Here is a 72,089-nt window from a genome sequence, read left to right on the forward strand (position 1 = left end):
TTGGTTCAATTGAGTGATATTTAGGGTTTGCCTATCTAGAGTAGGTTTTGGTAGGTTCCCGATATATTCTGATGGGTTGGGTCATGATAGTGAAGAGTTAGAGCTTCTAGAGTTGAGCCTCTTAGTGAAATCTTCTACTGTCCACTCATCTAGAATTAGAGGTAGCATTATTCTCTTTCTTTGGAAATATATTATAAATTCTTAAGCAACACATTTTCTCCTTTCGTCATTTTAAAGTTGTCAACTTTCTTTATTTGCACATTTTTGGCCGTAGTGTGTGCTTCACAAAAGATGCTTAGAATATCTAATGGAATGTTTTGGTAGCATGGAGTACCATTTCATTTTCCTTTAGTCAAACCAATTGATTAGGATTTATTCAACCTTATTTGGTTGCATATCATTGTATTTATTGCGCACATACAGGTGGTCACATATTCTTATGGGTTAGTAGTATTGTTTTTCTTTGGGGAAGTATGAAATTTTGAGCAACATTAGTAGCATTTATATGTCCTCTCAAGTAGGTAATAGTAGTTGTATGATTTTTTTTGAGTTTGAACATTTTAGAATTGGTGGATCCCTTATTAACATTTCTATGAGAGCATAAATCTCTTTTTTATCTCAAGACACCTTTTTCTCCTACATCTTATAGTATTCCATATATTTCAAGTTCATTACTATTTGGAGGGACTACATTAGTTTCTCCATGATTCTTGTCTTTTGTTAAATATAGTGACTTCACCGGTGGTGTGTGTTGCCCTAGGGAGGATTTTTCATACAAGCTCATTAGGACTTCTTAATGAGAATTCAGTGTAGTAAAGAGTTTTGAAGAATTGATATCAACTTATTTTAGGGTGTTTTAGTCACCATTATTTTTTACATGATTGGTGTAAATTATGTGAGCTCTCTCATCCATCCTCTATATTTATTAGGTTGACTTCTTTGTGTCCTAAGATTCTTTAGACAAGGTTAGTGTCCATATTAATTTTGTACTCCAACTATTTTACTAGATAGGACTTTGATTCACAAAAATATTAAATTTCATTTGTTAAAATGTGAAGAAACAAAATTAACATCGCAATGAACCCTAGTCGTATAACAAGTTCCAAACTATTTATGCTGAAAAATGTACAATTGAATAAGTTAAGGCAGTTTGAAGGATAAGAGGTCATGACTTGGTCAGGCATACCCAAAATAAGATATAACAGTGTAAAGTAAAATGTAAGCAATATAACTTGTAAATAAGGTGATGGCTGATGTACCAAAACTGATGAAAAGTACTTGTCATCATTGCTTGGAGAATGCTTGACTAGAGCTACTATGTTTGAGGGAGATTATCATTTGTAGTGCAATCAAGTTGAATTTCCTCTCTAACAAATTATAGTTTCAACATAATGTATAAAATTTTATGAGATCTTGATCCTTACAGTGTCTAGTGTGTGGTTCGATTCTGATTATCTTGATCTTTGTAGTTATAATTTATCATAGGATTTTGTCCACCTAACAATGTGTTAAATGCTTCCTATTCGTCTATGTGTCAAGGCTATTTTGTGCTATAAAACAATGTCTTATCGATTAATATTATACGAGTAAGCACAAATTTAAGGAAAAATATATTAAATTGTCATTCGAATTTCTTTTGAAAAAGTATTATGTATATATAAACTTATAATAGCCCGTTAAAAATGTAAAATCAAAATATGTATTATGCAGTTTCTTACACACATTCCTACATTATCTACCATATCATATCTAATTTTTTTCCTTACTCCTTTACTCCCTTTAGTTGTGTCATTATTGATAATTTACTCTAAAATCATGATCTTTTAAAAATTATTTGTATCATGTTATCTACTATGAAAAACCCATATAAATTGATATATTTTTTCATACTTTCTATCTATTTTCTAATGCAGCTTTTTTTTCTTTCTATTGGTTACATTTTAATGATAAATTCACTACTGTGTATTATTTTCTCTCACCTATAATATTTCTCCTTTTAAACATTGGTTCACTCAGTTCAGAAATTATTTTCATTATATAAAATATTAGTCAGGTATAAACACATTACAAAGTTACTACTAGCTCATAGGTTTTAAATATAAACATTTAATTTTTTACTTTAATCAGAATCATAAACTACTAATAAAAGAACAACCATTTTTATAGTAATTTTCAATGAAATATATTATCATTATTTTCTTGTCACACTACTAACCAATGTAGTTAGAGCATTATAAATAAATAAAATTTAATTATTTCTATATTTTTGGTGGGTAAGTCTATCAAAAAGTAACATATAAAGTTTTATGACTTTGACTTCTCAATAGATCGAGTTGTGTCATCAGTAATAGATCTCATGGATATTTTTTGTTTTATGTGTATTTAAATCATTTTACTCCTCTCTGTAGTTGGCTTATGAAATTTACATTTTGCGGGTGTGCGTGGCGTGGCTCCCATTATATTTAGATAGAAGTTATGAGAGTTTTTGTTTGTTTTGAAGGATTGAAAGTGAATATTATTGGCTAAAGTCAGCATTTGATGATAACAAACTCAAAGAAAAATTTTGATACTCCCCTTAACTTACAATATTATGTTTAGGTTAGTTGGGCCTCGTCTTTGCGTTTCGAGGTAGTCAGATGGATTTTGAGTAGTTGGTTAAAATTTTGTCGTTTGAACGTTAAGACTTGAATTCACTCTAGTAGCACAATCAAGTTCAAACTTTGGTTTAATTTAAAATAAAAAATGACTTATGAGCATGCTAGTTGATGATATTATTCCCCTAAAAGGGTTTGAGTTTGTTTATAGTGATATTTTTGAGAAAAAAAATTATATTCTATTTATTTGTGATCGAAAAAAGAGTTTGTGGTTACTGTGAAGTATTGAAAAAAGGGAAACTTATAATAAAAATAGAATTAATTCATTAAATAGAATGCCTTGATTGAAATAGCTTTTGTTATTTGGGGATCAAATAGTACATCTACAAATTTATCATTGCATTTCATGGAGATCAAAGTGGCATGACTGCAAAATTATTGTATGGATCAGCGTGGCACACCTTTTCAGTAATTATTCATAAGAGTAGAATGCATACCTGTTATTTCTCAAAACAAAGTGGCATACCTAGCCGATTATGGACCTCATGATTACTATATTGTCCTACCTAACTAGATAGAGTAGGGGGTAGATACAAAATATATTGCCACAATCCAAAATAAATCCTTGATGATACCTACTATAACCCTTTAGCAAGTAATCCTATCCATACTGCCATATACGAAAGTAATGAGATAATAAAGCAATAAAGGAAAGGAATAAGATAAAGGAATCACTACATATATACATAGAAAAATACACTTAAGTAAAACATACACCAAATAGGACCTCAAAAAAAAGGAAAGACAAATATACAAAATATCTTATCCTAGACGAGGTGTCACTAGTGGAAGAGATATTAACCATAAGAGTAGGTAGTTACTGATGGAAATCTGTCAAAAGAATACAACACACGAACATAAAAGTACAAGAAGGAGGTGAGTATGCCTATAGACGATAAGAGCTCATCGTAGATACAATCAAATATTACTTCTAGATTACTAGAAATCAATAGGGGTGATGCATACCATGCTTTGAATTATAAAAAGATGCAGAAGTATAGTATGAGTACCCAATAATAGAGTACCAGTAGAAATTTATATAAACTGAGCAGAGAAGATAGTCCATTACATAAATAACATAAAGAAGGAAGCCACTCATTAAAAGATGACATAACAGTCTAAAATATAACATGGATAATATAAATAGTAATAATAATACACATGGTGCATATATATGTAAGAAAAGTATAGTACAGTCTGATATGATGCAATGCAATATAAGTCCAAATGCAAAAATATAAAACTCCCAATATCCCTTGGGTCGACCAAAAATCCCTCAGACTTGTGAACAAATACAGATCTCAAAATCATGCCTAGAACTCATTAACAAAAAAGTAAATAGAAAAATGGATCAGAAATATCCCTCGGCCCAAATTTAAAGATAGTAAAGTCTTTCCAATAAAAAATAAGTGATAAGTGATACAAGTCTATCAAAAACTTTAATCCATAGTAATTGTGGTATAAATTACTCTTTTAAATCCAACTACTAGTAATAAAAGTAGTATAATTCCCCCTTTAAAGCCAAAATCAGTATTTTCCTTTAAATAATATCTGAATCCATGTAGGCATCATAGGCTGACAGAACTTAGAAGATGATATAAGGACATAAGTTTTTCTACTTAGAAGTAGGATATGATTAATATGGACTTCATCACACGTTTACCTCACACATGACTACATCATACTTCAATTTGGGTAGTAGTAGATTGGATAACTAAGTTTGCTCATTTTTTGACTTTGAAGAATACAAATTGAGCAAAATACTTTAAAAAATTCTATATTCGTGAGTCACTTAGATTAAATGGAGTTCCTTAGTTCAAATCTCAGATAGAGGTACTCAATTTATCTTCCAGTTCTAGAAATACTTATAAAAGAGTCATGGTACCCTAGTAGATCTAGTATAGTATCTTACACATAGAAAGATGGTCAGGTACAGTGGAAAATTTAGAAATTATAGAATGATCAACTAAAAAGGTAATTGAGATGATCACTTAAATTTTATAGAGTGTGCTTATAATAATAGTTGCAATTCTAGCATCCATGTGTCTTTTTTAAGGCATTTAATAGGTGTAGGTTTAGATAACCTTTTAGTTGATTTGAGGTAGGTGAAGATACTTTTATATGGACAAATTTGGTTTATGAGTTAGGGAACAATTTTTGCTAATTTGTGAGAGATTAAAAATCACTGAGATTTATCATAAGTATTAAGCAAATATGAGGAGGAGAGAGCTTGAGATTGTCATTAGTGATTGGCTGTTATTGAAAGTTTCACCCATAAAATGGTTGATATGGTTTGATATGAAAGGGAAAATTAGTCCCAAATATGTTATCCTTTATATGATTTTAATACATATTGGCAATATGGCTAATGAGTTAGAGTTGTTTATGAAGTTTTCATTAGTGTAACAAAATTTTCATATGATGTTGTTGAAGAAGTGTGTTGATGATCCAAATTTGTTTATACCATTAAAGGTTGTTGATGTGAAGGATAATATTTCTTATAAAGTAGTTCTAGATTGGTAGGTTTGTAAGTTGATGAAGAACGAAGTCATTTCAGTGAAGATCCTATGGAGAAATCAGTATGTTGAGGGAGCCACTTGGGAAGAAAAACTGGGTATGGTTGCCAAGTAACCTCATATTTTTAGTTTTGTATTTTCATACCTTGAGGTAATAATGTCCTCCAATTATAGATCTTCAGTTTTAGGTCCATATCAGTCACTAATGAATACTCAGTATCCATGAATGTTCTATGAGTTTCAACCAAGTTCCTACTCATAGTCAAATCACTTTTATCTAGATCGAATTAGTTTCAGTCATATTTGAGGATGAAGTATCCTAAGAGAGAGATATTGTAACACTTCAAAAGTTTTCTATGCTTAAACTCAAAGTTAGTTTAGAAAACAAACTGAAAAATCAAAGTTTCCAAACCATTACTGTTGGGTTATAGCATTGTTCTTGTTGTTCCTATCTTGTTTATGTTTTAATGATTGAGAAATGTCATTATTAAAACCTAGGTAATGCAATGTGTTATTATTACTTATGTTCAACTATTTTTCTGACCTAGTGAATGACCTTACAAGAACTATTGTCCCAGTATTTGGTTTGGAAGCTAAATACATTTGTCTTATGTGCCAGTCGTCTTGTACTTTTCTAGAAAATGTAAGAACATTAGTGGGATAAATTTTTAGTTCTCCCTCTAGCATCAACCTATGAGTAAGCTTCTCTATGAATGCTCATAATATATATACAACATGCTTAAAGGTTTTGAATAAAATAATAGAAATTTTCTCAAGTGAAGGCCTTACCCGATATTACAAAACTCAATATTTTATAAACTCTCTTACTCATAGTTATATATGGTTTCCTATTTCTAGATTGTTTAAGGTTTTATTTTAATCTTACAATTGTAAACTTATGTATCATTTGTATATCTTAATAAGTTGTTTATTAAGCTTCATATGTTTAGATTTGAGGTGTTTTTGTAGCTAGAGGTAGCTAATGAAGAACTATTAGTATATGTATTATAAAGGTATATTGGAGTGGAGTTATTGCAAGGTTTTATGAATTAGAAGGTTTTATTTCTAGGTTTTAACCGTTTCAGGTTACTCAATGTTTTAGTAAGGGTGGTTGGTGAAATTCAACTGAGGTTGGTCATGATTTTACTCCCTTGTTTAAGGAGGTTTCCATGTAAATACTTTTTGTAAACTATTTTCCTACAATTTTATTGTGTTATGATTATTCTTAAATATCATTATAAAGGGACCTAGTGCCAATTCAAATGCTTGTTAGAGTGGTGTACCCTTAGGAACAATCAATTGGTATCAGAGTGGTACTTCCTATACTGTTAACACCCAGGACGGATCTTGTTTAAGAAAAAAGCTCCACATAGTCTTGAGAAAGGACAATTAAATACTCGATCCTTAAGGTTCAGTGGGAAATTTTATAGTTGTTGAAAACCAGAATGCATGATTTTATAATGGTGAAGGATAGTAAGTTATGGGATTTATCTATAGTGGTACTTATGTTCCATTGGAAGAAACTAAAGAAAGGGATACCTCTCAACCTCTTCTAAGAAGTAGAAAGGATTTTGCTGATGCTAATCAAAAGGTGATTTAGAATAACTAGAAAGAAAGGAATATTCTTGTCTGTTGGATAGCACCTGATGAGTACAACCTGGAATCTTCTTAAGAATCTACAAAGGAGATATGAGAATCTTTGTAAATTGCCAGTAAATAAACAAGTCAAGTAATGCAATCAATGATTGATATGATTACTACTTAATATGGTTTTTGCTGATAGTGAAGGTGAATCTATTTGGGACATGCACACTTGATTCACATCCATTGTAAATGAATTCAACTGTTCTCGAGAAAATATTCAAATGTACAAGTTGATAAGGTAAATTTAAGTATCTTTCATTGTTTATGATAAATTATGGTAAATGCTATTTAGAGGTTAAAGATTTGTAGAAATTAACCAGGGATGAACTTGCTTGAAAGTTTAAAACATAAAAGCTTAAAAAGAAACATGCTGAGAGAAATGATTCACAGAAGGAGGGGAGTACAATTTTGAAGAACAACATGGAAGATTCATGTAAACAAAAAGAAACATGACTTATATCACTCAAAGATTTTAGAATATGGTTAGAAGTAGAGGCTTTTAAAATTGTGAAAACTCAAGAAGGGAATTCATAGGACATAATTGCTATTTCAATTATGGGAAACCAGGTCACTTTATCATGAATTGTCCTCTTCTAATGAAGGGTTACAAGGAATGTGTCTAGAAAAATCCAAAGAAAACTCAAAAAAGGTACCAAGTTCTTGACAAGTTTAGAATAACAAAACTACAGATAAAATGGTCAAAGAAGCCTTGGATACATGGGGAGATAGTTCAAGTGAATCTTAACATGAAAATTAAGAGCAGGATGCCTCCATGGTTGTTGTTGAAGATAAAGCTACAAGGTTTGAATCCTTTTTTGTACTTATGGATAATTATGATAAGGAAGAAGCATATGAAGTAACTTTTTTTTTGTTGTTCAAAAATATTTATTATATATTTTTATAGGGAAATAAGATCCTTGATGAAAATGTTGATAACTATGTACTAGGGATAAAAGAAAAGGAGTCCCTACTTGAAACTCTAATTGATTTTTATATTGAAGAAACTTTTTGGTTTTATAGATGAATGATCTAAAAGAAGACTTAACAGAAGCCAAGTATGAAAATGATGAATTGAAAGTTTAAGTGTCAAGCTTTTCAAATATTGTGTGCTAATAAATAAGAAAGCCAACAAGGTTTAGGCTTATCATAAGACTACACTCAAGGAACTAATTCTTGAGCTTGAAGCCTTACTTGATCATAACAAATACCTTGACAAGGATTTAATTAAAATAAAGGAGGTGATTAAAATAACTCCTTAGTGGTCTGCTACATTAGAGATTCTTGGTAAGATGAATAATTTGATGTCAAACTCTGCATAGGATCTTGGTTCAAAAGGAAAAAAGAATCCATACAATCTTTATAATAAGTAGGTATCTATTCATAACTATTGTCTATTCAGTTATTGTTATCCAAATATCCATTAAGAAACTTAGTGTCAGCTCTTTTTAATGATACAAGAATAGATCAAAAGTATGCTTAATCCATTAGAGAATCAAAGGGATGAAGTTCCTCAAGGAAAAAGCTCACATTGTTTGCTTGGACTAGAACTCTAATTTTCCTTTTTTAAATACAAAGGGATACAAGCTCATTTGGATTCTTAAAGTTAAAGAAGTGATTTTATGGGGAGGATAGGGTGAGAGAGAGTAGCCAAATGGAAAAAAAGAACTTAGTTCATGCTTACTTTAAGCTTGATATTAGCCTATTAGTAAATATTATCTTGCACATTATTGTCATGGAGACTATGTGTCTTCTAAATATAAAAAAGTGTGATCAATAACTAAAATGTTATTGGGATTAGGAGGTTTATTATCATTGGTTTCTACTTAATAGAATTGGTGTGCATAAAGGAGCTAGTGTTTTTTTGATTTTTTAAAAGTAAAAATTCATGAAGCAAAAAAGAATATTCTTACTTAAGCAAAAAGATGAATATTCTTAAGAATTATGAAGAGTACGCAAGGTCCCTAAGTAGCTCATGTTTTGTTTATAAGTAGAAATCAACAGTTGGGGATAAATATAAGGTTGATATCATTTAGAGAAAGCACAATGGATTGAATGAATCTTGATTAAATCTCAATCGATTGAATGAAATTTAATTTCAAGGGAGGCATGAAAATACACTGGTCAAAAAAGAAAATTTTTACGTCTATAATTCCTCTCTAGATATTATTGTTGAAATAAGCTACACATTCATGGAGGAGTCACACTTGAGTAAGGACAGAACATAAATTATTTGGATCATTCAAATGTAAAGACTTATTCTTCTATTCAGGTTAGTGTTCTTGCTTCTAAATGTTGACTATAAACTAAGAACTCATGTCAGAACATTCTGTAAGGAAATTCCCATTTAATTTTTTGTCCTAAATAGAATTATCCTTCATTTATATTCTACAGTAGAGGACACATAGCAATATATCTAACCTTTTCTTTTCCTAACAAAAAAATCCTCATCTTCCATCCATCTTTCGATCTCCCTCCTAAACCTATACTCTATCATCAATCCATTTTGTAACCCTTAAACAAATATGATAACCTTTTCTTCATCTTAAAAAGATCCTAACTTTTTTGTCTCTCTAAGAAAAAAAATTTCACACACATAGTCCTAAAAGTCATCCACAGATTTACTTCATAATTCTTCTCTTGTTGAAATCAATTCCCTGTTGTCTTACTCATTCAAAAAAGCAGTTAGATCTAATACATTCTCTCCTTTGATGTTTGCTCGTAATTTCAAACTTCATTCATTATGTAAAATAAAATTTGAATCATTGACTTGGGTATCGAAGTTGTAATGACTGAAATGAATATAAAATATTTTGTCATCACAAAGTCCAAGAGGATAGTTTTGTCAAAAATCAATTTACTCGGGAAATCTATAAAATCTCTACAAAATATAATAAGGGTAACACTGTCCTTTATGAAGTAAGCGATTTTAGGTAACTTAGTCAAGGTCCATGTGTCTTAGTTTTAAAAAAGGGAACACCTTCTATCCAATACATAAATAGGAAGGTCCATGCACGATCTTATGAGTACTATGTCATAAGATATAGTGATGCATTACTTTTAACAATTTTTTCTAAAATTCTCTATGACAAAAGAATGGATAGACATTGTGTGCTTCTTGTTCACTCTATGATAACTCCCTAATTAATACCCCAAAAATTCCAAATAAATATTAGAGCCATGTACCAAGATCATGCATAGTACATCATGGTAATTTTATAGTTTTATGATTAAGTTAGATGTATATTAAGGATTCAAATAAATCCCAGCTATCAAACGAATCAAAACATTCCTTACCGATTGAATTCTTGAGAAGGATATTGGTATAGTCAACTTCAAATGAGCATATCTCTAATTATACTTGGAAGTTTTGAGATAATGATATATCAACAAATAGATAATTTAATTAGCTTTCCAACTATACCTATTTCGCCTAAATCCAATATCGGAGAAAAGAGTTATTCCTATTTTACTCCAGCATGTCAGGCTGGAAATAGTGTGACGATATTCGTGGTAGATTACCACATTTGTGATGCCCTATCTCGAAGGTCGTCAGCCTTAGGAAGAAACCAGATCCTAAGTGATGACAGTCATGGTATCTTACCACATTTTTAACACCATGTCACAAATGTCATCAGCCTTAGAAAGAATCCAGCTTCTGTGTGATGACATTTTTGATGGCTTACCACAATTTTGATACCATGTCACAAATGTTGTCATCCTTAGGCAGAATCCAACTTCTGTGTGATGACATTTTTTATGTCTTACCACATTTTTGACGTCATGTCACAAATGTCGTCAGCCTTAGGCAGAATTCAGCTTCTGTGTGACAACATTTTTTACTACTTACCACATTTTTGACGCCTTGTCAAAAATGCCGTCAGCTATTACTTTCAGCAACTGGGAATTTATTTCATAAGGGTATTTTGGTCTTTTTCCTTCACTTCCCATGATTTATAACCCTAAAAAGGCATAATTTTTTCTATTTTTCTTCAGTTAAGCATCTCAAAAAAACCTCTCTTATGCTCTCACCAGAAGATTAGGGTTTCCATCAAACTCATCTCTCAAAATCAAGATTCAAGCCTTTTCCCCAGATAATCAAGAATTAAGTTTCCCAATCTAAGAACTCTCTAGAAAATCATCAAGGTTTTCTTTCGAAGGTACGCATAGTGTTCATCTATGGATCCAATCAGTTCATAGAGCTCAAGAACTATGTTGTAAATACTATTTTGTGAACTTTTTGTGGTGCTATGAGCATGTACATGTTGATGATTGTTGTTTAAGTTACAATATGATATCTAGCAGTGTTTTCATGGAATATATATGCTTGTTAGTTGAAAACTATGAACATTAGATGGTGTAAAATAGTAAAAGTTATGAAACATACCTATGCCTTAAAAATTGCATGGAAGGTGTTCGATTAAATGCTTAGGATGCTAGAAATTCATGTTTATATGGTTCTATGATGTCTAAATGACATGTCCATGTTATCTATATGCTTTAATATGAATTTTATGCTTTTCATGTGTTGCTATTGTTGTGGTATGAAGCATGTATGATAATGGAGATATACAATATGTACATGAAATATAGTTATGCACGCCCTACCATGCTTAATATGTTTAGGAACTACATGATGTATAATATCCTCTATTTATGATAATGTGAATTGTGGACTCCAATCTTATGATCAAGTTAGTCATATTGTGTCAGTTTTCTTCCATCGAGTCCTGGGGATATTCGTACCCAAAAACTATAGCTGTGTGGCTAGAGTCATGTCATGCTATCACGATACTCTCAGTCAAGCCATGATCTATAGAATTTATTCAGTCATATGACTCAGGAAAATCTAGTAACCTCAGTAATATCAGTGATCTTAGTACTCAGTAATATCTGTAACCTCATTATTCAAAGTCAATCTTAGTTACTTTAGTACTCTCAACTAGTAATTAGTTATTCATTAAAATCCAGTAAACTCAGTTTTAGCTCCGCTAAACAATACCACTATTTTTAGTTTAGTTAATTAGTATCAGTTCAGTAAATCAGTTCAGTTATGTTATTTAGTTCATCCCAGTTATTCAGTTCAGTGTCTTTCAGATAGGAGTAGGATTCAACACCAAGCGAACCTAGGGATGGGACCCACCAGAATAGGAATGAGATCCCTAGAAGCAATCCCTAAGTTCCAGAACTACGTAGCCAACGTAGGTACGAGATGTTACCCATTAGATAGGACTGACATACTCAGGGGTCACCCGTTAGCATATTTATATGTATAGGACTGATCCCAAGAGTCACCCTCTACATTAGGACTGACTCCACAGTAGATGTCTTTACTGGTGGTGCGGTACTAATACCCTTTCAGTCAGGGAAGAGATTGGACCCCAGTCAGCTTAGCTTGGGGTATGTCAGTTAGATGAACACATTCCACAGTTTTAGTTACAGATTCAGGACTTTCAGATACAGTCAACTCAGTTTAGCAGAACAGATTCAGTACTGTTAGATAAATCCAATGCTTATCATTATAAATAGACTTCAAGATCACCCATTAACTAGGATTGATCTCAACTATGATTTATCAGTATCAAAATCATTAGATTTAAAGATCACCCGCTAGATAGGACTAATCTCAGACTAAGTCAAATTATCCTTATTATTAGTATACTTATGATCACCCGCTAGATAGGACTGATCTCAAATTTAGTTACTCTAAGGAGAACGGAACTCAGACAATTGCATCAGAACATAGACTATCAGATACAGTTGCTTAGTATCAGTTACATTGTTTAGGCCAATTATTACAGTTATATCAATTATATCAGTTATCTGAACTCATGTATCAGTCATATCAGTTATCAGAATTCATGATATATATATTCAACTTCAGGACTATCAAACACAGTCAACCAGACCAGTTCTTCAAAATTCAAACTGTCAGAAATAATCGTTCATCTATTCAGTATCTCAGTATCAGTACACTCATATTGTCAGTATTCAGACTCAGTAGTCAGTGTCTCCACTAGTTTAGTTGTAGTTATGTATGCATGTATGTATTCTCATGTTCATATTAGTCAGCATTGTTCATGTATATAAACCTTTGCATTTAGCCTACCTCACTGGTATACTCAGTACATTCATACGTACTGATGCATTTGTGCTATGGTGCTTTCTCTTATGTTACACCATATGTTCAGAGGCATGAGCTCCAGATCAATAGTAGCATTCCAGTGTTCAGAGTTTGTACTGAGTCCTTCTCATTCGAGGACGATATGATTATTGATACATTTTCTATTCAGTTAATAGATGGAGTTAGTTGGAGACATGTTCCTTTAACTCCTTATGTAGTTCAGTTAGAGGCTTCCAGACTAGATGTCAGATTAGATATTTATTTCTCATTATTTTCAATATTTATGACTTATTTTGGTATTGTTATACCCTTTTTAGATATTTTGTTGTCAGACATTTATTCAGTTCGAACCTTATGGCCTTTTATGTTCATGTTTCCACATTTTATGATATATTATGCAGTATACAAGTATAGATATTAGTCATGGGTTAGCTTGTGGTCCTTCTGGGTCATGAGCACCATGTAGCATTCTGATTGAGAAAATCAGGATGTCACATTAGGTTTACAGGAAAGATAATCAATGAACATTAAGCTGGTAAAGGAGGTTTGGATAAGGTCTTTATAAAAGAGAAGACTAGTTCCCTAAAAACAAAGTTATCCAAGTCTTCTAATATGAGTCAAAGAGAGGCTATGTCAAAAGGAAAGAAAAAAAGCTGTAATGATCCTAAAGCTAGCGTCTAAGAAAAGAAATTATGACATTTTTAATCTAATTGGGCTCTATGGAAGAGTATATAATCCTACTATTACCACTAACTTTAGGATAAGTTCCCTCATCGTTATTGGTGATGCTCGACAATGGATACACTTATTCAACCTATAAATATTGCATATGTCCGTGAGGTTAGCGATTTCTACAATGATCTGATATTTACAAAAAAGGAATTATCACTTGAATACACTATAAATTGAATCAACTTAAATTTAATAGTATCACTACTTGGAGAGATTCTTGTAGTTAAGGACAAATGCTACAAAGACCTTTCTTGATAATATTAACAAATATAAATGACTTGTGGGAAGTTTTAGACTTCTCATGGAAATGAAAACTGAGTTTCAACTTCTTTTTTAACTTGTTAGCAAGTTACTACTTCCTTATGTTGAATATTGATTATATGGTTCTATATTAGATCTTTCTCTAATGAAATCTCTGAACTTATGCACTCAAATTAGCTACCTAAAATCACGATTGATAATATTTTATATATTTGAATGTTTAAGCAAGTCATTAATGATCTGGGCTTTGAATTTCTCCTCACAAAAGTATTTGATCACTTTGGGATAAAATCAAGATTTGGTACTTATGTTGTAGAGGATAGAAGGAAATAGTTACATGCACTACCCTTAAGCGTGTGAGTGTTTAAGTAGAAAAGAGGATTTGTTCCCAAGTCTACAATATAAAATCACATTTATACTAAGGATGTGAATAATACGAAGATAAAAGAGTTGTTAACAAAGATTAAAGAAAAGTAAAATTAGATTGAAGCACTGCAAGCTCAACTATTTTAAGTCACATAAGGAATTAGTCCTACACCCGGTATCTCAAATAAAATTAAGATGGAGACCATCTAACTAAAATAGGAGAATGCACAACTCAAGGATGATAATGCTCTATTGAAAATCAAGAATGAGCCATTGATTGATGATAATCAAGCTACTATAAAACAATTTGATCAACTCTTTTATAGTTTTTTCTCTACCAGCCACCCTAGTTGATTTACTCCATTATTCTTTCACACTATATTCTTATCTTTTTATTATTTTTATACTAGTGCAAGATTAATTTGTTTTTGGAGAACTTTAATACTAAATTGTCTAATTACTCAATGTCTTTTATTATAGATATGTTCATGATCTTATCCTTTTTGTTATTTCTTATGATGCATAATGCCTAATTGTTGTTAGGAACCCATTTTAATAATGTAAAAGGGGAAAAGATTAAAGGGGCAAGAAATGGTGGAATTGAAATGGGGAAGTGGTATTAGGTTGAAATGACCACACTTTAGGTCATTTTTCATATTTAATCTTATTTTCACTGTTAGAGATTTTCCATAGATTCCTTATGTCATTTATGACATGCTGGAATTTATAGCTCAATTACTGGGCAGTTATTTTGATTTTTAGAGTTGATTCCCTATTTAGAAATCTTCACTAGTTCTTAATGGCCCTTAGGTGAAAACATAAGTAAAAAAATCTCGAATATGAATTTTGACTATGCTAGTAGCTCTGGAGTATCAATTTTAGGCTAAGAAGACCTTGGGTTTGGTTCCCAATGTAGCTGAGATCATTTTATCCTATTGGTCAAAAAGTTAAAAAACTAGAGGTCTAGGTGTGGGACTCACATTTTTTCGAAATGACCTGTGATGGAAAATTTGAGTTCGCCAACGCATCAAAAACGTTGAATTTAGTATGATTACATGTTCTTTGCCTATATAAAGGTTCGAAGAAATCCAAAGGCATTAGCCAAAACTTTTAAATTTTCAATGTTTGAATTGTCAACAGGTGCAATAAGAGGATGTCGCAATCGTGCCTAGAGGATCCACAATCGCCCTCTCGCGGTCATGGTCCATGGGCATTTAAATGCCTTTTAAGCCCCATTTTTTGAAATTTTCACTCTTTATTGAGACGAAGAAACCCTAAAATGTTGTCCTAAACTTAAATTGAATCTTTGGAGTGTCTTGTAAGATTAGTTAACATATATTTCCGTAATTAACAATGGATTTGAGGTATCAATCCTTCCATTTCATGCTTGAATTTCTTGTATTCTTGACCAAAGCCCCAAATAGATGAGGGTTAGATTTTAGCCCAAATAATCACAGAATTTACCTATTTCTTGAGGTTATGATTCCTTAATGGTGTATGAACATTCGATTGACCTCAGAAATGTGTTTTTCGTAAGCGGGACACACTTAAGGTTTTTGGTATCATTTTTTTATCCAAACCACAATGGTGAAATATGGGTATTGATAATCTTATAATTATGTATAGAATGCGTTTTTGATTTCCTGGACCCTTGAAGAAGGTTCTTAGAAGGAAAAAATAAATCTTTAGTAGTTCATGAGCTTCTTGGATTTGAGGTAGGTTAGACTTGTCCCTCGTTAGATTGAGCTATATTATAGTATAATTGTGATATCTTATTAGATTTGGGAGGGGTTTCAGATTTTTGATTGATCAGTTTTAAAACTTTAGATTAGTTCTATCCTTAGGGTCATTTGAACTTATAGATTGAAATGCATGACATATAGGCTTGAACCTTCAAGAATTGTACTTCATTTCTCATGGCTATCATGAGGATACCTTAGTTACTCTAGTTAGCTGTGAGTGACCTTGTCACTCATGTTGTACGTAGTTGGCCCTAGTTTCTTGCATTAATGAAGGTGTTTTAGTTTTTATGGTTGAGTTAGGTTTAGTTTTTGGGGAAAAACCTTTACCTTAGGAATATTGGTGGCTATCTTTACATCTAAGAATTGATTTAGTTAACTTTGCCTAGTCCTTGGTAGAAGTTAGACTTAGAATGTATTTTAGGGAATTATAATGGGGTTCTTTACCCACCTAAGTTTGAATTGAGGTAGTTCCCTTAAAGACCTTAGATGACTACTAAATGCCTAGGAAATGCTCCCTTGGAAGTATGTTGGATAAATTGGGTAAATGGATTATGGTGATGACATTAGATGTGGTATCTATGGATTATTAAATATATGGGAAGTTATATTGCAAATTACACTTGTAACTTGATGATAGTTTTTAAAATCATGTTATATATATATATATATATATATATATGGAAAAATTGACATGGAAGATGAATGTTTAGTATTGGAGGAATGGGTTTGTTTACTTCTCCATTATGCCTATTTACTTTAGCCCTTGTGTGTTTTGTCATTTAATTTAGCCCTTGTGGGTCTTGTTATTTACTTAATCCCATGTGGGTCTTGTTATTTACTTAATCCCATGTGGGGCTTGTTCTTTATTAATGATAAAAATTTACTTATTGATGTGTAGATATTGACACCCCGAAAGGTTGAAGAATGATATGGTGATATTGATACTCAGCAAGGCTGAATGATGATATGATTGATACGCGCAAATTACAACTCTCCTAAAAGAGTGTAAGAGATCATTTTCAAATGTATAACCCAACTAGGTTGGGGTCGAATCCCACAGGGAATATGGTGCTAACTAAGTCTTATGATTATTAATGAGCTGTCGATCAAGAGTTTCTCGAAATAAGGGGTTTTATGTTGTTAAAAATATTGAATTATGTGTTTACATAGTATTAATAACTATTGATTATATTACAATGTACAATCAATGATATTTAGTAAACTAAGATTATAATTACCAAGGTGTTTCAATACTAAGGATTGTGGGTAATTACAAATCCATGTTTAACAAATTCAATTGCAAGGTTAATTGCTTAGGTACTTCCATCTAATTGTTTCTCAACCTTTAAAGATGGATTCACTTTAATTCTTTCAAGCATAAATTGTTGGACTTTTTCAACAACTAAATCCTCAAGAGATTGATCCGACTAAGTCATCAGTCATAAAATCAAAGGTAATTACCCCAACTATCTTTCAATTCAACTCTTTTTCCAGTACCAACTTCTCTGCTCGAGTATATTGTGTTCATAGGCACATCCCTCAAGTTTGAAACCAAATAAAATAATTAAATTGAAGAGTGAGCTATGCAATTATATTTATTTTCAAGAGTTTATCAACCCTACAACCCTTGTAATGAATTACAACAAGGATATCATAACCCTAGTTATGAGAGCTTTACCCACACATAATTGAGAAGGATAAATTCAACAAACATTTCATAAATAATTAAGAAATACTTAAAAAATACAAAATGCTTTCCAAAACCCAAATTACTATTCAAAAGTAGTGTGATATCTAGGATTTCAACTTGTTTCTCAGTGAATTATACATTACTACTATTAATAATAGACAAAGATGCCTAATCTAACCCTAAGTTGGGTATTTATAGGCTCCCAAAAAGTGGGGAATTATACTTTAAATCTAGGCTACCACATTATTAGTTAATGGTTGACTTGATGGTCCGTCATAGAAGTGATGGTTCGTCAACCATGCGATCAAATTTATTGAGATTTGAACTGATTCTCTCTTTGAAACCTAACGTTCAGTCAAGGACCTAATAATCCATCAGCCTGGTAATAACTAAAGTCTTCAATTCGGTTGCTCTTGCTTAAGTGGGACCACCATAGTGATGGACCATGACAAGTCTGGCGGTGCATCAATTTGGCCATCACTAGATTCTTGTAAATGTTGTCTTTTACCTAATGAGTGACGATCATGGTAATGGTCCATCGCCGAGGTGATGGCTCATCAGTTCATCCATCAGTGCAACCAGTATTAACTTTTCAAAGTTGTTCTTGCTCATGACTTAATTTCTTGAGAACAAGCAGACTCGACATCAAATACTTCCATACTTTGTAGAAAACAAATGATTATCTAAAGTAAATAATGCTAAATATTCTGTCAAATGCCAAAACATAAACATTATAAACTTAAGACAATTGAGTGTCCTCAGGCAACTCAACATCGTACAACATGTGTAACAAGAAAATGACTGGTGAAAAGAGTTGTTAGAACTCACATTAAGCAACAAGGTAATTTTCACCCTACTATTCCACTCTCAACACAAAGGAGTCCATGCTTGATATTAATTTATAACTTTAATAACATGCATACTCACGGGACACAAAATCTAAAAGAACCAGTAAGTACAAAAACAATTCAATTTACCCTCACATTCTAAGAAGTCTGACACACACTTACTCATTATGTGAACTAATAATTAGAATTCTCACTCTCATATAGAAAATTTCAAACAAAGAACACACACCTATAAGCTTTCCTTTATCATCCTATATTTCCTATAGCTGATTAGCAAAGATCAAAGCATGACTTTTTACAGCTTGTAATGAGAAATTGGTTGTAGGTTAGGAATGTTTTTTAAATAGTGACTTCACCCTCTTTGTCATTAATACTAGTCAGCATATTCATTTCTTTTAGTTTCTTTCTCATTCTGCACCACTCTGTCTATTTTCTAATTTATTTATATTATCTTAATGCCTACTATTTTTATGTGTTAGAGAATACTTCTCTTAAGAACACATTATATATACCAGTTACCCTCAACTTATACTGATTTTATAAGGGGAGGTGCATAGTATCCTAAAGATTGGGGCCTTGTGATACAAACTCAGACAAACCAAACCACTTTCTTCTAATCACTAACTTATTAATTATAGCCACCCCAACTTAGATATTCCGCCTAAGTTGAGGTACATAATTTCCAAGGACGGACCAGGGCAAAAATAAGGTATTACGAATCAAAACAAAGGAGATTTGCATGGATTGAATAAAAAGGATATAGGTTCAAAGAGGGTTCGAAGGAAAAATTTACATATTTTTGGGAGGGCTTTTAAGGCTAAGTAGACTGAGATGAAAAGGCAACCTATTATCCTATCCTATGTAACAAATTACAACATTACACAAATGAACTAGGCAAGTTCTAGTTGCATACACAATATAAAAATGCATTAAATCCTCACACACACTGCAATAACTACTATTCATACTACTGACTTTCAAACTTGGGTTATCATGATCATGTTTTCTGAATCCCAACACTCCAATGCCAAGCATATATTTAAGACGGTCAATAATCACATGGTATGTGCATTAAATACATAAAAATATATTTTTTTTGGTAAAATTTTCAAAATTTACAAATCCATGGTTCCACAACTTTCTGCCACACCATTTTTATTCAACACAAATGGTATGTACATAAAGAGACAACACATTAAATATTAAATGACATAATGAAATACAAACCACAAAGGGACATTTGTTAGTTATAATAACACAAATCACCATAAAAGAAAAATCCTAAACATGTTGGTTCTCCTTGACAGCACCTAAGGAAAATGAACCCACAAGGACATTGATGTCGCCAAAAACTAACCTCTTTAGAAGTATGTTGTAGTGATGCCAATTATAGTAATAAAACTAGGTTGGTATCGAATCCACAGGAAAGATGTTGAATAGTTGCTTAGTTTGATGTAAACTCTTGAGTTCTTTTAAGTTGTAAATAATAGAAGAGGACTACCAGACTTATATCGACCTTCTTAATTCTGTAAATTATTTGTGATCAACCAAACTATTTTGATGCTTTGCATATGATGTCTATAGGATATCTATTATCAATCGTCATGTGTACATAATGATAAATTTCAACCTTTACCAGTTCAGTCACTATCAACTTTTAAGTTTAAGTGATTATGAGATGGTGGGAATCATAAGATAGAGGTGAATCTCAAATTACTGTCTTAATCTTCTTTTCCTAATCAAAAACACCCTTATGAGGACATTTCCAAATATAGGGTATCTCTATCTTCTGCAAAAACTATAAGATTAATTATTGTGAAGAAGATTAAGATACAAACCCTAGAATAGATGAATATCATACTTCCTCTACTTAGCTAATCTTTCAGAGTTCCCACAATTCTAGTCAAGGAGATTAGCCTCTCATGTTCATGCATGAATCCATGATTATAACTGAAAAAGACATGTAATTAATTGCACAAGAATAAGATGGATAAAATATAAAGCCTTGAATTGAATAAAAAACTCAAAATCTCAAGATTAATTTTAAAGTATATAAAGAAACGTAACCTATTATAAGAATGTCTAATCTTATAAAAGATAAACCCTAGGGTATTTATAGTATCTCAAAATATCATAGAAATCCTAATAATAATAAGAAAGGTAATTTTATGTAGGCACTCGGTACGACTCGATCTTGAACTTATACCGAAACCATACTAATCGTATTTGTGCCTCTCGTATCTATTCTAGTGTCTGATCTCTCAAGGCTACAACTTTCTATTCATCATACAAATTCTGCTCACGAATCGTAAAATATCATACGACTTATGTCCTATACTCGTATCACTTGAGACTTCTGTCTTTCCAAGATTTGATCACTAGTCTACTTATAGCTTCCCTATATACATCATACTTATATATCCAACTCATTCTACTTAAAGCTTCCCTATATACATCATACTTATACGTCCAACTCATTCTGCTTATAGCTTCCATACATCATACTTATAATTCCAACTCGTTTAATTCTGAGACATCAACTTGGGATGATAGCTTTAGATTCTATTATGCTGACGACTTTATGGTACATCTCATACCCTAGCATTTGACTTAGATTCTCCAGTCGTATCTTTTCCATACTTAGATTCTAAGTTTGGCTTTTGGTTTTGTTATGCTTATGAGTTATTCTATGAGTCATACAATGAGTTAACGACTCATAGGGTAACTCATATCTTGGTCAGAATTGGTCTTTCTATGTATTTTTCTTCTATTTTTATTCCGTCACTACTGTAGACCTATTTTTACTTGAAATGAACATAAAAGTGCACTATATCATGGTTTTAAGCATCAAAAGGGTTGTGTTACCATGAAAAATCAACATACTTCACACAACAACTACCTCATCCCCACTAAAAAATCATTGTCCTCAATGCATCTTAAATAAAGTACAAGGGAGCATAATACTGAATAGTACTTTGGCTTATGAACCTGTCGAGTTACGAGAGGCCTCCTTAGAAATAGTTACAACAACGGTAATCCCCTTTTTGACTGGGGCACTCAAAAAAGTTCTTCTTCGGTAATAGGGATGGGAATCAATAAAGGCTCTGTCCTATGCCAACTTCCTCACATTGAATAGTGGAATCCCCAACTACTTCATCTGTATCTCTCTTATTTCTCTTTTCTTCATCTTTCTTTGATCTTTTTACTGCTTTCTTACATTTCTTTCTTTAGGTTTTTCATCTCTACGTCTTTTCATCTTCTTTGACCTTTTGTCACAACTTTCATCCACTTGCTTACCTATATCTTTTAGTGGGCTACCTATGAGGTGCATAATGTCTTATTTATTATCACTCACTACCAACGCTGGATCAAATGCACTTGGAAGTGGAAACTTTGTCTGTTCAACAATATCAGTATAATGCCTCTAAACTTGGTCCCAAGATATCACACGGTGCTTAAGACTTTGAGTAACCTTAAGCTAACCCTGTCTGCATGTTACTAAGTCTTAATCTCATAATAATGTAAAATATAGACCTTGAAGTCATGCTAAATGCAAAAATCTGTCTAAAATAACTGAGAATAATCTGAATATAATCCCTGTAAACCAAATATTTTAAGTCTAAATCAAATCTGGCAGTCTGATAAGCCTCGACTACTAATTACTAGAGAGTCACTCGGATAAACCCCGTGCTAACTCGAACTGTCTGAAAAATACTAAATCATCTAATAATGATAGCTTGAAAATCTGAATAACTAAGTCCCCAAACTATGAGGACTCACCATCCTATGTAGATGGAGATGATAGAAATCACTCATGCTGCGAAAGATGAGCACCTAAACATACATTATGAGACAATGTAGCACATAGACGTATATGTGGATCAGCACTTTAAGGATTTACTGAGAATATGGGGGTGATTACATAAGTAAAACATTATCTCAATATTTATATCAATTTGCAAAAGAATGCATGATAAATATAAACGACTCACATAATCTGGAATATTTAAAAGCTGAAAATCGTAATTCATGAATAGTAAATCATACTTTATAAATCTATTGAGTCATGCAATTTAATTCAAGAAGTTGTACTAGTGATCTGTCTATAAATCATGCTATATAATTGTAGAAAGAAATCGAATTTAAAAGTTGAAGTCTGTAGCTAATACTTTCTGTAAAGCATAATCTAAATAAAGTTGTGAGCCTTTACACTTAGATTTCTAAAAACTCTTCTATACTAGTAGGGAGTTCTCTTAAAAACTATTCTACAAGTGAAAATACTTTATTTGAAGAAAGGTTCTTCTAACCGACATAAACCATGTGAGCTAACATGGAGTCCAACATCTTATTCCCCTATGGGAATAGCCTCAGAATGGTGACAGGTTTCATACTCTTTCCAAGGAGTATAACCCAATAAAAGTGATCACATCTGTAACTGCCATCCATATAGAAATGGGAATAATCTACTAATCTGTACATATGTTGGTTATGTAGTTCAATGAAAGATAGGGCACGCTAATCCCACAATTCCTGCTAAGCTCTAAATACTACTCCCTTAAATCTATATTCAAATTCTATTGAAATCCATTTTAAAAAAACTAGCATAAGGGTTCATTTTGAAACCAATTATGCTTTTATCTGAGTCATTATTTAAATAAAGCTAATATAAATTTTGTAATCTATAATAAAATTGTATAGTGGATTCCAAATATGATTTAAGGATCAAAGGTTTAAAGCTTTATTGAAATTCTGTAAATAATCTGATCATAAGATACTTAAACCATCATCTTTCTTGAAATATCAACATATAATTTTGGGCTTAATAACCCTTGTATCAAGTTTATGTCAAAACATCATAAAGTTCATGTTTGATATTGAGAATAATGATAATTCAATTCAAAATCTGTAATTTTCATTTTGTCTGAAAATATGACAATACACATGCAATTCAACTTCAAAATCTCTCTAGAATTCAAAATCTTGGAAATAAGAATAATGGATATAAACCCTGATTTAAATCTCATTTATGTTCATTCAAAATTATATAAAGTTTTCATTAAAAGCTAGTTTTGTGCACAAGGATGAAAGAGGATCGTTGTTCATAAACCCTACATACCTTAATTAATGAAATCTCTAAGAAAGCTTTAACTTGAATCTCTATTTGTGCTTTTGATGATGAACTCTTGATTATCTTGAATTTGGAATTCTTAATTTAGAGCTTTCTTAGAGGAGGAATATGATTTCTTGGAGAATAATCTTTAAGATCTAGGGTTTTACTTTGGGAGAGAATGGATTAAAATAAGCATAAAGTGCTTAGAATAGGCTTGAATTTCTTGTTTTGGATGATATGGGGGCTTGTGAATTGACCAAATAGTCATTTTAAAATTTTTGTTGGAACTTGAAAATCCCGACATTGCATGCCACCGCAACGCTACACTATCACGGTGACTCAATGAATTTGGTCTATTGGGAAATGGGAATCCAAAACAACGTGGTGTAATAGCATTGGCCCACTGGAAAAGAGACGAGTCCTATTTTTGCTATACTGCGATGCGCCACCATCGCGGTGAGCCACTGGAAAAGAATGACTGGGACCTGGAACTTTTTTGCGACGCGGGCCAATTGTGGAGTTCCAATGGAAATTGACAATTGCCAAATTGGCCCTCTTTGTGATGTAGTTCTTGCCTAAATGGCATAATGAAATACTAAAAGCACCATAACTTCTCGACCGATTGTCGGATTAAAGTAAAATTGGTATCAATGGAAAGCTAATTAAATTTCCTACACAATGGAGGTCTAAATCTGGAAAATTCTATTTGTAATCAAAGTTATTCATCTTTTAAGATAAACTTTGACATTCTAGAAGTGAAATTAAGCTAGGAAAAAGTATGGGGTATTATAATATCTCTCCCTTGGGATCATTCGTCCTCGAATATGGCTAGTTAAGCTAAAAACATGGAGGAATATTAGGCTATAAGCTGCCATGCACATCTGAGATAAACTATATGACTGAATCTAAAATATGTTGAGTTATTGAGCTGATTTGCGAGTGCATGAGTTTACATGAAGACAACTATATAGCTGAATTTGAGACTGGAAAAGAACTGAATGAAGGAAGACTATTACCTTTTGCTGAATCTGAGTTCAGGGAGAAGAGATGAGGATTCTTGGTACGCATGTCTGCTTTTCTTACCAAGTAGCATCCTCAATGGACTATTTTTCCACAGAACTTTGACCAAGGAAACTTGTTTTTTCTTTAATCTATGGATCTGATGATCAAGAATCTCTAATAAAAGCTCTATGTAAGATAGACTATTCATAATATTTGTACTTTCTAGAGGAACTATAACAGCTGAATCATCAATGCACTTCTTCAAGAAGGAAACATGGAATACTAGATGAACTGAGGATAAATCTGTGGGTAGCTCAGGCTCGTATGCCACCTTCCCAACACAACTCAAAATTTGAATGGGAACTACATATCGGGGACTAAGCTTCCCCTTTTTCCCAAATCTCTTCACCAGTTTCATGGGTGAAACTTCAAACTATACTAGGTCATTAACCTTGAACTCAAGACCTCTTCTTCTTATGTCTGCGTAAGATTTTTTATGACTCTAAGTTGCTTTCAATCTCTCTCAAATTAATTGAACTTTATCCATGGCCTCAAACATTATATCAGGCCCAATCAAAGTGGCCTCACCCACTTTGACCCAACCAATTAGATGATAATACTCAAACTTCACTCTTGAATGGATGTAACCGATCGTTGTGAATATAAAATCCAACTATGTTAGGGTCGAATACCACAGGGAATATGGTGTGAACTCAAGTCGTTTGCGATTTAATTTATTGATAGTTTAACATATCTTGAAATGGGGGTTTAAGTTTTAGGAATGATTGTTCGTCACTTTAATTTAGTTGTTTGTAACAAAGATTTTATGAAATAACTAGAATTATGTTCACTAGGGCTTACATACATGACAGATGCTAAAGGTGACTCAAAAATCTCACGATGGTTAGGATAATAAGCTATCTTTATCATTGATAAGCTCAAATGTATCTCGACCTATTTAAGCGTCTAATTTACTAATCCTCATGGACTTAGGGAATTTCTATTCATTTTCTAGATTATAACTTAGGTTAACCAACAGTGTTATAACGCTGATTATTAAACAAAGTATTTCGAAGTCCTTGTTGATAATTCACTTCCTACTATAATTGATTTGTTTCTCAGGTAACTCAAAGCGGGTGTGTCTGCTGTTTGTAACCAACACACTTTAATTAACACTTCAGAATTATCAAGAAATCCTAACACCTACTGAATCCTAAGTATTTAGCAACTCATCACGACCTAACCCTAGATCCCATAATTAAGGTTAACGGAGTTTAGCCACTCATGATGCAAAGAACGAAACACATAATTGAATTCATAATTGAGAAGATTAACTTACAGAGATGAATAATAATTAGTAAATCGTAGATTAGATCACAAAGAAAAATCCCAAAAATAGTCGTATTGTTTGAATAAAAAAAGATAGAGAAAGAAATATCGAAAAATATTCACCAAGACTCAAAGTATCCAACTCTCTTCAGAATAATGATGATGATGAATGAATGCCCCAGAAAAACCCTAAAACAAAGATTTAAATAGTTCAACCTAAATAAGGAAATAAAATTAAAGTTGCAGCTTTTTTCTCAGAATAGACGATGACATCTATGACAACTTATCAGATTGTGACGGCTTATCATGAATGTTGTTAGCTCCTTTACACTTTTGGCTTCTGCTATCTAAGGTTGACGATGACATTAACGCCTTAGCACAAACTTGACGACTTATCACGAATGTTGTCACAAAAATGTCTTCAACTCCCATTCTCTGTTTAAGGCTGACAACATCCTTGATAGCTTATCACCAGGCTGACGACTTATCATGACCGTCATCGGCCACACTTCTCCTTTATTTTGCTTCATTTTTAGCCTTTTTGCTTCCATTATTTTTGGTTCTCTTACATCTCAACATTTACTACAAAAAATCAAAGTAAACTAATAAAAAACAACTAAAGTTGCTCAAGACCTTACAATTATATAGAGTTAAAAGCCTCAAATATGTTAGCGTAGGCTCAGACATCAACAACCTCAACTTAAACAATTGTTTGTCCTCAAGCAGCCATAACATAACTAAGAGAATACAAAGTACAACTTGAAAGCTAACTACTCATACTAGGTCAGAATACATTCACCATCTTCAAGGTCAGTCAATTTTAAAGCTCACTGTTGATGTTTTGAAAAACAACCATGCAACTTACAAGAATCAAGATACGATAAAAATTCAGCAATAACAACCATGCCATTTCAAGATCAGACTTATCTGAACTAGTCAATGAGTAGCAACATACACAGTGTGCCCTCACAATAAAGAAATGCCTTTTTTACTCATATCAGAATTAAAATACATAAATTGAGGGATAAAACAAGACTCACTCTCAGAATGAAGTTCCAAACACTGCATGTCAAATGCCATAGGCTTGCTCTTATAGTCAGTACCTAAGTTTTTAAGGTCAGTTATGATCAATATAGGGCTTTTCTTAAGATTGTAAGATAGGCCAGGGGCTGGTATGATATTCATGGATATTTTAGAGTGACTATGCCTCCTTGACACTACACTAAACTCTCAGGGTTTCAACTCTTAACCTTCTTTTCTTCCTCTCTTTTATTGATCACACATGCTCAAGATGGATGCGGTCTTTTCAATTATCACATTATCTTTTTATCCTCTTTTACACACCTTTCTTATTTCTTATTCCTTTTTCACCACACTCAACTTTATATTCTTTTATTTTATTCTACCTCTCTTCATAATCATTTTGTATCACGTACCTCTATGATTGCTACCCTCAACTTAGGCTGTTTGCCTAAGTCAAGGTGCACAGTATCGAAGGAGGACCAGTGCCAAACTAGGTTCATTATGATGTAAATGGGAAGGGGAGAGGTATTGTAGAAAAAAATAGTCTAATTAGGCTCTAACAGGGATCAAGGGATATTATTCGAATTAGGAAGGTCATTTAGGATAAAAGTGGACTAATCATCAAAAACGACCTATGGTCCTTTCCTAACTCCTATTCTATGACCATGGCAAGACTAACTTGGCAAGTTCTAGATTCAACCACAACGGAAACTAAGTAAGACCTTAGACACATATGGAACACAAGTATATTGAATATCCCTACTTATCCAGTTCATGTACTTGTTTAACAAAGGTTACTCAGTTGCCAAACTAATTCCACAAAAAGATGCACAGTGGTTATAAAGGGATGCAATTCACACAGTAGACAATATATAAGACTAATAGAGAGGTACTTAAAATTCACAAAACAAGCTAACTGCCTCAAGTACTTGTATTACTCCTAATTATCTACAAAATATGCTACAACAACAACCTACCCTACACCCTCAACTTAAAATCAAAAATAAACTCCTCTAAGGGTGAGGGTATACCTGAAGGAAATCAAGCACATGGATCATGGGTCTCCGACTCTACTACTGCATAATTTGTTGTCTTCTCTCCATCGGGAGAATCTGGCTTTATAGTAGCTGGAGCCCTTCTAGATGAGGCACCTGCAGCCCATGCTTGGATGGGTGCCTTCAATTTTTCATCATCAACTAAGGACTCAATTTCTGCCATTTTCAGCTCCTTCTTCTCCTTCTTTTTTCCGGCCCTCTTCTCTTCTTTTCTCTCTTCATAACTGTCGGGCCTTTTTTTTTCCCTTAATTTTCTTCTCACTTTCCTTCTTATTTTTATTTGGTGAGTCTCCAGTGAGTTAAAGCATTGGAATTTCCTCATCAGATTCATACATGGCCTGAACTGTTGGCATTAAAAATTGTTGTTGCTACAACACTCTAACATCTACCTTTACCTTGTCCAATGCCACTCTAAATCTAGAAAGATAAGCCCCTGATATTTCTTTTACCCATGTATGGAATCGATTCTCCAAATATGCAACCCGCTTAGGCAAAGTCACAAAAGGCTCAAGGGAAACCTTGATTTTCTTGTCCACTAAAGCAGCAAACTGTTTGGAAAAAGCATATAGCTGTGCCTCATACCACTTCTCTTGCTTACCTACTTTTTGAATATCGACCGAATGAAATGCAAAACCTGCTACTACTATAGGAACTGAATGGCTGGCTTCATTCTCAGGCACTCATCCTACCCGTTCTAAAGAATTTAGCTGCACAGCCTCAGAATCTTGCACTTCCACGTGAGGTGCTGCACTGGCATCTATAATTAGAAGGTCTGCTGCTACCTTTGCACCTCTATCAAGTCTCAATTCTTACTGATTTTCATCATAACATATGGGTTTGTGATTCTTTTAGGCAGGAATGACATCATCAACCCCTATAATTTTTGGCACATTAGCAGCCTGGCACAACTCTATGATATGACAAGGGAAAGGGTAAGCAGTGTCGGTTTTTGACATTCTAATCTTTATCTCATCAGCAATGATTTCCCTGAAATTTAGGGGAATGTTCTGGACCATTCACACCACTAGAATAGCTCGGTCATCACCCAGAATATTGTCTCCATCAGTGGGTATCAGCCAGATATGCACTAGACCCCACCAAAAATTTGCCTCTTAAGTCAAAGAGGACTTATAGATTCTTTTATTTGGGTTTGTTACCCGTGCTGGTTCTCCTTCAACTATGATGTTGGCCAACCACGAACGTTGTTTCTCCCAGTTTCTAATTCGAGTGTAGACTGATGGTGTAGTGGCCTGAGGAGTAAAGTTGTGACCATGCAAAAACCTATTGATGTCTCTGATTAAGACATCAACCCTTACGTCCCTCACCTGCACACTATCCAACAGGGGCCGGTCTGCTACTCTTTCACCTGGCCTACACATATTTTCCAACTGATCCTGGTAGTTTGTATAGAACTCCCAAACTAGTGCAGCGCCAAATGAATCTCCACCTTTTGTGGTCCGTCCCAAGCCATACTCTTGGAACTTATGTTCTACTTCAGGGTACCTGCTCAACCCTCTGGTGATAATTATCTTTTCTTCTTGAATTGGCCTCTTAGCACTCCTTCTATCAGTTTTGTAGAGCCCAACGGTAAAGATACTCTCTGCCCTAGGAATTTGCCACTTAGCATTATCTTGAACTTTGGGATTCTTACGGCTAACATCCTCATTTTTGAACTTCTTTGTACTAAATCCTAATTATAAAAGTAAAATCACTTGCTTAAACATAAAAACTTTGGGTTACCTCCCAATAAACTTTGGGTTACCTCCCAATAACGCCTGATTTACTATTGTGGCATGAGTTGGTGGTCTTGACTACTCAGACTTTGCCAAGACAATCTGTTGACACCTATTTACCATCATCATATAAGACGTCAATGATTGAGAAAACCCTTATCTTATGTTACTGAGATATGGATAAGTGTATTTTGAAGCGTGCTTCTTTGTCATTGAACCTGAACTTTAGCTCGTTTAGCTCCATGTCCACTAGCACTCTCCGAGTTGCAAGTAATGGCCTACCCAATATGATGGGCACTTCAAAATCCACTTCATAATCTAGGACCAAAAAATTAGCAGGCAAAACAAAATCGGCTACCTTTACAAAAACATTGTGCAATATTCCTATAGGTGACTTCATAGATCTATCTGTCATTACCAACTGCATATTTGTTGGGTTAGGATTCCCCAAACCCAATTTCTTGTACACAACCAGTGGCATTAAATTTAAACTGGCTCTCAGATGGCATAGTGCTTTTGTGAACTTCAGGGAGCCAATAGTACATGGGATGGTAAACTTTCCAAGATCTACCTTTTTCTGCACTAAATATCTTGTAGAGATAGCACAACAATGCAGAAGATTGTCTTCCGGCTCATGGCTAACCTTCCATTTACAAGGTATTTTATGAACTTTGCATAGCTTGGCATTTACTTAAGTGCCTTAACCAAAGGCATATTAATTGTCAATTGCTTGATCATGGCCACGAATTTTCTGAATTTTGCATCATCAGCCTTTTTCTTCAATTGTTGAGGAAAGGGAGGTGGTGGTTTTGGGATAGATTTCAACACTACTTCCACTTCCTTGTCTTTTTATCTCTCCGAAGCATCAAAAGAACTATTTATCTTCTCACACTCCACTGGTTTGGTTTCTTCAGATTAATCAACAACCACCTTACCATCTACAAATTTGCCCACAAAAGGGCTAGGTAAGATCTTACCACTCCTAGTGGTAATCACCATACATGAGCCATCATTCCACGGATTCTTAACCGTTTCACTAGGTAAAGTGCCACTTTTTCTTTGGATCATTATTGCGGAAAGTTTGCTCATTTGCCGCTCCAACTGCTTGATAGAAGTGGAGTGTGAACTAATCAACTGACTCAGGGTAGAGAATTCACTCTTTATAGTGGTTACCCCTGAGTTGGTAGCCTCAACTCTCTTCGACAATTTTTCCATCATGTCCTCAATGGACATCTTGCTAGATCTAGTTGGTACAACATCCCGACTTCCCAGAGGAACATACAAACCACTCTTATCATTATTGCTTCTCCAGTTTCCTTGCCCCCTATCTTTATAATTAGGCTTGTCATAAAAGTTCTGACCTTGATTCCCTTGGTTATTGCCTCAAAAACCCCTCTGATTATTAACATAATTTGCCTTCTCATCTACATCAATAGCAGTAGTGCACTGAGATTCCATAGACTTAACCTTTTTAGTCTTGCCTGACAGCAAGTGCTTGGTCAGTAAGTCCATCAGAGTCTTTAAGTGGGCCTTGTCTTGGTCTCACTCCTCATCCCTTCTGCGCTTCTCTGCAATCATACCACCAGAAACAGTCGGGCTAGCTACTATAGAATCCCTGGTATTTTAAGCCTGACTCTGTTTGGTCATTCTATTCAGCATGTTTGAAGCATCTTGACAAGAAAAGTCAATGAACGAACCACCTTCAGCATTATCTACAGTTGGCTTTGTCACAGAGTTAAAAGCTCTGTACGAAGTCTCAATCAAGTTCAAGTCCGTCGTGTTGTGGTTCGAACATTGTGCCATCTTCTTCTTGAATCTCTCCCAAGTTTCATGGGATGCCTCAGTCGGGAGCTACCTGCACTTACTGATTTTATCCCTCAATTGTACCCTCCTGGAGGGTGTAAAGAACCATTCTAGGAACCCCTCTTTCAACTATCTCTAGTTTGTTATAGAATTAGGCTCCAACTTATTTAACCCCATTGTTGCCTCCCCAGACAGAGACAATGAAAACAATCTCAATCGGATCGTATTCTGGCTCACTCCCAGATTATCATAAGATTTGGAAATGGTGATAAAGTTCACCAAGTGCATATTTGGATCATCACCAAGCAAGTCTCCAAACAACCCCTTCAGATTTAGGAGTTGAATCATAGTACTTATTATGCTGAATTTTGCACCAGGTTTCAACGGTTGAGGGATGATAGCACCTGTTGCACTTGCTCCATCCATTTCTTTGTCATCATCATCAACCTCATCATGGAAAGGCTGTTGACCATACTTTTCTCTGATTGGACGATTTCTGTTGAAATTTTACTACACTGGTGTAGAAATTTGCTCAGCTCGCCTAGGATTTTAAGAATTCGGAAATTCCTCATCACCCAAGTCTTCATCATCAGGGTTCGGGTGACGTACTGATTGACCTTGGTTCTGTACGTTCACCTGAGCCCTGGCCAAGGCTTCCAATCTATCAACTTCTTCCTGTACTGCCACTCTCCCGATCAGTTGAGGTTTCAAATTAATTGGTAATAACGGTTCTTCAAAACTTCTTGTGTTTGGCATAAACGACAAGGAACCTTTAATCAACAAAAACAAGTAATAAATGTAAATCTAAGAAAACTAACTAACAGTCACTTAGCACATACAACTTTCAGTTTACAACCATATTCCCCGGTAACGACGTCATTTTTGATAATGCTCAAACTACACTCTTGAATGAGTGTAAACGATCGTTGTCAATATAAAACCCAACTAGGTTAGGGTCGAATCCTAGGGGGAATATGGTGTGAACTCAAGTCGTTTGCGATTTAATTCACTAATAGTTTGACGTTTCCTGAAATGAGGGTTTAAGTTTCAGAAATGATTGTTTGTCACTTTAATTTCGATGTTTGTAACCAAGATTTTATGAAATTACCAGATTATGTTCACAAGGGCTTACGGTACATGACATATGCTAAAGGTGACTCAAGATTCTTAATGTGGTTAGGATAACAAGCCATCTTTATTGATGATATGCTCAAATGTCTCTCGACCTATTTAAGCATCTGATTTCCTAATCCTCTTGAACATAAGGAATTTCTATTCACTGTCCAGATTTTACCTCAAGTTAACCAACATTGTTACAACGTAGATTATTAAACAAAGTATTTCTAAGACCCAGTAGATAATTCACTTCCTACTATATTTGATTTCTTTATCAAGCAAATCAAAGCAGGTGTGTCTATTGTTTGTAACCAACACACGTTAACTAAAACATCAGAATCATCAAGAAATCCTAACACCTATTGAATCTTGAGTATTTAGCAACTCCTCACGACCTAACCCTAGATCCCATAATTAAGGTTGATGGAGTTTAGCCACTCATGATGCAGAGAATGAAACACATAATTGAATTCATAATTGAGAAGATTAACTCACAGAGATGAATAATAATTAGTGAATCGTAGATTTTATCACAAAGAAAAATCCCCAAAATAGTTGTATTGTTTGAATCCAAAAAGTTAGAGAAAGAAATATCAAAAAATATTCTCCAAGACTCAAAGTATCGAACTCTTTTTAGAATAATGATGATGATGAATGAATGCCCCATAAAAACTCTAAAATAAAGCTTTAAATAGTTCAACCTAAATAAGGAAATATAATTAAAGTTGCAGCTTTTTCTCAAAATAGATGACGACATCCGTAATAGCTTATCAGGTGTCTGATGGCTTATCATGGATGTCGTCAGCTCCTCTGCACTTTTGGCTTCTATTATCTAAGCCTGATGGCAACGTTGATGCCTTATCACCAACCTGACGGCTTATCACGAACGTCGTCACAAAAATGTCTTCAACTCCCATTCTCTGTTTAACGCTGACGGCAGCATTGATAGCTTATCACCAGGCTGACGACTTATCATGAACGTCGTTAACCACACTTTTCCTTTATTTTGCTTCAGTTTTCAGCCTTTTTTCTTCCATTATTTTTTGTTCTCCTACATCTCAACATTTACTACAAAAATCAAAGTAAACTAATCAAAAACAACTAAAGTTACTCAAGACCTTACAATTATTTAGAGTTAAAAGCTTCAAATGTGTTAGCAGGCTCACACTTCGTTAGCGATCTACATCTCCGCCCGTAAAGAGCTTCAAATGGGGCCATCTGAGTAGTAGCATGGTTACTGTTATTATAAGAAAACTCAATCAATTTCAAATGCTCATCCCAACTACCTGTCAAATCAAGATTACATGCCCTCAATATGTCTTCTAGAGTTAGAATGGTCCTCTCTTCCTGAACATCTATCTGTGGATGAAAAGATGAACTAAGATGAACTTGGGTACCAAAACCCTTCTGAAGGGCTCTCAAAAACTGAGAGGTAAACTGAGCACCCCTATCTGAGATGATGCACAAAGGAAGTCAATGCAATCTAACCAACTCTTTAATATACAACTTGTCATAATCTTCAGCTATGTAGGATGTGTGAACTGGCAAGAAATACACTAAATTAGTCAATCTATCTATAATGATACAAATCAAATTATGCTGACAACGCGAATGCGGTAGTCCAGTCATAAAGTCCATATTCACCTCTTCCCACTTCCAAGTGGGGATACCAAACTCTTGCAATATACCACTAGGTCTTTGGTGCTCTTCCTCAACCTTTTGACAAGTTGCATACTTGGCTACAAAATCTGCTATATCTATCTTCATACCACTACACCAATAGATTTCCAGCAAGGCCCGGTATATCTTGGTAGCACCTCGAAGATTGGAATAACGCGCACCATGCACTTTCTCCATAAACCGCTACCTCAAATCATCAACATAAAATCTACCCTGGTACCTCAACACACCATCTACCTGTTAGGAAAAAACCTCTTTCATTTGGTCTTTAACTGACTCCTTTTGTATGACCAAACTAGAATCCTCATCTTTCTTCTCTTTCACTATAGAAGTAGAGAAGATTCTAAACTATTCTGAACCCAAACATTCCCTTCAGCTGAATCAACCAACCTAACACCCAACCTAGATAATCGATGAACTTCTCGAACTAACTCATTCTTATCATTCTCCTCGTGAACAAAACTACCCATAGACAATCTACTAAGGGCATCTTCCATTATATTCACCTTGCCCGTATGATACAACACACTCATATCATAATATTTCAACAATTATATCCACCTTTTATGTCGAAGATTCAACTGCCTCTAAGTAAACACATACTGCAAGCTTTTGTGATCCATAAACACATCAACATGTAGCCCATAAAGATAATGTCTCAGATTCTCAAAGCAAACACAACAATAGCTAATTCAAGATCATGGGTAGGGCAATTCTTTTTATAAGGATTAAGCTCTCTAGAGGCATAGGTTATGACCTTAGCTCTTTGCAACAAAACACAAACCATACCAACTCTAGAGGCATCACAATATATGACATTAGTACCATCAGGTAATGCTAAAACTGAGGCTGAAGAGAGTCGAGTCTTCAACTCCTGAAAACTCTTCGCACTAGAATCTTACCACTGGAACTTAATTTTCTTCTGAGTCAATCTAAATATAGTAGATGACATAGATGAGAAACCCTCTACAAAATGTTTGTAATAGATAGCCAAACCCAAGAAACTCCTAATGTCAGACAGAGAAATAGGTCTATGCTAGTTTCTTATTATTTTTGTCGTTTGGAGATCAACTCAAATAATCTCACTGGAAACAATATGACCAAGGAAAGCTACTGAACTTAGAAAAATTCTCATTTACTAAATTTGGCAAACAATTGGTGATCTCTATTAGTTTGCAATACAATTCTAAGATGGTCTACATGATCTCCCTCACTACGAGAGTAGACGAGAATATCATTAGTTAAGACTATGAAAAATATATCCAGATACTATTTGAACACTTTGTTCATCAAGTCCATGAAAGTTGTCAGGGCATTTATTAGCTCGGAGGACATGACTAGGAACTCAAAATCATAATAACCGGTTCTGAAGGCTTCTTTTGAATATCACATTCCCTTACTCTAAGCTGATGATAGCTGGATCTAAGGTCCATCTTTGAGAAGTAACTGGCACCTTGGAGTTGATCAAATAAGTCATCAATTCTAGGAAGAGGATATTTGTCTTTTACTGTAACTTTTTTCAGCTTACGATAGTCAATGCACATATGCAATGAACTATCTTTTTTTCGTATGAATAGGATAGGAGTGCCCTATGGAGAAACACTAGGCCTTATGAAACCTTTATCTAAAAGATCTTTGAGTTGCTCTTATAACTCTTTAAGGTCGGCTGGAGCCATATTATATGGAGGAATAGAAATAGGTTTAGTATTTGGAAGAAGGTCAATACCGAACTCTATTTCCCTATTAGGACATATTCCTATAAAATCTTCGGGAAAAATATCAGGAAACTCATTGACTACCCTGACTGACTAAACCGTTGGAGTCTCAAACTTAGTGTCTTTGACTCTAACTAGAATCAAAATAGACGATATATAAACCCTTTGGAAATTAATTTATGGGCTTTAAGATAAGATATGAAATGACTCTTGGGAGACATTGAATTTTCTTTCCACTCAAAGACTGGATCATATGGAAATTAAAAATTCACCACTTAGGTACAAAAATCTATAGAAGCATAATAAGAATAGAGCCAATCCATACCAGGAATAAGGTCAAAGTCAACCTTATCTAACTCTATTTGATCTACTAACATGATTTTATAAAGGACAGTGATAAGACACTTTCTATAGATCTATTTAGCAATGACAGACTTACCTACTTGGTAGAAACTAAGAAAGGATCAGGGATTTTTCCAGGACTTATTTCATATTTACTGCAGCTAATGGGTTTACAAAAGAGAAACTCAACCTATGGTTTAACCATACATAAATATTATGATAAAAGACATGATGCATACTAGTTACAACATCTGGAAAATCCTTCTGCTCATGATAGGATGGTAAAGAATAAAATTGATTCAACAATTGACCACTATCAGTACTGGATAATGAACCCTGAGGAGGAACTAAACCTAAAGGAGCTGGTGCACTAGTAGCCTGAGTCTAGGGACGATCATATTTGTTCCCCTGCTTAGCATGCAGACACTCTCCAATTCTATGAACCAACTTACCACAACCATAACAACATTTCATCCTCAACATACACTCACCAGGATATTTTTTACCATACTTAGCACATAAAGGATAACTAGGTCTTCCCCTCACACTATTCTGAGATCTGGACATAAAAGACTTACCCTACTACTCATGTCTAGCTTTGGAAGTGGGAACACTCACTTAAGATGGTGCTGGTACAGATGAAAGATTCTAAAACTACAAAAGCATTTACCCTCCAGACTTAGTCTGGCCATTCTTAAATTGTCCTCTTCTACCCTTCTGATTACTTCTATATCTCCTCTTCAACTTCTCTACCTCAATTGCTGAGCATAAATCATTAACTAGCAAGATCCAAGTCTCCAATAAGCATGGCAGTCCTACACTCCTTGACTACCACGCTAGATACTTTAGTAACAAACTTACTCATACTTGCTCTAGGATCAGCTATCGTATCAGGGGCATACTTAGACAACTGATTTAACTTAAGGTAGTACTCCTTCGCTATCACTGAGACTTGCCTCAGTTTCATAAACACTTCTATATTAGCCTCTCTTATTTCATATGGAAACAACCTGTCTAGAAAAGTATCTCAAAATACCTACCAACTCATAAGGGTTGTATTCTCACCTCTACTATTTTTCTACATAACTACCCAATCATATGCTATATCCTTCTACCTATAGGATGTCAACTCTATATTCTCCTCCTAAAAAATATGCATAATCTAAGTGATCTTCTTCACCTTATCGTATTGAAGATGTGGGTCCCCACCTATATTCGACCTAAAGAACTCTAGAAGGTTCATTCTCATGAAATCTCTGATTCTAGCTGCTACTAAATCATGATTCCACTAAAGTAGGACTGCAACCTGATGGTTTCCCTAAACATTAGCAGTCACTTCTTAGGCTAACACCTAAAATAAATCCGTAAACTTAGCATAGGATATATTCTCATCCAGAAGATCGGCGGGTTGTGGTAGTTGGTTTCCATTTTTGTGGGTGTTAGCTCGACGAGGTTGCATACTCAACTGCCACATAAGAGCATGAGTTAAAAGATAGATAGAGATACTATAAGAATGATAGATTAGGAATGAAAAAAGATAATTTACTAAGAACGTCCCATAGCCTCTTGCTCATAAATATGGTGCACTTCATACCTATGATCAACACTCTATATAATGTGACTCCTCTAACTCCCTAGGACTCTTAAAAACATTAGGCTATGATACCAAGTTTGTAATGTCCTAAAACCTGGTCCCAAGATGTCACACGATGCTCAAGACTATGAGTGGCCTAGAGTTAATCCTGTCTTCCTGTTACTAAGTCTGAATCTTATAATAATGGAAAATATAGACATATAAGTCATGATAAATGAAGAAATTTATCTAAAATAACTGAGAATAATATGAATATAATCACTGAAAACCAAATACTCTATGTCTAAATCAAATCATGTTGTCTGACAAGACTCTACTACTAATAACTAGAGAGTCACTAGGTCCAACACCAAGCTAAGTTAAACTGTCTAAAAATACTGATTCATCTAATACTGATGGGATGAAAATTTAACTAATTGCACAAACTATGAGGACTCACCAACTGTCGAATGAAGATAGAGATACTCAGAATCACTCACCCTATGGAAACTAAGCACCTAAAAGTACATTATTAGACAATGTAGCACATAGACGTATATATGGATCAACACTTAGAGGATCTACTGAGTATATATGGGTGAATGAATAAGTAAAATATTATCTAAACATTTATAATAATTTTCAAAAGAATGCATGCTAAATGTAAATGACTCTCATAAGCTAGAATATCTGAAAGCTAAAAATCATAATTCATGAATAGTAAATCATAATTTATAAATCTAGTGAGTCATGCCATTAAGTTCTAGAAGCTTTACTAGTGATCTGTCTGTAAATCATGCTGCCTAAGTGTAGAAAGAACTCACTTTTATATCTGAAATCTAAAAGCTGAAGTCTATAGCTAATATCTTTTTGTAAATTATAATCTAAATAATGTTGTGAGACTTTACACTTAGTTTTCTAAAAACATTTCTTTACTAGTAGGGAATTCTCTTAAAAACTATTCTGCAAGGAAACATACTTTATCTAAAGGGAGGTTCTTCTAACCGACATAAACTATGTGAGCTAACATGGAGTCCAATGTCTTGTTCTCATATGGGGAACACCTCATGATTGGGAGATCTATCATACTCTTGCCAAAAAGTATAATCTAATCTAAGTGATCACATTTATAACTATCATCTATATAGAAATGGGAATAATCTGTACCTATGTTGGCTGTGTTGTTTTGTTGAAGATAGGTCACGCTAGTCCCACACTTCCTGGTCGATGCTAAATGCTACTGTCTTTAATCTGTATGCTCATTTCTTTAGAAATCCACTTTGAAGAAACTAGAATAAGTGTTTATTTTGAAACCAATTTTGCTTTTATCTGAGTCATTCTATAAATAAAGCTTATCTGAATTATATATTGTGTAATAAATCTATAAAGTGGATTCTAAATCTCATTTGAGGATCAAAATATTAAAGCTTTATTGTAAATCTATAAATAATCTGATCATAAGATGCTTAAAGCATCATCTTTCTTGCAATATAAACATATAATCTTGGGCTTAATAACCCATGCATAAAGTTTCTGTCAAATCATCATAAAGTTCATGCATGATATTGAGAATAATGATAATTAAATTCAAAATCTAAAATTTACTGCAATATGTATGAAAATATGACAATAAACATGCAATTCAACTTCAAAATCTCTCAAGAACTTAAAGTATTGCAAATAACAATAATGGGTATGAACCCTAATTCAAATTTATTGTATATTCATTCAAAATCATATGAAGTTGTAATTAAAAGAATGTTTTGGGCACAAGGATCAATGAAGATCCTTGTTCATAAGCCCCACATACCTTAATTGATGACATCTCTAAGAAAGCTTGAACTTGAATCTCTATTTGTCCTTTTAATGATGAACTCTTGATTATCTTGAATTTGGAATCCTTAATTTACAGCTTTCTTGGAGAAACAATGGAGGTATTTTATTTCTTGGAGAGTAATCTATGTGCTCTAGGGTTTTTCTTTGGGAAATAATGGATGAAAATAAGCATAAAGCGCTTAGAATAGGCCTGAATTTCTTGTTTTTAATGAATTGGGGGCTTGAGAATTGACCAAATAGTCCTTTTAAAATATTTATCGACATCCCAACTTTGCATGCCACCGCAATGCTCCACTATCGAGGTGGCTCACTGGACTTTTACAACTTTAAAATGGACTCTAACGAGACATAGTGAAATTGCATTGGCCCTCTGGAAAAGAGATGAGTTCTATTTTGGCCACCACCGCAATGCGCCACCATCGCAGTGAGCTACTGGAAAAGGGAGACTGGGACCTAGAACTTCTCCGTGATATGGGCCAATCATGGAGGTCCACTAGAAATTTACAATTTAAAAAATAGCCCTCTCCGCAATGCGATTTTTCCTAAATGGCACATTGCTTTCTAAAAATGCCATAACTTCTCAACCGATTATTTAATTTAGACAAAATTAGTATCAATGGAAAGCTAATTCAATTTTACACACAATGGAGAGTCTAAATATGGAAAATTCTAAATGTAATAAAAGTGATTCATTTCCCAAGATAACCTTTGATATTATAGAAGCAAAATTAAGCTAGGAAAATGTATGGGGTATTACAATCATCCTGTGCTAGTTTAAATTTAGTAGTAAACATTTTGAAATATATAATTAAAAACTCTAACAACTTTTTGTTCATATTATATTCCATTTCATCCATCCATATATGCATGTTTTCATATGAATTCACATCTTCTACAATAATTCTGTCCATAAATTGCTTGAATTTCTTAAACCAAATGCTTAGTTGTCATTAAAATTTCATTTTATCTTAAACTAGCTATGCAAAATCTCCTGAGTCAATGTATACACTAAATATTTTAGTTGTATATAAGAAGTGTCTGATGTGTCTCCAATCAGGGGTATAAAACCTAAAACTACAGAAGTACCATATGGAACATATGTGACTAGAGGAAATGAGATACTTGAAGGCACATCTGAAGCCTCTGGAGTGGGTGCAATATGTGTCTCACATGTTGGAGGCTTATGGACTCGTATTTCAAATTTGGAGTCATCTTTTGTTTTCTCAATATCTTTCCTTCTAGAAGCCCGAATCTCACTATCCACTCCATTTTTCATAGGCATATTCACTTTCCTACATAACTCTTTAATCAAAATTGGGAATGGTAACACAATTGTTATCTTGTGAACATGAACAAATATCTTATTACCAATTATTTACCCAAAGTCAATCCTTAATCCTTTTATCATGCTTTCCCCCAACACCGCCCTTTGAATATCCATGTTAGCATCTCCTCCAGTAGACGTAATCCTTAATCTAACTATGGCCCATCAAAATTTCTCCTTAAAATGTAAAGACAATTTTGTAATTTGCTCTTTGGCCTAAAGTCAAGATGGGTTTCCATCATCTGTAAAAATTTAGGCCAACTATTGCCTTTGGCTAGCAGTCTTAGTCATCTGATGCTCTAGTTCTGGTGTGATGGTAGGAGCCACATACTATGTGCAAAATAGCATCCTATTGATCATACTTTCAAAGACATCTACAGTTACCTCTCTGATCAAAACCTGTGTTTTGTTCTTCACATCTGCAATTCTAGAACCCTTGAGACAATTTTTATCTCATATTGATATGTAATTAGTAAGAAAATAGGCGTACCATATTTGGATATACAAACCAAAAGGCTTACTTAAACAAGCTAGCTTATATACCTTGAATCTTCTTTCCAAGTCTAGGTACTCACAAAGATCTACTGTGACTATTTTCTACTCTTTTTGATGGGCCTCTTCATAGACATATTTTGAGTAGGTTGGATCCCATCGAAGAAGTGCATCATTTCACCCTACTTCTTTCATCTGATGGATTCACTCACCTTCGATTCCAAACTCTGGATTATATCTCCTTCATCCTGTTCTAACTCTATTATTGGATTAAGATTTGCCTCTTTTACCTTTTTATCTAAAGGCTAGAACTCATACTACTACTGCTTTTACTATTAACTCCTGCATTAGATGATTCACTATCCTCATCAAACTAAAAGAGTGCTTGTTTTTTTATTTTTCTTTGTCGAGTTTGGTAGGCCAATGCCTCAGCATCCCTTTCTGGGTCACTTCTGGCTCTTGAAGTAGCGTTGGATCTATCTTGTTGAGATATACCATCACCTCTCCTAAATGGAAGATTTTGAGTCATCAAACATGTTTTTTAAAGAACAAACCAAATGGTCATCAGTGACAAATGGAAAGGAAAAAAATTGCAAGCTATTTAAGGGTAATAGTCTAGTTGATGGTCCATCGCACCAATGATAGTTCGGTGAGATGATTGTCGTATTTAAATAGAATTTTATCCCTTAATTATTTGTCGAGTTGATGGTCCATTGCACTAGTGATGGTCCATTGCGATGACTGTTATTGCCAACCCAAAAATCTATGATTTTTTTTACTTTACAATGCTCGAAGTGATAGTCCGCCATACAAGTAATGGTCTGTCATGTTGGCTGTCAAAGTGCCCATTTATGTTTTGATATTCCTAGGGGCATTTTAGTGAACACCTAGTGTCCCTTCATCGTAAATTTGAAGTTTTTCCCAATTTTTACTTTGAAACTACTCGAAAACCATAATAAAATATTGGTTACTTAGACTTCACCCCAAACAGGCCACAAAAGTGTGCCACATTTATTTTAACTCAAAGAATATTTGAAAATGTAACAAATACCCATTCATTCAAAGAATATGAAACATAACAAACATTAAAACATAGTATAAAATCATTCCTTTTTCAAATCTACATCATGCTTCATCGAAGTTGGACAACCTAACCACAATTAACCCTAAAAATAGGCATTGAAAGTGTGTGAATATTGGATGATGGAAATAAAAAAATGGATGACCAGTTTAAATAAGGATGAATTAAAGAAACTAAAGAGTCTATGGCTGATGAATTTTATTTAAAAGAGGAATAAATATGTAGGGGTTTCAACTATTTTCAAGATTTGAAGAGATAGATATGTTCAAGTAACTACTTATTTTTACCGACCCAAGTATAAAAAAACTTACATTGACGGTCTAAGTGATGGTTTATAATCTCAGTGGTGATCTAATAACTTGACCATCGTAGCATACAAGAATCACAATTAATTTCATACTAACAGTCAAAGTGATGGTCAATCTGTTAAGTAACGACCCATCAATCTACCCATCAGTTCTTGTACATAATATTCTCTTGTGTACTATTGGTCATAGTCAAAGTGATGTGTTGTCACTATTTTAATAGTCCTTCACTTTCTATGTTGCTTCTTATATAGAATACACCATTGCTAAGACATCCTTTAACAGACGAGAAGATAGGCCATCACATTGTTAATGATTCGTCGGTCTTTCAGTCACTTATTTACAAAATGCTTCAACTCCTAATTCATAAAATTACAACTCCTGCACACCTAAATTAATCATGAAAAAACAAATAAAAAACAACTATATAAATGATGTTACAACCACTGTGGGTTGCCACCCACTAGCACCTAATTTAATGTCGCGACACAACTCAATTTTCATGGTTACTTTAACTTCATCAAGATAAACCAAACTCAATAGTTTTACCCAATCCATCAACCCAATTTACTACTTAAATCATTGTAAATTCATTTTAAATACACTTCAATCTTTTTTCTCCAACTCAACTACCCCAGATGGAAAAACTTGTGTTATTTTTAAAGGTCCAGACCATTTCGACTTCAAATTACTAGGGAAGAGCTTAAATTGCAAGTTAAATAGGAACACCAATCACCCCCTAGAAAGTCACTATTTTCAATTCTTTAGTCATGATACTTCTTCATTAATTCCGTTATAGATCACCTCTTTCATATACATGGTGGTGGAACTCATCCATCTCATTTAACTAATCTAATCTCAAGTTAGCTGCCTCTTCTCAACTCAAGTCCAACCTCTTATGTGCCTACAACACTTTATGTTCACGTTCAACTGGATGATGAAAATTTTTTACAAAAAATATTTCTATGGGTATTTTTATGGTTGTTCGGTACACCCCAAAGGCATCATCAAATTTCCTTGAGCAATCTCTTTTGTTTGCATTTACGGTCTTGGTTAAGATAGACTTGATCTCCCTATTTGATACTTCCACTTGCCTACTAGTTTGTGTGTGATAAGGATTGGACATCTTATGTTGCTTCACCCCATATTTCAACAATGTATCTTAGAATATCTTGTTGCAGAAATGTGATCCTCTGTTACTTATGATAGTTTTGGGAACACCAAAGCATGAAAAGATATTCTTTCTCAAGAATGCAACTACTCTTTTGCCTTCATTATCTTCGAAAGTAATAGCTTCTATCCACTTAGACTACTAGTCCACAACTACCAAGATATATTTGTGACGATAAGATCTACAAAAAGTCCAATAAAATCTATGCCCCAGACATCAAACAACTCTCCCTCCAAACATCTTAGTCATTTTCATTTCGTAATGTCTAGATATAGAGCCCAATCATTGACATTGATAACAAGCCCTCTCAATATCATAAGCATCTTTATGAATTAAGGGCTAATAGTAACCACTTTGTAAAATATTTCTTATAGTTAAATCAGCTATATGTGTCCCCTAACTAGGGTAGAATGGAAAGCCTCCAAAATATTTTACATCTCAACCTTTGATATACATCTCCTGATGAAGTTATCAGCACATTATCTAAACAATTAAGGCTCATCCTAAAAGTACCCACTAACATCATGAAGAAACATCTTCTTTTGATAAAAAGGTAGCTTTTATGGGTGATGTCACTAACAACAAAATTAGAAAAATCATTATACCATGGCTCCAAATCAAGTGTAGCAGCAAGGACATGCTCATCCAAAAAAGAATCATCAATTTCCAACTCCTCCATATTTGTTTTGTCATTCTCTAATATGGACAAATGTCCTGCTACTTGATTTTCATATCCTTCCCAATATTTGACTTTGAAGTCAAACTCTTGTAGTAACAACACCTAACTTATAAGTCTCAGCTTGGGATCTTGCTTTTCCACTAAATTTCTCAGAGCTGCGAATTTAGTGCCAATTACCACCTTAACTCCCAATAGATATGCACAAAATTTCTAAAACGCATAAACATACCTAAGAGTTATTTTTCTATCACAGAGTAATTCTTTTGCGCTCCATTCAAAGCCCTACTAGCATAATAAATTGGGTGAAATAGCTTCTCATTAATTTGCCTGAGAGAAACTCCAAGTGCAACCCCACTTGCATTAAACATTACTTCAGATGGCTTTGACCAATCTAGAGCAATGAAGATAGGTACAACAACCAACGTTCTTTTAAGGCATTTGAATGGATTCATACATTCATCATCAAACATAAACTTTCTTTTTTTTTTCAACAACTTAGAAAGTGTGTTTGCAATTTTGGAAAATCCTTGATAAATCATAGGTATAAAACCTACATGGCTAACAAAACTATGCAGTCTATTAAACTGGGATAGACAGAGTTTGTTTTTGAATTACTTCAATTTTAGCGATATCACTCTCGATTACTTTGGCTGAAATTTTAAGTCCCAACACTATATCTTCCTTCACCATGAAATGGCATTCCTCTTAATTTAGGACGAGGTTGAACTCTTCATACCACTGAAGTGACTTACCTAGGTTCACCAAGCAACATTCAAACAAATCACCTACCATGGAAAAATCATAAATGAATACTTCCTAAGTGTCGTCCACTATGTACGAGAAGATAGACATGATACATCTTTGGAATATAGCTAGTGTATTACACAAGCAAAATAACATTCTCTTAAATTCGAAGGTTCCATAGGGATAAGTGTTGGTTGTTTTCTCTTGGTCCTGTAGTGCAATCGATATTTGATTGTAGCCTGAGTATCCATCGAGAAAGCAATACCAACCCCTTCTTTCCAACTGGTCATGCATTTTATCCATGAAGTGTATTGGAAAATGATCTTTCATGCTCTAGCAATTTAATTTCTTGTAATCCATACATACCCGTCAACAAGTCTCCGATCTGAGTAGAATTAGTTCATTCTTCTCATTCACCACTATTGTCATGCCTCCTTTGTTGGACACCCACTTCTTATTAGATATTTGGTAAACCACCCCGGTATCTAACCACTTTCTTATCTCCTTCTTAATTACTACTTGCATGAATGATTAAACCTGAGATGATGCTCAATAGTAGGCGTGCATTCCTCTTCCAACTGAATCTTGTGAGTACAGATGCTTAGTGGGATGCCTGTGATGTTTGAAATTCTCCACCCAATGACCCTTTTATAGTATCTCAAAAAAATAAGAGCCTTCTCCTGGTGCTCAATTAAATCTTTTGCAATAATTACTGCTAAAGTGTTTCCATCACCTAAAAACACATACCCCAGATGACCGAACAACTTCTTTAACTCAAAAATAGGCGTCTCTTCAATGGAAGGCTTAGCAGGCAATGTAGGATGATTTTTCAAGTCCAAATATAGCTTTTTGGGGGCATAAGAATATGATTCCATTCCAATCATTGAACATGCAGTCTCATCGCACTCTTCAATTCCTTCACTATTGAAATTCATTAGAACTAAAACTAAGGTTGTCGCAATAAACCTTTCCTTTATTGGCACCTCTAGAACATCTTCATAAATAATATCAATGACCAAAAAAATACTTATTTCCCTTTGTTTCTTCATATATTGACACATATCAAAGCTGACTTCTTCATTATTGAGCCTAAATTTTAGCTTATTCGACTCCAAATTAACTAATACAATTTTGGTTGACAAAAATGGCATACCAAAGATTATGGGCAATTCAAAGTCCACTTTGTAATCTAGAATCACAAAATCTAGAAAAAATATAAATCTATCCACTTTTCCAATTACATCATAAAGAATTACCATCAGTAATTGTATCGACCTTTCTTCTATAAAAAGTTGCATAGCAGTAGGATTAGTATATCCTAAACTCACCTACTTAAATATCACTAAAGGAATTAGGTTGATGATTGCTCTAAGATCAAAAAGAGCTTTGAAAAAGAAAAATGCTTTGATTGTACAAGGAACAGTGAATGCTCTCGGATCAGCTTCTTTTATACTAGTGAGTTTGTAGCAATAACTCTACAATGATGAAGGTTATACATATGTTTTTATCTCATAGTTGTTTTCTTCATCACAAGGTCTTTCATAAATTTAGCATATCCCGGCATCTTTTCTAGTTCCTCAACTAAAGGAACATTCAGTGTCCATTGCTTTGGCATAGCCATGAATTTATGAAACTTATCCTTATCTGCTTTTTTCTTTAATCTATACAGAAATAGACGGGATAGTTTTGGTATTTTTATTTGAGGGGCCTCAACCCCCTTTCCTTTGTTTTTATATACATCATTAAACTATTTTTTCTCAGATGATTTCTCTATATTTTCCATCTTCAAAGACTCTACTAGATATTCATCATCCACTTCCTCTTTTATATCCACCGCATTACCTTGAATAGGTGCACTTAAACATGGGTCCAAGTAAGATCTTACAAATCCTAGTGCTAATAATCATACATAAACTATTATTTTATGAGCCTGCACTATGTTACTTATAAAAGTCCCTATCTTACTTTGGTGGAATGATACAGATAGCAGACTCATCTACTGCTCCAATTATTTAATAGATGTCGAGTGTAAGTCAACTAAATCACTCTTCATTTCCCCCACTCAAATTTTATTGACTCAACTAATTTCATCAATTACTCTATTATATACTCTATTCACATTTTCCTTAAACTATTTACACCGTTGTCACGTCTCCATGGTGGTACATATAAACTACCCCTATCATTTTTTTCTAGCTTTCTTGGTCACGTTCTCTATAATCAACTTTATCATAATAAGTTGGACCTTGATTTCATTTGACACCATCCCAGAACCCCCATGGTTATTCAAATAGTTAGCCATCTCATAAGAATAGATTTAGCTCTCCTACTATGTGACCCCACAGCTTTAACCTTTTCTACCTTTTCTAATAGCAAGTATTTTAGGAGTAAATCCATCTGGATCTTCATATGAGCCATTTCTTGATCATGCTCCTCTTCTATCTAGTATTGCTCAATTGACACCCTACTAGAACAAGTATTGCTTTCTACCTTAGAATCCCAGGTATGCAAAGCTTTAATCATTTTTTCCAACATCACTAAAGCTTCAGTAAAAGTAAGATCCATAAAAGCTCCTCTTGCTATATTATACATAGTTGTCTTTGTAATAGAATTCAAAGCTCTATAAAATGTCTCCATCATATGCTCTATAGTTAGCTTGTGATTTGGACACTACGTTAGCTTCTTTTTGAATGTTATCCAAGCTTAATGAAGGTCTTTAATCGGTAGTTTTTTGAAGTTGTTGATATCATCCCTCAACTATAATATCCTTGAAAGAGAAAAGAACTTTCTAAAAAGTTACTTTTAGTTTCCTCCAGTATGTTATAGAATCAGGTACCTGGTCATTAAACCACAAGGTTTTCTCCATAGGAAAATACAAAGGAAATAACCCTAGATGTATGGAATTATTCCCCACTCCAAAATTATCAAATAATTTGCAGATATTAATAAAGTTCACAATATTCATGTTAGGATCATCCAAAGGTAGTCCACAAAATAGTCCCTTAAAATTTATTAAATGTATCACCATGTTTGTGATATGAAAATTCAGTCCCAGAGCCAGTGGTAGTGGAATGATCACCCATTAGCATAAGCTCCATCCCAATTAGCATCATAATCATCATCTAGATCAAACTGCACTGGAGGCTAGCAATTCGGTCTCCCTCTAGCTTGCTAATTTATATTTTCTAGTGCAACTATATTTTTTGCATATCGCTTATTCATAGGGATAACCAACTCATCATCACCCAATTCCTTATCATCTGTATTAGCTACACGACTAGTGTTATATGCATTTTGTTGATTGACCTGTGCATTAGCAAATGTAGCTAGTCTTCTAGACTCTTGTTGTTCGACTATACTCCTAATTCATTGAAGTTTTGGGTTGAAAGTTAATAATGGCCTTCCTAACCTTTGGGTTTGCAACATACATAACAGAGAGCCTAGACGAATAAAAAACAAAAAAATAAAGGTAAAAATAAAAACTTGACCCAAAGTTAATTAATACACATATACTTAATTAACAATCATTTCCCCCATAATAGCACCAAAATTTGATAAGCCTAAATTACAACTTTCCTAAAAAAGTTTAAGCAGTAGTTGTCAAATATATAGTCCAACGAGGTTGGGGTGGAATCCCATAAGGAATATAGTGTTTACTAAGTCTTATGATTAGTAATTGACTGTCGGTCATGAGTTTTTGGAAATAAGGGGGTTTATGTTGTTAAAAATATAAAATTGAGTGTTTATAGAGTATGAACTAGTGTTTAAATTTTAATGTATAATACATAAGATTTAGTAAACTAATAATGAATAACAAGGTATTTCAACTAAGGGTTGCGGGTTATTACTAATCAGTATTTAACAATTTCAATTCCAATCTTAATTACTTAAGTAATTCCAACAAATCTTTACCAACCTTCAAAGTTGGATTAACTTTAATATTTCAAACTTAAACTGATATATTGGTTCAATAACCAGATACTAAAGAGAGTGATCCGATTAAGGTATCAATCATAAAATCAAAGAGTAATTACTCTAATAATATTGTAACCCTTATCTTTTACAAAATCCAACTTCTCATCTTATGCAAACTGTGTTTATGGGCATATCCCTCAAGTTTCCAACCAAGAAGAATCAGTAAATTGAATAGAGAGTTCTGCAATTGAATTTATTTTCAGGATTTTATCAACCCTGCAACCCTAGCAATGAATTACACCAAGGCTCTCATACCCTAGTTGTGAGAGCTTTAGCCACACATAATTGAGAGCAATAAATTCAAAGAATATTTCTTAAATTATTCAGAGATACTTATAAAATATTAAATGTTTTCCAAATCCTAAATTAATAGTCAAAAGTAGTGTAATCCCCAATCTTTCAACTTGTTTCTCAGTGAATTCTATGTTACAACTCTTGATAAAAGCAAAAGAACCATAATCTAACCCTAAGTTGGGTATTTATTAGCTTATAAAAAGTGATGATTTAAAAAATCAAATCCAAACTACCACATCATTAGTTGATGGTTTACCTGATAGTCCGTCGTAGGAGTGATGGTCCATCATTCATGCTATCAACTTTATCTTGATCTTAGCTAATTCTATTTTTGTAACTTGATGGACATAATGTCAGTCATTCAAGGACCTGATGGTCTATCTTCCTAGACTTCCCTGAACTCTTTAATTTCATTGCTCCTGCTTAAGTGTGACAACCATAATGATGGACCATCATATATTTGATGATCCATTAATCTAGCTGTTGCTGGATTCCAGTAAATGCTACCTTCTGCCTGATGAATGATGATTATGTTGATGGTCTATCACTGAGGTAACACTCATCAGTTCATCCATCGTGTCCTTCTAGTATTTAATTTTCCATGTTGTTCTTACTCATGAGTTAATTTCTTCAAAATAAGTAAACCCGACATAAAATACTTCACTAGTTGCTAGAAAATAAATGATTATTTTAAGTGAAAGATGCAAAATATTCAATCAAATTCTTAAACATCAATGATGATATTTATACCCCACAAGCAAAGAGGATGATGTTGTGACATTGATAACTGGCAAGGCTAGAGGATGACACGATAATTTTGATAACCGGTATAGCCTATGGTTTCTTACTTAGTGCGCCTACATGTACATCAACTGGTTTGAGTCAGGCTAGCTTTATGTGTGTCAATTGTATGAAGATATTTATAACCACTTGTTTATGTGTAATATGGGTAGATTGTTGTCATTTAGATACAGGTTGTATCCCACTAGAGTTAAATGTATTTAAAGTGCTGTAGTCAATGATTAATGGTAACTCAGGCTTAGTGATGGATATTGTCTATATGATTTCTCAAGATTAGTTGTTAAGTTGGAACTAATATTAAAATAAAGATTCAATTAGTATGCAATGTTAGTTTAATTAATGGTTAGTTAAGTAATGTTTTCTATTAGAATGGATATATGGGTAATAGTTTCCTAATAGATAACAATGATTATGTGATGGCTAGGAATCTTATGGATGAGTTAATGATCCTTGTTTTGTTAAAAAAGAAAGGATGATGATTATTGATATTAAGTGGATAATGATGGTTATATTATGGATTATGGTTATTTAGAACTATTGAAAGTTTGGTAAAAAGTCTGATTGATGACAAATGTGGACTACATATGAAAATTGATGAGTCATGGTTATGATGTTGGCTGAAAGCCTTGTAACTATTTTTCTTAGTTGTACTCTCCTATAGTATGTAATGTGGTGATGAGTTCTTTACTTTGGTCACCAGTTGGAATATGGGCGCCAACTTTGTCTTTGTGTTTTCTTGTGGCTGTACTTTATGATGCTTTTTGCTTTTGAATTGCCTATTCCTTATGCATAAAAATATTGGCCTGTGTAAATGCCTTATGTAATACTATTATCTCAGTCTAATTACTTATGGTATGAAGTGATGATGGACATAATTTAGATTCAATTCTTAACTTGACTTAGAATTATCATACATTATGTTATCTTTATATCGTGACATAGTTAAGTTAGCCGATGACTATACTCAATGTATTTTGGGTTGTATTATTGACATTAAATGATCTTCTACTAGATCTATCGTATCATGGGATTGATATCTCATAATGACATTTTATGTATTTTAGAACACTTTGTCTATATTTTAACTTGTGTTCATTGAATTTGGCATATGTTGGAATTTCTTACAAAATAAACCCATTGTATTAGCTCTGGGTAATGGTATTGGCTTACCTACTAGTGGGATTTAGTAGTTTCCATCATGACTTATAAGTAAGGTACACAAGAAAGTGTCTAGTAGACTAATATAATTTGGCATTTGTTTCATATCTTTGGGAGGCTATAGGACACTCTTAGGTGTTCGTCACTTCTTTCACTCTTATCATACTAAGATTCTAAGTTTGTTTGTAGATTATTCCACAGACTTTACTCTTTGGTAGATGGCTAGGATATGAGCTACCTCTACATGAGATGAGGGTCCCAGGTCTCTTGTTTTACTAGTGGACTGCTTGGTCATTATTTATGCTATTACCCTAGCTTTGGGGCGATAGTTTCTATAGCCTAAGATATTTCCCCTATTAGAGTAGTTTAACCCTTTGGTCGAGGTGTTTCTTATTGTTGCAAGGGTAGTTACCAGGGTTCTTGAGGTAGTTCTCAGGCAGGTAGCGCAAGAGGTCGGCCAGGTGCCCAACCAAGTGCTGGGTGTGTTCAGTTATATGCAGTACCTTCTAGTCCAGAGGCTAAGACTTCGGATGCTATAGTTACATGTATGATTTATGTATGCCATAGGTAGAATCTTACTTTATCTGATCCGGGATACATTTATTCTTATATATCTACTTTTTATGGACCATAGGTTGAGTTAACCAGTGATTTATTATATACTTCTTTATGTGTATCTACCCCCATCAGTGATTCTTTAGTATTGGATCGAGTATTCAGATCATCTGTTATAATAGTTAGTGATGTTTATACTTGTGCTGATCATATTATTCTTCATATGCTGGACTTTGATGTGATTCTAGGTATAGACTAGTTATCCCACTATCATGTGGTTATGGATTGTTTTTCTGAGATCGATACATTATCTATGCCTAGTATACCCTCAATCATGTGGCATGGAGTGGTTAGCCAAAAGTTGATGGGGATTATTTCTTATTTTTTTTCTAGGAGACTTATTTAGGGGTCACAAGTATTATCTCACTTATATTTATGATAGTTGTATAGGTAGTCGACCACTTGACCCTATTCCTATTTTTTGTGAGTTTCCCAATGTGTTCCCTACAAAATTTCTCGGTATTCCCCAAATCCAAAAGATTAAGCTTTCTATTGACCTTGAGTCTTGCACCTAACCTATTTATATTAAATCTTTGCATATGTCTCCTACCTAGCTTAAGAAGCTAAATTCTCATCTTCAGGATCTTCTTGGTAAGGGGTTTCTTAGACCGAGTGTGTCCCTATGGGGAGCTCTTGTATTGTTCGTAAAGAATAATAATGCTTCAATGTGCATGTGGATTGATTATATGCATCATAATAAGGTAACAGTGAAGAACTGTTATCCTATGCCTCGCATTGATGATTTGTTTAACCAACATCAAGGTGCAACAGTGTTGTCTAAGATTGATTTAAGGACTGGATACCATCTGCTTTGGATTTGGGCTATGGATGTTTTAAAGACAGCTTTTAGGACCTGTTATGGTCATTATAAGTTCTTTGTATTATTCTTTGGGTTGAAAAATGCCCCGACCGCATTCATGGATTTGATGAATCAAGTATTTTAAACATATGTGGACTCATTTGTGATTGTATTCATTGGTGAAATTTTTATGTATTCGAGGGGTAGTAGAGATCATGCAGTATTTAAGGATCATGCTCCAAACATTGAGAGATCATTTTCTTTTTGCCAAGTTCTCCAAGGGTGGATTTTGGCTTGAGTCGGTGACATTTCTTGGCCATGTGTTGTCTAATGATAGGTTTATGGTAGAACCATCCAAGATAAAGGGGATTTATGATTGATATATATCTCCGACTGAGGTTTGTATCTTCATTGGTTTCACCAGTTACTACAGACACTTTGTAGAAGACTTGCTACTATTTAAACCCCAATGACGAGATTGACTCAGAAGAAGGTTCCATTTTAATGGTTTAAGGATTGTGAGTCGAGCATTTGAAAGCTCAAGTATTTCCTTACTTTAGCTCTTGAGTTAGCTCTTTTTATTGAGGGTGAGGGATTCACCATGTTTTATGACACTTCTAGTGTGGGTTTTGCTTGTGTGTTGATGTAACAAGGTCATGTTATTGCTTATGATATTAGATAGCTTAAGGTGCATAAGCCAAACTACCCCACCCATGATTTGGGGTTGCCGATAGTAGTTCTTGTGCTCATGATTTGGACGCATTATCTCTATGGCATGCATTATTAGATTTTTAATGATCATCGCAGCATTCAACATCTCTTGACCCAGCTAGATCTTAATGCTTGACAATGTAGATGTATGGAGTTACTTAAGCACTATGATATTTCCATCTTGTATCCTTTAGGTTAAGTGAATGTGGTAGTTGATGCCTTTATCAGATGGCAATAAGTATGGGTAGTTTGGATTGTATATACGTTTCTCAAAGGTTTTTGCTTGGGAGATTAAATCCTTACTCAATTTGATGGTTCACCTTGATATTTAAGATCCTTGGAGGATTTTGTCTAGTATTGAGGTGAGGTCTTCACTACTTGAGTAGATTCATGATTGCCAGTATGTGGAAAGAAAGATTCGCTCCCTTCATGATCACGTGCCATATGGTGAGTTTGGGAAGTACACTACTGATTGTTAGGGTATTTTGCAGTTTGATAGCGGTACTTGTGTTTCTCAGATTGGTGATTGGATTTAGTCAATTCTGCATGAGGCTCACAGCTCCAGATACTTGATTTTTCCTAGTATAACCACGATGTATTAAGATTTGAGGCAGCGTTATTGGTGGAGTGGAATGAAGAGAGATATGGTAGACTTTGTAGCTTATTGCCTATGCTGTAACTAGGTAAAGGCCGAGCACCAGCGTACTAGTGGTTTGACTCAAATGTTGCCCATTCTAGAGATGAAATGGTAGCAAATTACTATAGACTTCATTAGTAGTTTTCCTCGTACTTTCTATGGATCTGATGGTATTTAGGTTATTTTTGACCTTTTGACCAAGTCAACATAATTTATTCAAACTTAGATGTCCTTCAGTGCTGAGAGATTAGACTATATCTATGTTTGAGAGATAGTCCATTTTGATGGGGTGCCCATTTTTATCTATTCAGACCATGGCTCTATGTTCACTTAACATTTTAGATAGGATTTTAGGAGGAGTTGGGAACTCAGGTGGATTTGAGTACAACCTTTCACCCGTAGATAGATAGTCAACTTGAGTGGACTTTTCAGGTACTTAAGTATATGATCTAAGCCTGAGTTATGGATTTTGGAGGACAGTCGGATCATCACTTAGCCATGGCAGAGTTCGCATCTAACAACATTTATCTTTTGAATATTGAGATGGATCCTTCTGAGGCTTTGTACGATAGGAGATGTTGTTCTCTGATTAGATGGTTTGAAACTTTTGACGTAAGGCTCCGTGGTATGAATTTTATTCAGGAGTCAATGAATACTGTCAAGGTGATTCAGGATAGGCTATAAGTAGGCCAGAGTGGGTAGAAGGCTTATACAGATCATAGGCTTCATGCCTTGATATTTTGATTTAAGACTATGCATTCCTCCATGTATCACCCTTGAAGGGTGTGATAGACTTAGGAGGAAGGGTAAGCTCAGTTCTCAATCTATTGGTCCTCAATTTAAGTCATTTACTTTTTCTCATGTGGGGCTTCTTCTTTATTATCATATTAATTTGCCTATTGATGTGATGATATGGATATCTAGCAAGGCTGATATAGTAATAATAATACTCGACACGGTCGGAGGGTGATATAATGATATTGCTAACTGACAAGGCCATAGGATGATATATTCATATTGATACCCGGTAAGGCCGATGGATGATAGGTTTATATTGATAACCAATAATGCCAAAGGTTTATTCTTTGATATGCCTACGTGTATATATTCCGGTTTGAGTCTGCCTAGCCCTAGGTATGGTAATGGAAAGCTCATATAGATATAAACATATTTATATGTAATATGGGTAAATTGTTTACATTTGGATACCAGTTGTAGCCTTCTAGTGTTAAATGCATTTAAAGTGTAGCTAATTTTTAATGGTAACTGATGATTAGTGATGGATATTGTCTACATGATTACTCAAGACTAGTTGGTAAGACGATAACTAATAGTAAAATCAGGATTCACATAGTGAGTAATGTTAGTAATAACTAATGGTTAGTTAAGGAATGTTGGCTATTAGAATGGCTATGTGGCGAATAGTTGCCTAATAAATGACTATGAACTAGTTAATGTTTGTTGTTTAGTCAAGAAATAGTGGCTAATCAGTTTTGATGATAAGTGTTTAATAATTGTAATAGTACAGATTATGGTTATACGGTCAATGTAGGTAGCTAATGAAGGTTTGATGAAAGGTTCGATTGATAAAAAATATGGACTACTCTTAAAATTTGATGACATTTTATTATGTTGTTGGTTAAATGCCTTGCTATTAGTTATCTTGGGTGTACTCTCCCATAGTATGGGATGTGGTGATTAGTTCTTTACTTAATGCATCAGTAGGCGTAAGCGCACCAACTTTGTATTTATGTTTGAATTCAGTATACTTTATGTGTGTATTGATTCTGAATTATATATTACTTATGCATGATGGTATTGGCGTGTGTAAAGGCCTTATGTCATACTATGGTCCAAGTATAATAACTTATTTTATCCAGTGAGGATGGGGATGATTCAGGTTTAATTTTGTACCCTGACTTACCTAGGATTATCTTGCATTATATCACCTTTAAATCAAGACTTATCTAAGTCGGCTGTTGATGCCTACTAAGTCGGTCGATGATGCCTAGTGAGTACCAATTATTTTTGTACTCATACGAAACTTCAATACCTTTTCAGTGTAGATCCGAGTACTAGCTGTCATCATTGATTCGAGTTCATGTGCTGATTGACTTCCAGAGATAGGGTGGATCATAGACTTTGATACACCCATTTTCCCTTTATCTTTAATATTCAGTCTTTAGTATTTACGAAAGATGTATTGACTATAATCTAAGTCTTTCGGGTTGCATTAATAACATTAGATGCTCTTGTACTGGCTCTACCAGGTCTTTAGATTTGTATCTTATGGTAATTGCTTATCTATTTTAGAACACTTTGTCTATATTTTAACTTGTGTTCATTGAATATGGCCTATGTTGGCATTTCTTACCAAATTAACCCATAGAGTTAGCTCTAGGTTATGGTATTGACTTACCTACTAGTAGTATTTAGAAAGTGTCATCATGACCTATAAGTAGCATCATGACATAGGTACTGACATGAATGGTGACCAGGGGAACTATGTTGGTTTAAGACTTCCAAAATTAGTCCTCTTTGTACAAACATACTTTATTAGTCTTTGGATAGGGTCTAGGGGATTTTGGATAGGCTGAGGCCGATGCAGAGTTGGTAAAAAACTTATACTGAGTGTAGACTTTGAGCTTGAAGTTTTAAGTTGGTAATCATGTTTTTTTATGAATATCGCCCATGGAGAGTGTGATTATATTTTGGAATAGGGTCAATATTAACTCTATGATTAATGGACCATTTAAAATACTTTGGAAGATTTGATATATAGCTTATTAGTTTGACTTGCCCCTATATTTTTTAGATTTTCATCAAGATTACCATATCTTTATGGGTTAAGGAAATATCCCAAAGAGACTCATGTTCTTTGGTAAGAATCGGTTGTGTTGGATGAGACGTTTACCTTCTTCGAGGAGATAGTTCTTATATTGGCTAGAGATTTCAGGTGGTTGCACTCTAGAGAGATTCTAGTTGATAAAGACTAGGGGATATACCTTCTAGTCTAGGAAGATCTTTGAGAGATTGGGAGTGAGATGCAGGCCCAGTATCCCCACGTATATGGGCCTTTAGGTACATCTTAACCTTAAAATTTGGTAATGACCTTCTAGATTATTTTTTATTGTTCTACACTATTTTGATGTTTAAAGATTTCCCTTAGTTTCCTCAATTCATTTATGAATTATTGGTGCAAATATTTCAGTTATCAAGAAGTCCATATGGTTTTTAGAGCCAATTTCCGATTATGATGTTTTCAAAGTTCAAAGTTGGGTATCAGGCCTAACTTATATGCCAATTCTTATAGTTCCCTTAGATTGAAGACGTTAATTTTAGGAAAGGCGGACCTTGGTTTGGGTCCTTAGGATTTCAGCGTTATTTGGGGAGATTAACTGGATTTTTATTAAAATAAGCCTTAGGTGTGGGGCCCATATTTCATCAAAACAATAATGGAAATTTTGAAGTGCACCGTTAAGTCAAAAAAGTTTAATTTGATAGGTAGCATGGTTTATTTGTATTCACAGAATTCAAAATAAATCTCGAAGGTCTGATCATAAAACTATTGGTCCAGCCTTAGCTTGTATAAGCCAAAAATGGCATTAACGTTTGTGAGGCATTGATGACTTTCATTAAGAACAAGATCATCTATCGCATTCATAAGCTTGACTTCACATTCATGAAAATTCTCCTCCGAATTGGACCAGACCTCCTTATTTGTGCTTGAGGTGGACTGACCATATTCGAAAAGGGTAAGTTAGGTCTAGGTCTGCATTTGAGATGGGGTCCCCGTATTTGCGATGAAAACTAACCCTTGTAAGTATTTATGTCCATGGAACCATTTTTTTTAATATTTCAACTCCAACATCCACTAAACATTACAGATCTTAGAAAAAAAAGATTGATTATTAGTTGTCAGGAGTGAGTTGAAGACCTCATGGTAGTCATTTCCCCATTGTTCATCATCTGACGGTCCAGGCGATGAACCATAAGAAGAAGGCATAGACTCTGGACATCATCTGATGGTCCAGGCGATGGACCATCGTCCTTGCGATGGGACGTCGGTCTAAACCATCACTATGATACCGAATGCATCATCACTGGATGTCCTACGACGGTCTAGGCGATGTACCGTCGACTGTGCAATGAGCCATCGCACTACCCATCGCCCAGAAGCAGAACATGGAGTTACTTTACACCCAATGACGGTGTAGGCAATGGACCATCGGACCTGTGATGAACCGTCTCTTGACTCGTCAACCAAAACGTAGAGAATCTGAGTTCAAATTTTTTAAAACCCAGTCTGGAATCAGATAAATACCAAGTATTAGGATTTATTCCATATCTTTTCTCTTCATTTTCATTCGGATTTGAATGTAGAGATTGAGAGTTGGTTATTAGTTTTCATATTTTCCATCAAAGATATAGAAGAACAATATTGTGACATTTTGTAAGTACTTTTCTGAAGTTATTAGTGAACATCAATATAACTTTGATTTCTTTTATGGAGATGAGTAGCTAAACTTCCATAACTAGGGTTATGGGAGCCTTGATGTAGAGAACTATTTTGGGGCTGTGAATGGGTTTGATTGCTAACATCTATCTAAATTGCATAAATCTTTATTCATCTTAATGATATCTCTTGGTTGCTAACTTGAGAAGTGAGCCCATGAACTCCACTTGTCTGACAAGAAAGTGGATGTTGGGAAAAGAAGTGATTCACATGAATTCCATAGGTTTACCCTTTGGGTTAATGGGTTAATTCTTTAACAGGATCAACCCTCATTAGAGTGTTATTGAATAATGCATGAATCTTTTGAGTTTGAGAGAAGTAAAGGGTGAAATATTCAATAGGTTGAGAAACACATGGGTAATCCTTAGAATTCTATAATTTTTGCAATTGGATACATAAGTTAGATTTCGTACACAAACTCGCAACACTAATGGTTTGAAAATCTTGGTGAGCAAAACTCTAGTTAATTCAATCTCATTGAAATTACATCTACATTTAGTGTCAGTAGCTAGACATTTGTGAAACAAAAATACAAAAGAACACCATTAACATTTCCAAACCCCCTTTATTTTAGAACCTTAGATCAATTGTCTAATAAAAATCACAATACATAGCTAACATTGTATTCCTTGTGGGATACAACACCAAACCCAGTGGGGTTCTATATTTGACAGCGATCGCTTACTCTCTCGTAAGAGAGGTATAATTTGGGCGTATAATCTTTTGGCGTCGTTGATGGGGAATATGATTGTAAATTAAGTTTTTGTTTGTTGCTTGACCTTTGGTCAAAGTTTCCCAAGAAATTCATTTATTTTGTTGCTTTTGTTCTGCATAGGGTGATCATCTTGTATGCCAAGTAGTTGGATATCAGGTAAACCTTTATTATCTATTTATCTGGAACCTCAACTTATTGGCAGAATGGATTGTCAACAGGACCAATAAAGAGTAATTCTTAGCAGGAAGCAACCAGATTAGCCTCCTTAGCAGCTGGACAAGTAAACCAACAAAATACAGATAAAGCAAGTCGGTGACAAAACCCAGATGAGGAGGATCTGGGTGATGATGATTTATTAGCTTTAGTCAACCTGAGGCGTGCAGATAATTTACATTCACTAGAAAATAGGAATAACAAAAATTGTCCTGTGAGGGCAAGACCAGAATGCTAAGCTGCCCAATTTAATCTGGATGAGGATGATGATGACTTGGATGGAACTGGTCTAATCGGGGATATTATTCCTCTATCCTTAGCACCCGGAGCTAAGTTTAATATTACAAGCACTACGATCCAGCTATTACATCTCAAAGGATTATTTGGTGGACTTGCTGGTGACAATCCGAATATGCATTTGGTTTATTTTATCTCAACATGCAAATTATTTAACAACATAGGGGTTGGGCAAAATGCTATTCGATTGCGACTATTTCCGTTGGCTCTATTTGGAGAGAAAACTTTAGAGTTTAATGGGATAACTCCCGAGTCGATTACTAATTGGAGAAAATTGAAAGACACTTTTCTAGAAAGATTTTTCTACCATCCAAGAGGGTATAGTTCAAAGACAAAATAAGAAATATCAGACAACTTTCAACTGAAGCTTTCCATGAGACTTGGGAGATATTCAAGAAGAATTTGATGCAGTGCCCCAATCATCAGATTACCAATGTCCACCTGATGGAGATGTTATACCAGGCCTTGAACTCTATAACTAAGACAGTGGTGGACAACTCAATAGGTGGGTCATTCATGGACCTCATCTTCCCTAAACCAGTTGGCATGCTTATCCATATGACAAAACAAAGTAGATCTTGGAATACTAGAGATTCTGAGGTAGCAATCTCCACTGTATCTATAGGCATGACTGTAGAACAGAGGAGAAGAGAAGAAGAGCGTGACCAATACATAGCTCACATGAATACACAGATGGATCTTCTTACCAAATATTTTTTATCAGGAAAGACAGAGAAAGTTAAAGCAGTAGCATCACAGTGAAGAGTTGACTCCAATTCTTAGGGGGAAGCCAATTACTTGATTAATCAGAGGGGTTTCTGAGGCAGTGGCCAAGGAAACCAAGGGCGGAACTACTATTACAATGCTGGATATAAGGACTATGATGAAGGAGATTAGAAGAGAAAGGGTGAATAAAGTGGGTTATATGTCCCTTGTAGAAACTATGAGTTTGCCGCAACTAGTTTGGTGAAGATATCTATGTAATACATGATGGGAAAGCTATTGACGGGAGTAGAACCAACAAGTATCGAGGTGACTGAGATGAAAAGTGAGTTATCCTCCATAAACTAGCTTGTTGACTCTCACTTTACTTCTATAAAATAGTTGGAGCAATAGATGAATCAAGTGTCTGCTATATTCAATCGAAGAAAATTTGGCACCCTCCCAAGTGACATAGTGTAGAACCCAAGTAAGGATGGGTCATGTATGACAGTCACTACTAGAAGTGGTAAAGTATTGGTAAGCCCTATTGTGGGCAAGGTTGTGGTTGGTATAGTAGCAGATAATAGTGAAGAGGCAGGGATTGATCATCCGGTGGACTCTGGGAAATCAGATGAGTTTATTGTTAATGCATCATCCAAAAGTCAGAAGGTTGATGAGTTAGACAAGAATAAGGGAAAAGAGGAAGAAGTGGTGGTTATCACTTTTCCAAAACCACTACCTCCATTTCCCCATTGGTTGAAGAAGATTGTCAATGACACAAAGTTTGATAAATTCATGACCATGCTGAAGCAGCTGACTATTAATCTTTCATTAGTTGAGGCATTGGATCAAATGCCTGGGTACACAAAATTCATGAAAGACCTTGTGACGAAGAAGTGGTCAGTTAGTTTTTAGCCGAAACATAATCTCTATCATTGTGGTGATATTTCCACAAGGTTTCTGGTGCAGAAAAAGGAAAATCCGAGAGAATTCACTATCCTATGCACTATTAGTTCCCTTGACTTTGCTAAAGCTCTATGCGACTTTGGAGCTAGCATCAATCTAATGCTACTAGCTATGTATAAAATATTAGGTTTGGAAGACTCCACACCCACCAACATGCAACTTATGATGGCAGATAGGTCGATAAAATAACTTATTGGTATTTTATACGATGTGCTGGTGAAGGTTGCTAGTTCTATATTTGTGGCAGATTTTATCATTTTGGATTATAAGGTTGACTTTGAGGTGCCCATAATCTTGGGTCGACCTTTTCTCGCAACCGGAAGTGTGTTGATTGATTTACGAGCGAATGAGCTCTTATTTAGGTTGAATGATGAAGTGGTACGATTTGATATATTCCAATCAATGAAGTAGCAATAAGAAATAAGCGTGTTCTAAATTATTAATGTATATTATGAGAATGAGTAAGAGGTACCTATAGAGGAAAGATTTGTTGTCGAGCCCCTAACTGAAGTGTTGATGAGTTTTGATCGTGAGGGCATTGAGGAGTACGAAGAGATGGTTTGTGTGTTGACAGGAATGGGATCATACTTTTATGCTCCTAGGAAACACGATCTTGATCTAAAGAATAGACCAACACTACCGACTAAACCATCTATAGAAGAGCCACCGGTGTTGGCATTGAAAGTGCTTCCCGGGCATTTAAGGTACGTGTTTCTGGGAGATAGAAAAATGCTACCTATTATTATTGCAGCTGATTTGAGTGAGCAGTAGGTGGAAGCACTTATTTCGGTGCTTCAGAGGTACAAAAGAGCAATAGGTTTGACTATTGCTGATATTATTAGCATTCTCCCTGGTATCTACATTCATAAGATACAGCTTGAGGATGACTGTACTCAAACCATTGAGCATCAATGCTGACTTAACCCACTAATGCAAGAGGAGATTAGGAAGGAGATTATCAAGTTGCTGGATGCAGGAATGGTTTATCCTATTTCAGACAGTAAGTGGGTAAGTCCAGTTCAATGTGTGCCTAAGAAAAGGGGCATGATGGTTGTAGGAAATGACAAGAATGAATCAATTCCTCTTAGATCGATGACTAATTGGAGAGTTTGCATGGGCTACCGCAAACTAAACTCATGGACTTTAAAGGACCACTTCCCAATGCCCTTCATGGATCAAATACTTGATTAGTTGGCAGGAAGGGGGTGGTACTACTTCTTCGATGGGTATTCTGATTACAACCAGATAGCCATTGCTCCTGAAGATTAGGATAAAATGACAATCATAGCCCATATGGTATGTTTTATTTTAAAAAAATTCCTTTTAGGTTTTTAATTCACCCACCACTTTTCAGCGGTGCATGATGTCAGTCTTTTCTGATATGGTTGAAGACACCCTAGAGGTGTTTATGGAAAATTTTTTGGTTGTTGGTGATTCCTTTTAACTATGCTTGCTAAATCTTAGTCGGTGCTTATGGCAGTGTCAAGAATTCTACCTTGTTCTTAACTGAGAAAAGTGCTATTCATGATTAAGAAAGGCATTGTGCTTGGTCACCGAATTTTAGGTAAAGGGATTGAAGTAGATAAGGCGAAGATTGAGGTGATTGAGAAACTGCCACCTCATATCTTAGTCAAAGGCGTATGCAGTTTTCTTGGCCATGCAGGGTTCTACCGCAGATTCATAAAGGATTTCTCCAAGATGAAGAAACTTCTTTGCAAACTCTTTGAGAAGTAAGCCAAATTTGTTTTTGATGATGATTGCAGAAAGACGTTTGAATGCCCTAATTTAAAACTAGTGAATGCTCTAATTGTTGTTGCTCCTGATTGGACGAAGCCATTCAAAATTATGTGTGATGCTAGTAGAGTAGCACTAGGAGCTGTTATCGGACAAAAGAAAGCGAAGTTGTTTCACCTGATATTTTATGCTAGAAAGGCCCTAAATGGGGCTCAGAAGAATTATACATGACAGAGCAGGAATTACTAGCAGTGGTTTATGCTTTTGAGATGTTTTCAGCGTATCTGCTAGGTACCAAGGTAGTGGTACACACTGACCATGCTGCCTTAAGGTACCTAAGGGTGAAGAAGGATGCTAAACCAAGTTTGACTCAGTGGGTATTGCTACTTCAGGAATTTGACTTCGAAGTGAAGGATAGTAAGAGATGAGAGAATTAGGTGGCTGATCACCTATCCATACTTGAAGGCGAGCAGGCAGTAAAAGATGATCTTGTAATTGATGATTCCTTTCCAGTTGAGAAAGTATTGGCTGTAGTGCTTAAAAAAATACCTTGGTATGTTGACTTCATGAACTACATGGTAAGTCAGGTATGCCAAATAATCTTTCCTTCCATCAGAAGAAAAAGTCTCTCCATGATGTGAAACACTATTTCTAGGATGAGCCATATCTTTTTCAGTGGTGTACGGATGGCAAAATTAGAAGAAGCATCCCAGAAGTAGAGATGTTAATTATACTAGAAGCAACTTATGCTTCCCCAGTTGGAGTTCACCATGTTAGTGATCGTACTACCAGAAAAGTGCTTCAAAGTGGTTACTATTGGCCCACTTTGTTTGAGGATGCTTATGAGTTCGTAAAGATATGTGACCAATGTCAAAGGCAAAGATCTAGCTCAAAGTTCCATGAGATGACAATGTCCACGATGTTAGAGATTAAACTGTTCAATGTATGGGGCATTGACTTTATGGGGATCTTCGTGAGCACATTTGGGATGAAGTACATACTAGTTGTGGTTGACTATGTGTCAAAATGGGTCGAGGCTATTGCTCTAGCAGATAATGAAGGGCAGCGAGTTATTGTGTTCTTGAGGAGAAACGTCTTCTCTCGCTTTAGGGTACCATATACCATCATAAGCGATGGAGGATCACACTTTTGCAACAAGGTATTCTAAGCAACATTGGCAAAATATAGAGTAAAGAAGCATAAGGTAGCTGAGCCATATAACCAGTAAACAAGCGGGAAAGTGGAAATATCCAATTATGAAATCAAGGCTATCCTTGCCAAGATTGTGAATCCAAGCGGGAAAGTGGAGTTATCCAATCATGAAATCAAGGCTATCCTTTCCAAGATTGTGAATGCGAGCGGGAAGGATTGGTCTGGGATGTTGGACGATGCATTATGGGCATATCGAACAGGATTATGCATTTTGACCTGAGTGCATTTTTGATCCCTTTTCTATGTCTACTTTGATAGGTTATTCTGTTGTTGGTATAAGAGTCTATATAGGTTGTGTGGTCTTTATCTGTGGGTAGGAGACCTTGGTAAATCTGATAGAGTTGGATATGTTAGATTTTAATGTGATATTTAGGATGGATTGGCTTCACTTATGTTATGTTTCTCTAGATTGTCGTACCCGAAGGGTCGATTTCCAATTCCTTAATGAACGGGTAATTAAGTGTTAAGGGAGTTTCCTAGTACCTATGTGAAGTTTTTTTTCTTATCTTAGAGATTGGAAGTCGATTTCTATTGATTTTTTACACCATGTAGTTTGTGTTTAAGATTTTAGTTCAGAGGTTCCTTCTTTACAGTTTGTGCATGTGGTTAATGAGTTTCTTGAAGTGTTTCCCAATGATCTTCCTAGTGTTCCTCTTGATAAGGAAATAGACTTTGGTATTCATCTTCTCCCTAATACCCATTTGATCTCTACTCATCGTTATAGAATGACTTTTGCTAAGTAGAAAGAAGTTAAAGAGAAATTAAAAGATCATCTTAATAATATTTTCATCCATCCTAGTGTTTCTCTATGGGTTCCCCTATGCTTTTTGTGCATAAGAAGGATGGTTTCCTTCATATGTGTATAGATTATTGCCAGTTGAATAAGGTGACTATGAAGAATAAGTATCCCCTTCCTAGGATAGATGATCTCTTTGACCATCTTGATAGTGTTAGATGATTTTCTAAGATTGATCTTCATTCGAGTTATCAACAGCTGAATATTAGAGATGTATATATCCCTAAGACTACTTTTCATACCCGATGTGGTCACTATGAGTTTTTGGTTGTCCTTTGGGTTAACTAATGCTTCGACGACATTCATAGATCTTATGAACCAGTTGTCTAGGTAGTTTTTTGGGATTTATTTGTCATTATGCTCATTAATGAAATCTTAATCTATTATAAGAGTAAGGAGGATTATGCCAATCACTTTCATATAGTTTCAGACTCTTAACGATTAGAGATTTGTTGACACATAGGGGGTTGTACGACACTATTGGGGACCAGATCCCACAAGGCAAGACACTGGCAATCAAACACTAAAGCTGTAGGAAACTAAAACATTGCTATCAATTAAAGAGTACAAAGATTTAACGCGGAAACCTCGTGGCTCAAGTTAGGAAAAACCACAACTTTCCCTCATAAGCACTAAACAATCCACTATAATCAAACTCTTTTGTACAGACTCGATGGGAACTTAACACTAAGTTCCACTAGTTTTTTAATAACTCTATTAATAATCCATCTTGATAACTATGCCAAGAACTCACCCCAATCTTAATTAACTCAAAGCAACAACAAATTATGCTAACTCTACCTAAGTACTATCATGAATACAAAGAAAACACATTACTCTTATAACACAAGTAATTCAATTACAATCAAAGATTAATCAAGAAACTCACACTATCTCAGCGTACAAAAGATTTTGACTTGATAAGTATTTGGTTTTTTGCCCATTACTCTCTTAAACAATCTAATTTCAAAAACAAGTGAATTGACGAGTAGTTTTTTCTATTTAAAGATGGATAAAGATTAAGGTACAAATATGATTAGGCCAGTTGTTTTGAAAGTTACAAGCGCACCTATAGAGCTTGTTACATTAACAAACAAAACTCCATAGGATAGTGATATCTGAACTGAACTCATGAAGACCCACAGACCTGGTCCCTTGATGTCGCTAATCCGCATCAAAAATATATATAGAAATTTCCCCCCTTTTGATGATGACAAAACAACCTAGATTTTAGAGTATCAAAGTTCATTCATCTCATTAACTTCGAATGATTACCACTATTGTTGACGAATTTTCACAATATCATTACGCACCATGCTTCCACTATAAATATGTCATCATACTTCACAATATTCTTCCCCTTGTCAATATGCCATCATATCTCCAACATTCAACATATATGCACTTGGTACCTGGTCCCTGAAACATCATTATGAAACACAGACCTACACCCTACCACATGAATTTAGTATTCCCCATTTTGGAATCTTTGAAAAGTGATAACAATAAACAGAGTAAAATAAGAACAACTTAGTTAACTCATGCCACTGGGAAACACTAACATGAAAAACTTTTTTAAAATAAAGAAGAGACAGATGAGACACACAAACAGCCTATTTATTCATTGTTAAGTAAGATCAGTACCAGTATAGTCATACACGAATAAACATAAAATAACTATATTCAAAAGCTACAGTAGAAACAAAAACTTGAAACTGACAAATGGATGAAAGGACTCAGGTAGAGGAGATTAGGGTAGAAAGATTTAATCAACAACTCCATTCTAATACTCTTTACAGCATGATCATTCACTAATTGCTTGGTGAGATCTTTAACTTTAGCATTCCTCCCTTGAACCTCCTTATTGAGTTCTGTAACCTTAGTCTGGAACTGTACATTTTCTGCTGTAATTTGTTCAGTAGTACCCGGTCCCTCTGAGGATAACAAATGATTCTACATCTTCTAGTGCACTATATCTGCATCCTTAGCAGCTAACTTAATTCTCATCTCCTCCATTTAGTTGCTTAAATTCTCCTGAGAAGCCAATAGTTCTGACACTTGGGATACACTTCCCACATTTCCTTTTATGCATTCATTTTGAACAAATGTTGTTAGACTAAACTTTTGGTTGACTGTTCTAGTAGTCCCTTTAGTCCTAACCACTGAAAAATTATCAAAACACTTGGTCAAGAATTACCCATAATGAATCCCATGCTTTCCATCCTTCTTATGGAAAACCATACTGTAACAACCCAATTTACTGAATCAAAATGCTACATGGTGATCATGACTTCGAAGGACAAAAAGCTAACCCATAACTGATACTTGTACCTGTATACTACATAAGATAACATAATAATGCAAAAACACACACTGAAAGGCCATAATATTCAATCATGAACATAACTGAATAACGTAACATCTGTGTGGGGTAATAGAATACCCAAAACAAAACTGAAGTCTAAAAGATCTCCCGTAACATCTGCAACATCTTTTCATCACACTCCACCAATAGATCTCCCGTAAGTTGCGGTACATCTTTATGGCCCCTAGATAAATAGAGTAGCACGCACCATGCGTGTCTGCTAGAATTTGCTGCCTTATGTCATCTATGTCTGGAACACAAAGATGACCCTAAGAATGAAGAACACCAACTCCCTCTTGGGAGAAAACCTCTATTTTCTAATTTTGAAATAACTCTTCTAGCTTACGAAGGCTAAGATCCTTATCTTGCTTTTCTTTCTCCTCAAAAACTAGAGATGATTTTGAACTACTCTGAATACATACAACGCCCTCTAAAGAGTCGACTAAGCAAATGCCTAATCTAAAAAGATGGTTTACTTCCTGGGCTAATATCTTCTTACTATCATCAACATGAGAAATACTACCCATGGACAGTCTACGGAGAGCATTGGCCACTACATTGGCCTTGTTCGAATGATAGAGGACACTCATGTCATTATATTTTAAGAGCTCTAACCACCTTCTCTAATGAATATTGAGATCTTTTTGATAAAAGACATACTAAAGGCTCTTATGATCTTTGAAGACATCAACATGAACTCCGTAGAGATAATGCCTCCAAATTTTTAAGGCAAAGACTACGACTGCTAAATCAAGATGATGAGTAGAATGATTCCTCTTATGAGGTTTAAGATATCTGGAGGCGTAGGATGTGACCTTACCATGCTGCATGAGGACACAACCTAAAACCACTCTAGATGCATTACAATATACTATGAAACCATATATACCGTCTAGAAGAGCTAAAACTGTTGCTAAGGTGAGTCGAGTCTTAAATTCTAGAAACTCTTCTCTCATTAATTTGACCACTAATACTAGACCATCTTTTAAGTCAATCTAGACATAGGAGATGCAGTAGAAGAAAATCCATCAACAAACCATCTATAATAGCTAGCCAAAATCAAGAAACTCGTGATATCTGATGGAGAAACATGGCGAGGCTAGTTTCTTACGGCTTTGGTCTTTTGAGTATCTACTCTAATGCCATCACCAGAAATAATATGGCCAAGGAATGCTACTGATATTAACCAAAATTCCTAGTTACTAAATTTGGCAAATAACTGATGATTTCTGAGAGTCTGAACTACTATTCTTAGAAGGTCTATATGATCTCGCTCAGTGTAGGAATAGACCATAATATCATCTATGAAAACTATGACAAACATGTCCAAGTACTACTTGAACACGTGGTTCATCAAGTCCATGAAAGTTATTGGGGCATTGGTAAGACCAATTGACATGACTGGAAATTCAAAGTGACCATACCGCGTACGGAAAGCTATCTTCGGCATGTTACATTCTCTAACTTTGAGTTAATAATAGACGAATCTGAGATCTATCTTAGAGAAATAACTAGCACCCTAAAGTTGGTCAAACAAGTTATCGATTATAGAAAGAGAATACTTTCTATTAACCATGACTTTATTGAGTTAATGGTAATCTATATATATTAAGAGTGAACCATCTTTCTTGCGAAGGAATTACACTGGCGTGCCCCATGGGGAAATTCTGTGTCTGATGAATTCCTTATCTAAGAGATCCTTCAACTGTTCTTTCAGTTCCTTGAGTTCTGCTGGTGCTATTCTGTATGGCAGAATAGAGATAGGTTAAGTGTCTGAAAAATGATCAATACCGAAGTCTATTTCCCTTTTGGAAGGAATTCCTGGAAGATCTTTGGGAAAGACCTCTGAATATTCATTTACTAATGGGACTGATTCGATACTGGGAGCCTTGGAACAAGAATCTCTAACATAAACTAGATAATAAACACATCCCTTAGATATTATTTTCCTTGCCTGAAGGTAGGAAATAAGTTGACCCCTAAAAGCGGATATGCTACGCTTCTACTCTAGGATGGGTTTATTCAGGAACTGAAACTTAGCTATTTTGTTTTTGCAGTCTACTTTGGTATAACAGGAATAAAGCCAATCTATGCCGAGAATGACATCAAAATCAGTTATCTCTAATTCGACTAAGTCTGCAGAAGTGACTTTCTGAAATATCATAACTAGGCAATTCCTGTATACCCGTGGGGCTATGATGGTTTTACCCATAGGGTTAGAGACTAAAAAGGGCTCTGCTAGAATTTTTGGACTGATTCCGAGATCAACTCCTATATAAGGAGTAACAAAAGATAAGGAAGCTCCTGGATCTAACAAAGCATAAACATGCACATGAAAGATCTGTAGTGTAATAGTAACTACATCAGTAGAACTTTCCTGATCGTGTCGAGTCTGAAGAGCATAGAGACTATTTAGGCATTACCCGCTAGAACCACTGGAAGGGGCACCCTGCTGATTTGTGCAATCGTACTGAGCTGAAGAGAGATTTTGTTGACCTTGAGGACCTGGCTGAGGAAAATCTCTAACTCTGTGTAGTAGATTTCCACAACCGAAACAAATGCCACTACCTTCTCTACACACACCCTGATACTACTTACCGCAAGTGTGGCAAAGAAGATAGGAGCGGGCACTACTAATACTGCCCTGGGTCTTAGAGCCTATTTCTCTATCTTTGTTACCCTCGTTGAAATTAGGAACTGAGGCGCTGGCTATAGAGAGAGCTGGAACTGATGTCTTAGGATGAATTGAGAATGGTTTCTTCTTTCTGACTTAGGCTGAGCAAATTTGAAACTACCTATCTTCACTCTCTTATTCTATTTCTCCTTCTGGTTAATCTTCTACTCCTCCATCTACTAAGTATGAGTCATAAGCCTGGCTAAGATCATGTCACTATTCAGCATGGCAGATCTGCACTCATTAACCACGCTATCGTTCACCCCTAAAGTAAACTTACTCATCTTGAATCCACTATCTAAAACCACATGAGGGGCATACCTGGCTAATTAAGTAAACTTAAAAGAATATTCTTTCACTGTCATATTGCCCTACCTGAGGTTGATGAACTCTAGCACCTTGGCTTCTTTAAGCTCTTGGGGAAAGAATCTGTCTAAAAAAGCAGTGAAAAACTCCTCCCAGTCTATACGACCTGCATCCTCTGATCTTTTGAACTTCCACTATTTGAACCAAGCATGAGCCACATCCTACAACTGATATGCAGCTAGCTCAGCATTTTCAATAGTAGTCACCCCCATGGCATCTGTCACTTTCTAAACTTGATCTAATAATTCCTAAAGGTCTTTATCTACCATAGACCCGAGGAAGGTTGGAAGATTCATTCGGGTGAAGTCCCGAATCCTCGTTGTAGCTGAGTTGGCTGGAATAACTGTTAGCTATTCATTATAAGCAGCAACTGAATGAGCAATAGTGGTAAATATAGTCCTAAAGTCTACATGAGAAACATGATAGCCCAAAGGTTCTTCGGACTGAGAGGCTGACTCATTTCTTCTCTTAGGAGGTATGTTCTGAAATAAAAAAAAGAAGCGGATTAAACTGAGAGACTGACTTGTGATTATGCTCACTGGCACGACATGAATACTGAAAGAAGGGAAATTATTGTTAAACATCTCATAGCCTCTTGCACTTAAATGTGGCGCGCAACACACCCATGAACAAAACTCTACTAGATGCGGCTTTAAGACTTCCTACGACTCTATTGAACCTTAGGCTTTGATACTAAGTTTGTAATGACCCGATTTACTGAAGCAGAATGCTACATGGTATTCATGACCTCGAAGGATGAAAAGGTAACCCATGAATAAAATTTGTACCTGTATACTGCATAAGATAACACAATAGAGCATAAACATGCACTGAAAGGCCATAAGGTCTGATCATG

This window comes from Capsicum annuum, chromosome 11 (assembly GCF_002878395.1).
Source record: "Capsicum annuum cultivar UCD-10X-F1 chromosome 11, UCD10Xv1.1, whole genome shotgun sequence".
Taxonomy (NCBI): domain Eukaryota; kingdom Viridiplantae; phylum Streptophyta; class Magnoliopsida; order Solanales; family Solanaceae; genus Capsicum; species Capsicum annuum.